We start from the raw sequence: 72,089 nt of genomic DNA, 5'->3' as shown, positions 1-72,089 counted from the left end.
TCATGGTTTAATGGTTTAAACTCATGGTTTAATGGTTTAAACTCATGGTTTAATCAGAGATGTAGGCTAGCTAAGCAGCAAAGTAAAAGGGCATGGAGAAACTGTAAAAATAACAGGAGACTGGAGAGCAGAGAAAGATACCAATATGCCAGGAATGAATATGTCAGGATGAGAAGAGAGGCAGAAGGGCAATACGAAAATAACATCGCAAGAGAGGCAAAGACTCAGCCCAAGTTGCTGCATAGCCACATCAGGAGAGTAAAGTAAAAGAAAAGCAGTAGGTAATGAGTACCAACAGTTAAAGAACAGGTAATGACATTGAGGATGGGGGCAGACAGATTCACTACAAACGACAAGGAAGTGTGCAAGGAACTCAATAAAAAATTCCAGGTCTTCACATTAGAGCAAGGGGAAGTTCCAGAGACAAGAGAGGGAATAGTTAACCAGGAACTACTAGAAGAGTTTGAGATTACCACTTTGAAGGAAACCAACGTCGCCTATGCCTTTAAATGCCCACTTGGGGACTGTAAGCCCCAAAGAACTCAGTACATAGGCTAGACAACAACGTCTCTTTCCAGGCGACTAACACTGCATAAACAACAGGTCTCCATCAAGGAACACATAATCTCTTCTCACAACCAGACAACTTTCTCACAACTTCTCACATCGAAAGGTACAGCGATAGCAGGCGGCTCGACATCTGCGAGGCACGACACATCAAAAAGTCAACACCAGTAATCAACAGCCAATTAATGCACAACTATATTCTACCCACTTCAAGACTCTGTACCAATATAGAAGCATCAAGAGGAATTTTAGGCCAATAGGCCCTTTGCAGTTACTTCCATTCTTCCCTCTCATTTATCCAATTAATACCCATTGTTCCGTGTTCTGTCTTGCGTTGGTCAAAAGTTTGTTCACCTCATCCAAAACTGTTGCAACATATCACCTCACCCAAGTGCGAGTATATAAGACAACCTGTTTAGTTTAGGCATAAGTAAAACTCTGTTTAGTGTTTGCAGGTTATAGTTGTGTGTGTGTAAACTAAAGTCTTTGAAAATGTAATAAGTTATTACGAAACGCGTTCAAGCGTCGAGTCAGACTAGAAATAAAAATGAATTTTGGAGAACTGATTTTTCAATTACCATCGACAGTAAAAAGAAACATAAGAAATATTGAAAAAATTCGTGTTAGAATTATTAATCTTACTTTTTCGGTCATATTTAACAACATATGTTTACAAGAAAGACTGCTACCAAAATATACTAATATATATATATATATATATATATATATCCCAAGATCCTCCACACACACACACAATATGTAACAAGATTTTATTTTACTTTGAATTTTATACTGGAGACATCACCCGGCGTCTCTCTTTCCGAAATTAAACTGGAAGAAAATCCCCCATGTTTAAAATGGCCGAGTTGTGAGCCCCACAGCTTATCGTTCAAGCTGCCTGTGTGTGTTGGTATGTTTATGTGCGCTGTGTGTTTGTTGTTGTGCTTGTGTGTGGGTATGTGTGTGTTTATGTGTGGGTTCTTTTTTTGTACGCGTGTGTGTGTGTGTTTGTTTGTGTATTTACTATTTGTGTCTGCAGAATTGAGCTGTTAGCTCTTGGACCCCGCCTTTCTAACTGTCGGATGTCTAAAATAATGACTCCCGACCTATTATCCCCAAGGAAGCAGCTCGTAGCAGCTGTCTAACTCCCAGGTAACTAGTTACTTCTGGGTGAACAGGGCCATCAGGGGGAAAAACTTTCCCCATTTGTTTCTGCCTCAACAATGAATCAAACCCGGGCCCTTTGAACTACGACACCTGAGTACTGTCCCCTCAGCTGCGAGGACCTGTTAGTCTTTGTCCACCCCTGTCAATTCATCTGATAATTTTGTAGGTGGTGATCATGTCTCCCCTTACTCGTCTGTCTTCCAGGGACGTGAGGTTTATCTCCCGGAACCTTTCCTCGTACCTCATACCTCTCAGTTCTGGGACTAGTCTGGTGACATACCTCTGATCTTCTCTAACTTTGTCTTGTGTTTAACTAGGTATGGGTTCCAGGCTGGCGCTGCATACTCCAGGATTGGTCTGACATAGGTGGTATACAAGGTTCTGAATGATTCCTTATACAAGTTTCTAAAGGCAGTTGTTATATTGACCAATCTAGCATATGCCGCTGATGATGATAAGATGATGTGAATATGTGAATGTGTGTATTTATTACTTGTGCTTGCAGAATCGAGCTCTTAGCTCTTGGACCCCGCCTTTCTAACTAATAAATTTGTTCCTCTCTTATGTCTACTACATATATTTCTCTCTAACATACACCCACCCACATCCCTAGGTAAGTACACGCCCGTAACAGCTGTCTAACTCCCAGCTACATATTTACTACTAGGTAACAGGGGCAGAAACTCTGCCCATTTTGTTTCTGCCATCAGCCTGGATCGAACCCGGACCCTAGGATTACGAGCCAAGAGGGCTGTCCACTCAGCTATCAAGCCCCTTAGACATCGGCTCCGTGTGTGTGTGTGTGTGACCTAACTGTGCTCACCTAATTGTGGTTGCAGGGGTTGAGCTCTGGCTCTTTAGTCCTGCATCTCAACCGTCAATCAACAACATTGTGTCCGTGTGTGTGTGTGTGTGTGTGTGTGTGTGTGTGTGTGTGTGTGTGTGTGTGTGTGTGTGTGTGTGTGTGTGTGTGTGTGTGTGTGTGTGTGTGTGCGTGTTTCTCTCTTTCTTTCTCAACCCAATTGTACTGTTCGCTCGGGAAACGATAACTAGTGGGAAGGGGCGAAACCGCCAGAAATAATGGCTCCGGCGTGAGCAGGCCGCCTTGATGGATGAATTGCAACCCGCGTCTTCTTGAATGAAACTATCTGAAAACTGCTCCTGGTAGATCCCCGTTCGAGGCTGGTAAAAATATTGTGTTCTGGGCGGCATGGATGTGATTGGCCTCTGAGATCTGTGTACTCACATAGTTAAACTCACCTAGTTGTGCTTGCGGGGGTTGAGCTTTGGCTCTTTGGTCCGGCCTCTCAACTGTCAATCAACTGGTGTACAGATTCCTGAGCCTACTGGGCTCTATCATATCTGCACTTGAAACTGTGTATGGAGTCAGCCTCCACCACATCACTGCCTAATGCATTCCATCCGTTAACTACTCTGACACTGAAAAAGTTCCTTCTAACGTCTCTGTGGCTCATGTGGGTACTCAGTTTCCACCTGTGTCCCCTTGTTCGCGTCCCACCCGTGAGAAGTTACAGCGGTAGTTACAGAGGTTACATGTGAGGACGAGGGCTGTTACAGAAGAGAGAGAGAGATAGAGGGGAGAAAACTCTTCGGAGGAATACGTGATTTGAAGAGGCCACAAAGATGACTTAAACAGACTTCGTCACAGTAACCGCCAGTAGTTTCAAAGCGTTATATGACAAAGAGTGCTGGGAAGACGGGACACCACGAGCGTAGCTCTCATCCTGTAACTACACTTAGGTAATAACACACACACATATACCAGCCCGTCCTCTCAGCTACATACATACATATACATGCATACATACACATACATACATACATACAGTATATGGTACAGTACGTATATCTGTAATGGATCAGTAGTCTCGTGTAACCACATAATTCCTAAGCGTGACGTGTCAACTAACGACACACTTATTGTCAGAGATAAAGCGAGAGACCGTTGAGGAATGTGCAGTGAATGATGGCTTCTTCATTTTAAGTTTAAATTTAAATTTAACAGTCGTTAGCGGTTGTTTTTAGGAATGTTCCGGGCGCTGAGCGGGGATTGGTCGAGGCTCCCGGGTGCTGAGCGGGGATTGGTCGGGGCACCCGGGTGCTGAGCAGGGATTGGTCGGGGCTCCCGGGCGCTGAGCGGGGATTGGTCGGGGCTCCCGGGTGCTGAGCGGGGATTGGTCAGGGCACCCGGGCGCTGAGCGGGGATTGGTCGGGGCTCCCGGGTGTGGACTTAGTGTTCGGAAGGCATAATGCACGCTGATTGGTCCTTCACTATGAGAATGTGCGTTGACTGGTTCTAGTAATCAATACATTTTTACTGGTTTTAAACATCAGGGCGCGTGCTGATTGGTTCTGAACCATCTGGACGTTCAATGATTGGTTCTGAACCATTAGAACGTGCAATGATTGGTTCTGAACCATCTGGACGTGCAATGATTGGTTCTGAACCATTAGAACGTGCAATGATTGGTTCTGAACCATCTGGACGTGCAATGATTGGTTCTGAACCATTAGAACGTGCAATGATTGGTTCTGAACCATCTGGACGTGCAATGATTGGTTCTGAACCATTAGAACGTGCAATGATTGGTTCTGAACCATCTGGACGTGCAATGATTGGTTCTGAACCATTAGAACGTGCAATGATTGGTTCTGAACCATCTGGACGTGCAATGATTGGTTCTGAACCATTAGAACGTGCAATGATTGGTTCTGAACCATCTGGACGTGCAATGATTGGTTCTGAACCATTAGAACGTGCAATGATTGGTTCTAAACCATCTGGACGTGCAATGATTAGTTCTGAACCATTAGAACGTGCAATGATTGGTTCTGAACCATCTGGACGTGCAATGATTGGATCTGAACCATCTGGACGTGCAATGATTGGTTCTGAACCATCTGGACGTGCAATGATTGGTTCTGAACCATCTGAACGTGCAATGATTGGTTCTGAACCATCTGGACGTGCAATGATTGGTTCTGAACCATCTGGACGTGCAATGATTGGTTCTGAACCATCTGGACGTGCAATGATTGGTTCTGAACCATCTGAACGTGCAATGATTGGTTCTGAACCATCTGGACGTGCAATGATTGGTTTTGAACCATCTGGACGTGCAATGATTGGTTCTGAATCATCTGAACGTGCAATGATTGGATCTGAACCATCTGAACGTGCAATGATTGGTTCTGAACCATCAGAACGTTCAATAACAATTGGTCCCAAGTCATCAACACAAATAATGAGCTGTCTCGATGCTGACTGAATGACGGACATAACATCGTGTATATCTGCAGTAATATTATCATTCCTATTACTGTGAACTGTGTAATAATGTGGATATTAACACAGCGCGCTGCGGACCGAGCAGTAACGATATTTTCACCGAGAGAGACACTGCCGTATGGGTTCCGGCCGTGTCACTGTATTTTCTGTGAGAATACATGTTGTATGATAAGGTTACATAACGATTATTTAGGTTAGGTTTCGTTTGGTTAGAAGAGGTTAGGTTAGGTTAGGTTAGGTTAGAGGTTAGTAAGAGTTCCCAACACTGCACAACTTATTGTCGGTGCTCCAAGCATCAAGTAATATTTAAATATTCTGTTTTACTAACAAATTTATGTATATGTAATTTATACAGCTGCCCTAGACTATATGAAGGGTTACATAGTGTGTGTCAAGAGCCAGCTGTGTGATACTAAGGTACCTGGACATTTATACAGCTGTCCTAGACTATATGAAGGGTTACACAGTGTGTGTCAAGAGCCAGCTGTGTGATACTAAGGTATCTGGACATTTATACAGCTGCCCTAGACTATATGAAGGGTTACACAGTGTGTGTCAAGAGCCAGCTGTGTGATACTAAGGTACCTGGACATTTATACAGCTGCCCTAGACTATGTGAAGGGTTACACAGTGTGTGTCAAGAGCCAGCTGTGTGATACTAAGGTACCTGGACATTTATACAGCTGCCCTAGACTATGTGAAGGGTTACACAGTGTGTGTCAAGAGCCAGCTGTGTGATACTAAGGTACCTGGACATTTATACAGCTGCCCTAGACTATGTGAAGGGTTACACAGTGTGTGTCAAGAGCCAGCTGTGTGATACTAAGGTATCTGGACATTTATACAGCTGCCCTAGACTATGTGAAGGGTTGCACAGTGTGTCAAGAGCCAGCTGTGTGATACTAAGGTACCTGGACATTTATACAGCTGCCCTAGACTATGTGAAGGGTTACACAGTGTGTGTCAAGAGCCAGCTGTGTGATACTAAGGTACCTGGACATTTGTACAGCTGCCCTAGACTATATGAAGGGTTACACAGTGTGTGTCAAGAGCCAGCTGTGTGATACTAAGGTACCTGGACATTTGTACAGCTGCCCTAGACTATATGAAGGGTTACACAGTGTGTGTCAAGAGCCAGCTGTGTGATACTAAGGTACCTGGACATTTGTACAGCTGCCCTAGACTATGTGAAGGGTTACACAGTGTGTGTCAAGAGCTAGGGAATCTGTTGATGCGTGGACCGGATATTTGATGTCGTTATGAACACAAATTGTCTTTTACAGCCAAAGTATGTAAGGTAAAATCATTTTTTTAATTTTGGAGTGATCAGCGCATCAAGAATTGCATTATATAATAATAATAATAATAATAATAATAATAATAATAATAATAATAATAATAATAATAATAATTTCGTGTGTGGGAATGACACAGTGTCACGTGGCGCAGTTTTATTTGATGGGAGTTCCGACCTGCCCATGTTGTGCACGAACCTAACAGCAATTACTGGGAAAAAAATTAAGTGAAGCTAAGGCAGTTACGATTACAACTCATATTAATTACTTGTATTAACAGGTAGTTTATGCAAGTAATTACGGCCGGTAATTACTACAGGTAGTTATGACAGATAATTAAAACAAGTATAACAGCTAGTTACTACAGACACTTACAAGTAGTTACAACAGCGAGTTACAGCTGTCACATCACACTTCCAGTCAGCTCCCTTCGGTCCTATATGAAAAAAAAACTGTTAGAATTAGAAAACACAATTTAGACAATAATACACAAATTGCTTTAACCCAAAAAAATCCCACATACAACGGTGATTCGGCCGAGGGACGTGACAGGTCAATTTACAAAACAAGTATTTTTCATCACCGACACAATACCGTAAATGAAACGACACAACCATTTCGGAATTGATTTTGATGAGTTAAAGAAAACTGTCCTTAAGGGGGGGTGACTCCCTTCATCTGGATACCCCCACACAACCACGACGAAGGTATACAATAAGGACTCTAATTGTGTTTACGGTGTCTTGGAGGTAACATAAGAGACGTTAGGGGATCACTGGGTTGTTTCAAGCGAAGGTTAGACATATATATATATATAATCACACTTACCCTCCTTCCCCTAAAAAGTGTGAACATAAAGAACACATTACTCATGCACCACAACACTCACTATCTACACCCTCCAACTTGCCCAACATTTCCCGGCGTGTATAGATACACTAGCAACACTCACTAGCCACAATACACCCTGTGTAAAGGCGCCGCTTTTTCATACACTTCCACACGGCTTTAAGTACCTATTCAGCTCTGAAAAGTCTTATTAGTTTTATCCCTCCTCTCACCTTCCCTTTCCAGACATGTTGCGTATGTGGAAGAGGAACAGAGATTGGAGAGAGGAAGGAGGGGATAGAGAGAGAGACAGGAAGTAGAATAGGAAGCGAGAGAAAAAAGAGAAAGGAGGTACAGGAAAAGGAAGCAAGGAGAAACTTTTATGAATTGTTAAGAAGCCTTCCTTGACTTTTATCTGATATTTTCTTCTCTCTCTCTCCCTCCCTCCCTAACTCCCCCTCCCTCTCCTTCTTCCTTCCCTCTCCCTCTCTCTGTGGAAGACTACGGTACCAACTTTATGTGCATACTTTTTTTTATATTTCTGAGCTTGCTTGAGCTCTTAAACTTTGGCAGGATCTCAGGAAGCATTTTACACCAGTTCCCCCTCGGGCTCTCCTTCCCCAGACGCGCCTTTGTCTACCTCTGGTGCTCCGGCGCGCCAGCACACACAAATAACAACACAGCAACCTTATACCCAAACTCCACAAAATACCCCCATGTGGACAAAATTATTTCAAAATACCGGGACAATTTTTGTGAGTTTGTTTTGGAATAGAAAGCGCTGGTACTGAATGTTTACATATATATATATGTGTGTGGCGGGAAGTGTTCATACAAAGTGTTTAAATATGTCCAGACATTCTTATGGGAAGTTGTTTATATTAAATATATAAAGGATATATATTGACCAGACCACACACTAGAAACTGAAGGGACGACGACGTTTCGGTCCGTCCTGGACCATTCTCAAGTCGATTGTGATGAGGACAGGTATATCTTGAGATGATTTCGGGGCTTTAGCGTCCCCGCGGCCCGGTCCTCGACCAGGCCTCCACCCCCAGGAAGCAGCCCGTGACAGCTGACTAACACCCAGGTACCTATTTTACTGCTAGGTAACAGGGGCATAGGGTGAAAGAAACTCTGCCCATTGTTTCTCGCCGGCGCCTGGGATCGAACCCAGGACCACAGGATTACAAGAGAAGCGTGCTGTCCGCTCGGCCGACCGGCTCCGCAGGTAGGGACAGGCATTAAATAGGTAAGAGAGAGCTGAGGAGGAAAGTCAGGTGTAGGGGATAGTAGTAATGAGAACTGCAGCAGGACTATTGGCCCATACGAGGCAGCTCCTATTATAACCACCGAAGGAGATAGTAATAGGAATAAGAAGAGGATAGCAAGGGAGCGTAGAAGACAATGAACAGAAAAAGGGAGAAGAGAGAAAGAAAGAAATGGAAGGGGGAAAGCTTATGTTAAGTCACGTTTGTTAGAAAGATTAGAGCATTTGAGTATATACTGTGAAAGGGAAGAGTCCACAGCAACAAAGCCAGGACTCAAGTTCATGTTGGGTACATTGTTAATAAGAGCCGATTCTACAAGACGGCGTCTGTGTAGAATAGAGGCAGGAAAGATTATTTTGGAGGAAGACCAATCAATGGGATGATTAGAATCCCTCACATGGCAGAAGAGAGCATTGTTAGTGTCAGCAGACTTAACACTTCTCTTGTGTTCTTTAAGTCTGTCATTCAGTGTACGGCCAGTTTCGCCAAAGTATTGGAGAGGACAAGATGAACAGGAAATAGAGTAGACACCAGTCTACCTGTCCTCATCACAATCGACTTGAGAATGGTCCAGGACGGACCGAAACGTCGTCGTCCCTTCAATTTCTAGTGTGTGGTCTGGTCAACATACTTCAGCCACGTTATTGTGACTCATCGCCTGCAAAGGATATATATATATTTGAACACTTGTTCGGTCTTTATACAGGCCTCCAGGGGTTGATAGCCCTTAGGCCCAACACCCAAATGTGTTTTTACATATACATGGCCTATTCAGGTGTTTACATATACATGGCCTATTCAGGTGCTTACATATACATGGCCTATAGAGGTTGCCGCGAGATTCGTTTCTAATCCTGAAAGGGCAAAGTTGAATTTGAAATTTACATTAAAAAGTGCCTTGAACATTTTATATAAATACCCACCAAATTTCCTTTATTTTATTTTATTTTTTTATTTAATGTGAAGTTCACCAAAATGTTTTGAGTTGCTTGTATCAAAGTGGTTTGACGTACCATAAATGGCATTGACATTTTATATCAAAATGCCTAAAAAAATACGCAATGCATTTTCTTTGCATGAATATAGTTCATTCATACTGGAAAAAAGCATGAAATCAATGAAAACTAATATATATATACACGAAAAATACTCGTTCATTCAAGGAAAACATGAAGTTTTCAAAACATGAAGTTTTCAAAACGTGAAGTTTTGAAAGTGTGAAGTTTTCTCCGTGTTTGAGTTAAGACTTGCTGGCTGGCCACCCAGCTATATATATATATTTATACATAAATATTTCGATAATATCCCGTAATTGAGTTTATAATTTATATACGACATAATTCTTCCTGTAATATATGAACGGGTTCACCCTTCCCTCGGGGCTATAGGCTGCTATATTCATAGAGGGGCGGGAGGGAGAGAGAGGTCCATGGGGGAATGAGGTTATGGTCGTAGATCCGCCAAGCACATAACTGGGAGATGAGTCTTATGGATGGACGCACCACTCTCCAGCCCTGGTGGTGGAGGAGATTGAGGGAGAGAGAAGCGGATAAAGGAATGGAAATGAAGAGAGAGGCGTAGAGAGAAGGAAGAGAAGGGGGAGATAGAAAGGAGAGAGACGGAGATAACGGAAGGGGAAGGGAGAGAGGGGGAAGATAAAAGAAGGGAGAGAAGCCAACGGCAAGGGCTCACCATAGCCCGTGCTACTTGGAACTTTTTGTTCTAAGTAGCGAATCTTAAACAACAACAACAGCCAACGGCATTCTAAGCCAACAGAATTCCTGAACAAGTGAAGAACACTAAAGATGCCAACAACAGGGGCCCTAACAGACATGGACAGGTCAACAACAGGGCCAGACAGACAGACATGGACAGGTCAACAACAGGGCCAGACAGACAGACACGGACAGGTCAACAACAGGACCAGACAGACAGACACGGACAGGTCAACAACAGGACCAGACAGACACGGACAGGTCAACGACAGGACCAGACAGACACGGACAGGTCAACAACAGGGCCACAGACAGACACGGACAGGTCAACAACAGGGCCACAGACAGACACGGACAGGTCAACAACAGGACCAGACAGACACGGACAGGTCAACAACAGGGCCAGACAGACACGGACAGGTCAACAACAGGGCCACAGACAGACACGGACAGGTCAACAACAGGGCCACAGACAGACACGGACAGGTCAACAACAGGACCAGACAGACACGGACAGGTCAACAACAGGGCCACAGACAGACACGGACAGGTCAACAACAGGGCCACAGACAGACACGGACAGGTCAACAACAGGACCAGACAGACACGGACAGGTCAACAACAGGGCCACAGACAGACACGAACAGGTCAACAACAGGGCCACAGACAGACACGGACAGGTCAACAACAGGGCCAGACCAATAAAATCGCCTTTGTTTGTTCGTTTGTCTGTCAGGTCAATAGTGTAGCCCAGTGTTGACCCTCAGCCGTTCCTCACTATTTAAAGACGTCAAATTTGAAGTAGTTTAGCCTAACCAGAAGCGTACGAGCCTAGGCAACCCTCCCAACCTATCAAGGCCGAAGGTAGCGTCAATACTGCGCTGCTTTTCATGTGTTTAAAACATCAGAATCTCGACGCTACGTTAAACACTCATTTGACACCAAGTGGTTGCATTACCACACACACACACACACACACACACACACACACACATATGGACTCTATATATTACTATGTTGCACTGTTTCGTACACTTACCCTCTGAGGGAGCCACCTTGAACTTGGTGAAATGGGTCAGACGCATTATAATTGTAACATGCATTTCGTAGAATTCATTTTTATATTTCTTTCAGGTGAAGAAGAACCTAAAAAGTATAGAAAAGACTGGTCAAAAACATTGCTAACAAAAAATAAAGGTCTGTCACATGAATCAAAATTATTAAAAAATTATTGGTAGTTAAGTAGAGAGTATAACATCAGGGAAGACGTACATAACACGTACGATTAAGAGCACATTAACTACAGAGTTCTCACAGTGAAGGACAATATTCTCCTACTGAAAGTTATTCTAGATATAATCTCCATTTTTTGTGGGAATCGTATGACTAATAACAGCCTCGCAAGCAGCGTGTAACCGTTCTTATGATGGAAACTTCTCTGATTTCCTCGACAAACAACTGACGAATCAGAGCTCATCAATTTGGAAACTATCCAATATCATATCTTTATTAGTCGTAGCTACCAGAGGACCTAAATTATATCATAACCAAGAATAGAAAAAGTTATAAATTATTATTATAATATAAAAATATATGAGCATATTGTGCATATATAGGCATAGATTAGGTTAGGTGTTTAGGTTCTGTTGGCGATTATTTGTATTTGTAGTACGTGGGTGAAGCATTTACAGCGTTGTGGTTCGAACAAAATTCGACAGTGAAGCACTTGTTCGGAGTCTGATTTCGTTCGAACACTTCTTGTGTTCGAACGAAATCAGTTGTGAGTCGTGTGTAAACCGTTTTTCACTCATAAACAGGGGGTTTGGCGGGTGCATGGAATCACTTTTGGGTCTTTGTTTGGAGGGCGGGCTGGTAGTTGGTTCTGTTCCCCGTGGCGGCCGAGCGAGGCTTCATTTATCCGCTGTGAGCATGGCCTCAACTTGACACAACACAATCTTACCAGCAAAATACAGGTAAAACACCAACCCGTCTCTTAATCAAAGGTTCCAAAAACCACTCTATGTCATAGGTATTTATTCTCTCTCTCTCTAAATGAAATCTATATAAATAAAAATGTAAATGTTCATTTGTTCAAAATCGCTAATCTCCGAAAGTTCTTCACCGATTGCTTTGAAATTTTCACACAACGTTCCATTCGCATCCGAGCGGGTTTTTATATACTTACTATATAGATGTCACATCTGTGACGGAGAAAAACATGTTTTTTTTTTTTAACTGTGTATTTTCATGTTTTTCATGTGAGGGGAAATTTTCGAAACCTCTTTACCGATAGGTTCGAAATTTTGACACAGCGTTGCATTCGAATAGGCGCGTGTTTCTATATACTTACTATATATATGCCTCACCTGTAACAGGAAAAAACATGCTTTTTTAAAAACAGCGCCACCTGTTGCACATAAGAGCAACATACACTATACTAAATATGTCACGGTTACATTTCAATGTTTCTGATTGCATTGATAAATTGAATTTTCATAGATTTCGATTTATTTTCACTTTGATTTAATTATTTTTGTGACATTGCGTTGGAATTGAGCTGTGTTGTTTACCATACCTTTCATGTCGTGAGAATAGTTTATTTTTTCATTGTTTTTCATTTTTTTTTTAACTGTTCTTCTTATTTTTCAGTGATGGGAACATCAGATCATTTGGGAATGAATCGGATGAGGGAGTGGGGAATGGTGGGGAGGACGAGGGGACGGGAGTGGTGGATGGTGGTGGGGACCGGGGAGGGGGTACTGGAGGGGAAAGGACAAGGGCGACGGGACAGTTGGGGATGGTGGGGAGGACATGGGGACGGGGGAGGGGGGAATGGTGGGGAGGACTGGGGGACAGGGGAAGGTTGATGTGGCTCATGCGTTGCTGAGCCACATCAACGCGTGGCCGGGTACAGCTAGTATACATAATATATGACTTAATCAATTATGTCCGAGCCTTTCTCAAGAAGTGTTTCAGTAGACTTGAAATGCTTCAAGCAGAGCACTTAACCATTACTTTCATCTCGTCAAGGTTGCAGGTGTGATGGTGAGTGATGGTGGTAGGCATTTGTATATGCATTATCTGACAGTGACAACGGGGGGGGGGGGGTCTGGTTTGGTGTCGAGCTTAAGCACTTCAACACAATACTACACAAACACTGCCCAACCATCCATCAATGCTTAAACCCCGCTCTTGACACATGAACAAAGTAGACACAAAGTTTGGAGGCGTCATTCATCATTTCTCCCCAGGCTTGCTGATGGAAAACAATCAATTAGCAAATACCCTACGTGCATGCCGACAGGATGGGAAAATGGAACCAGATAGCTTACACGAAATGCTGTTTTTGTTAAATATTTAACGCATATACATAATAATAATAATAATAATAATAATAATAATAATAATTTTTATTTACAAGAAGTACAATGGGCTGGTGAGATTACATAAGATTAGCCTTTTTACAGTCTTGCAAAGCCGCTAACACGTATAGCGTTTCGGACAGGACCTTAATCTAACATATTAGGTAAGATGAAAAGGTACATTGTGCCAAAATTTTATATCAACATATTACTGCAATATAAAATGACAGAGGTGATTACATTGGTGATGATATATGTTTTAGGTACTAATATTGGGGAAGTGGGTAGCACAAGATACAGTGTGAGTTTAAAGCACAAGGTAGGAAACTATGAGGATGAAATTAGGTACTTTTTGGTTTTACTTTTGAATAAGGCATAGGTTGTACAATTTGTTTAATTCATTAGGGAGTGTGTGCCATAGACTGGGCCCTGTCATTTGCACGGAGTGTTTGCAGAGATTTAGTTTGACTGGGGATATCAGAGATATTTATTTATGACTCATGGGTTCTATTACACGTATCAAGGAAAAGTTTCAGATAAAGATTAGCATTTAGGAACAAGGTTTTGTACATATAAAGAGCACATGAGAATGTGTGGAGTGAGTGTATGTTTAGCATGTTAAGGGACTTGAACAGAGGGGCTGTGTGTTGTCTGAAGACAGAGTTTGTTATAATTCTGATAACAGATTTTTGCTGAGTGATGATGGGCTTGAGGTCATTTGCAGTGGTTGAACCCCATGCACAGATACCATATGCAAGACAGGTATAGATTAGCATATTACTATAATGAGAGGAGAGCAGATTGGGGAACTTAATATCTGATTAGAGAATATACCAACCGCTGTTTGAGACATTTTTGGCTATGTGTTGTATGTAGGTAAATGAGAAATAGTTCTTTATATTGTATGTGTGTGTATATATATATATATATATATATATATATATATATATATATATATATATATATATATATATATATATATATATATATATATATATATATATATATATATGTGTGTGTGTGTGCGCGTGTTTGTGTGGAAAAAACAGAGAAATGGGAAAGGGGATGTTGAAACTAAGGAGGGAAGCGTTGTTGTTTGTTGTTATAGATTCAGCTACTCAGAACAAGTTCCAAGTAGCACGGGCTATGGTGAGCCCGTGGTGGACTTACCTGGCACAAGAGCGGTGGGAGGGAAGCGTTGGTGAGTAAAATTTCCCACCAACTTTATTTTTTAAATTTTAAATTTCCTAAATAGGCTACTATATTTTGAATATTTGTAATATTAATATAATATAATTTGTAATATAAGTAGATTCCCAATTATAATCTTAAGAAAATGTATTCTTATATGAACAAATCCACAAGGGCCATGACGAGGATTCGAACCTGCGTCCGGGAGCATCCCAGACACTGCCTTAATCGACTGTATTCTTATATCTTAGTATATATGCTTATATAGTGAGGTCTTGCATAATCTATCTATATATACAACAGTGATCACACAAACATTGTTTTAATTTATCCTTAGTGTACTCTATTTAATCTTTACTTATTTTCTTCATAAAATTTCATCCCCCATTTCCTGGTGGTCAGGTGACCTGTTTTTCCCTTGGTGCTGGCTATAAGGTCTCCCCACCAACGCTTCCCTCGGTGGGTGTTGGAAACTGAGAAATTATGCTGGAAACACAACTGAGTGAAAGAAATGTAAGATAATGTTTACTCGTACCTTGTACGAGTGATCAACAAGTGGAATGCATTGAGAGAAGTTGTGGAAGCCACCTCCATCCACAAACTTTAAGGCAATCCTCGATAGAGAATTCGAATGTTAGAATAGTTAAGCTATAACCCAACAGGTACAAGGCTAGTAGGCTGGGCATAAAAAGCTAGACATTATTTCCCCGTAGTCACTGATACGTAAGCACAGCATATTGTTGTGTGTACCTAAAATTCGTAATAAAAAAAGTCCTATGTGAGCACGAGGATTATAAAAAATTGCGCAAAAATTTGCTAGAAGCTTTTATAAGTACGTATTCAGTCACAGAGTTGCATTATAGCCAATTTTACATGTATTCAAACTTGTAAAAAGGAGAAAGTGAACTATACAAGACTGTATAAAATGTTTAGTATGCAACAACGGGGATCTGTGGACCGCAAGTCGCAGTTTTCTTTGATAAGGCAAAAGCGGAAATGAAGAGCGGAGCGCGCCCACGCTAGCGTAAACTACTGATAACTCCCAGCTTCCTCGGGGGTGAAAATGGTCCTGGGTGTTGCTGAGCCCCGCTGACGCTAAGTTTTGTTTGAGACTGATAGAGTTGGACGCTATCTGGAGCATGGCCGGATTCCTAGCAGTTCACACCAGGCCAAGACGCAGTGAAAAAGAAACTGGTTTTCTCACAACAAAAAATTTGTGTTATGGAATGCTTTATTTAACTTTTATTTTTAAGTTTAAAATTTGTATACAATGCACATGTCTAAATTTAAATTTTATCCGTTTATTTAATACTTATATATTTCCCTATTACTGTATTCAAACAATTCTTACACAAGCCATTTTTCATTGTAATCTACATCAATGGTAGAGTAGCAAAAACATGAGAGTACTGTAGCACCTACATCAGCGCCGTTGGCGGATGTTGGTGCTACATCAGCACACTAACCCTAACCAATCACAAATAGCAGCGTTAGTTTAATATCGAAAATGCAAGACCTTCCATGCGGGGCAGAACAATACAAAGTAAAACTACTAAATCAACAGCATTACAGATTCAACAGAGCAGAAGTTGTTAAATACATTGGGCAAAATCTTACTGAAGCGACCATACGAGTCATAAATACTCATACTCCGCCCAAGTAAAACAGAAACAAGCAACATTTAGTAGGCCAGCGAGAGGCTTAGGGCCCGCGCAGGAATTCCCCCCCCCCCCCCAAAAAAAAAAAGCATTACCTTGCAGCAGATTGACGAAGAAAAGGCCCTTGGAGTCAGAATCCACCAATCACTGAAAGTTGTAAAAGTGGGAGCTGCAGTAAAAAAAAAAGTCCTATGAATAGTCAAACGTAATTTTGTCTTCAAGGAAAAGAAGGAATCTATGGAACTGTATAAATCTCTGGTACTTGGATTATTGTATCCACAAAAGGAGACCTCATCTTCAGAAAGATATATGTCTGCTTTGGAGAAAGTTCAACGCCGGCCGACTATAATAATTCCTGAACTAAGCCGACTCTCACACCAGGAACGGTTGAGGGCCACAGGACTAACAATACTGCAAACCAGACATGACAGGGCTGATCTCATCGAAACTTTTAAAATACTGAACAAATTGGAGGATATTGATCAGGAAAATTTCTTCAATAGGTCAGATGTAACGCAAACAAGGAGCAACGGTGTCAAGCTCAACAAGCCACAATGTAGGACTGTGAACAGGAGATACTTTTTCACCCACAGAGTTATTAACCTATGGAACCGCCTACCCGCCGAAGCTGTTAATGCTAAAACTCTGTTGGTTTTAAAGTACAGCTGGAAAATATCAAGGCAAATGGAAGGACCTTCGACAAGCCGCCGGCTTCCTGTCCTCGTCGAGGCCACTAGTGTTAGTAGCTCTCAGGTAAACTCAGTTGATTTCAAAATCCAGCTCAACAAAATCATCAGGACACATAAGGGAACCTTCGACAAGCCGCTGGCTTGTTGTCCTCATAGAGGCGGAGGTGCAACAGGTACTCTGAGAGAGAACTATCAACATCAGAGGCCCGAGACTGTTCAACACGCTTCCGCTACACATAAGGGGCATAACTGGCAGACCCCTCACAGTGTTCAAGAGAGAACTGGATAAACACCTCCAAAGGATACCTGATCAACCAGGCTGTGACTCATACGTCAGGCTGCGAGCAGCCGCGTCCAACAGCCTGGTTGATCAGTCCAGCAACCAGGAGGCCTGGTCGACGACCGGGCCGCGGGGACGCTAAGCCCCGGAAGCACCTCAAGGTAACCTCAAGGTAAGGTATAGAGGCCACTAGAGAGATAGTGGCCCTCGGGTAAATTCAGAAACCTTTATAGGCAGGCATTAAGCCCAGCATCAAAAGTATGGAAACACATGGCATATATATACACCGAGGTGTACTCTGCTTCTCGGTGTATGTATACTGAGAGTTTACTATCGTCCTGGAGTATCTTCAGGATGAAAGTATTCTTGTCCCGTCCCTTAGTTAATAAGCAATTATACTCACCTAGTTGTGTTTTCGGGGGATGAGCTTTGGCTATTTGGTCCCGCTTCTCGACTGTCAATCAACTGGTGTACAGATTCTGGAGCCTACTGGGCTCTATCATATTTACATTTGAAACTGTGTATGGAGTCAGCCTCCACCACATCACTGCCTAATGCATTCCATTTATTAACTACTCTGACACTGACAAAATTCTTTCTAATGTCCCTGTGGTTCATTTGGGTGCTACGTTTCCACTTGTGTCCCCTTGTTCGTGCTCCATCCATGCTAAATAGTTTGTCTTTGTCCACCCTGTCAATTCCCCTGAGAATTTTGCAGGTAGTTATTATATCTCCCTTTACTCTTCTGTTTTCCAGGAACGTGAGGTTCATCTCCCGTAGCCTTTCCTCGTAGCTCGTACCTTTCAGTTCTGTACTTGTGTAAAGGAGGAAATGTATATGTTTATCTCTCAGAATGTTCGGTAATACGTTTATTGCTTGTGATGTGTGTCTATGTATGTATTAACACGATGTACTGAACGGGGTGAGAATAGCTTGAGCTATTACCTTTTGTGTGTATTTTACCTCAATAAACTTATTTCAATTTCAATTTCAGTTCTGGGACTACTTCTGGGACTGTGGTGACCTTAATAACCCTCCAGAGGTTGATAGACCCTAAACCAACACCAAACTAGCTGGTTGGTCAGTAAGTTATTGTGGCCGGGCCTTCTCCCCGAGCCCTCCCCAGCCTTGGCACCAAAGGAAGAACCCGGGGCAGAGCCATATTCTGCATCAGACTCCGGAAAAAACAAAAAGGCCTCCACCCCCACCCCCCCACCCCCCATTCCCTGCAAGGAAGGATCCACGCCGATATCACACCCCACTGAAAAGTGCCTCACAGTATCCTGTGACCTCACAGAGGTTACGGGCCTCGAAGTGCAACAGTATCACTCACTCATGCAAGAGGCGGCATGACGTTGGCAGTAAGAATTACTGTCGGCATGTAGCACAACCGAAAAGTATTTTCAAACTCTCAGCCAGCGAGTGCAGGTTCATCCCAAACCACACCAAAGATCACGAGGGGATAGGGGGGTTACCAGGCCCTGAGGGTAAAGACCAAATAGGGACACCAGTCACCGGAGCCGTTTGCTGTGAAGAATAGTCTTAGAAAACACGCAGTTGCAAAAGGCGTAAATGGCGTGCCGCAACATGAGCACGCAAATCATGTGCACCCCAAAGAGACCGCCCTCAACCCTAAGCATCACAGAGTCACATGACTGTGCAGGCACTACCTCAGAGACGGACACCTGAACCCGCCAGGGAAGGTAACCCTGTAAGGTCAGGGGCAACACCTGCGAGCACCTAGGAAAGCAACCCTAAACACACGTAGCTTGAGATTAACAGATATTCTTAAGTCACACAAGAGTGCTTATAAACACTCGCTTATGAAGCAAATATTAAAAGAAAAATGAAACTCAAGCAAATGGCCGCCGCCAAAAAGACGGTTAATACTTAACAGTTAAAAGAATTTGAGACTCACAAGGGCTTTTTGCTTAAGGAGACTCCAGGAGCAGTAACGACACTTATGCCCACGCCATCTCTTAGCGGCTTCATCTTCATAAATCAGTAACGACAGTTGCTGCACCAAGTGAATGACTGGGCAGTGACACAGGCTGCTCCATGAACTCCTAGTGGTGAGCAGCTACTGCCAAGGGTGAACGACCTAACTGCAAGTGACTTGTTTTCTAAGTTGTTGGAATTTGTCTTGAAGTTGTCTGTTTTGTTGCACACTATTTTTAGTGGCTTTCTGCGCCTCAGTATGGGGGTCAGGCTTTTGCTGGTCCCCGGAAGGCTTTTCAGTGACTCAAAAGAGTCAGGTGTAACTCAGTAGTTGTGGAGGTAACCAGAGAGGTTGGGAGCCACAGAGAAAAACACAAATAACAACAGAAGAATATGTTGGCCGTGAGTGGTGTGGCAGCAGAGTGGAATTTGGTCAGCAAGCCCAGTGGGCAACTGGCATTGTACTCCGAAATAACTTGAATGTGGAAATAAGAGTAAAAACAAAGTAACCTACAAGGTAAGTACGTACCTTGTAGGTTACAAGGTGCATTTAGGTCTGGGGCATTTAGGTCTGACAATAGTTACCTTCAACATCAATATACCCCCTCGGAATTATTATAAAAAAAAATTAGCTCTGGATAACGTAAGGATGCTAATCAATCTTTTCAGTGCAGCACTTCTGTTTTGGACATACTGTTTTTGGATCTGCAGAATAAATGGGATAAAAAACTAAAAAACTTGTGTGCAACTTTTTATTTTTCTCCAGTTTTATTACATTTCTATGAAGACAAGAGTGTATTTTTCCATATGTTCTATAAAACAGAATTAGAGGGGGTGTTGTGGTCTCGGTGTAGTTGATAGTGATGTCAATAGTTTCAAACAGGCAAATATAAGTAGAGTGCAGATGGAACCCTCAGTGTCCCACACTTCCAATGGGGGATGCCAAGAAACAGGGTCGGTACCATGTACAGAGTAAATTTATCATCGGAAAGTCAACATTTCCATCAAAAAACATAATGAGCACATGAAAAATGCAAAAGTACATCAGTAACCTAAACTCTCAGTAAACAATCTCCCAAGATGAATTGACCAGCAAAAAACTGTTATCGTGGCATCCTCGGCTTTACCTGAGGAAAGTTAAAGGTGACATATGTGTTTACATCGTACATGACATGCTAAAAGATCAGCTGACATACAAAATCAACAAATCTAACATTGCTGCATATAGAGTAGGTAAAAAAAATGAACTGGTCCAAATCAGAGGAAAATTCGCTTCAAACTAGCTAGCTGCTGTATAAAATCTGATCTTGTCCAGTCTGCAGAAGCCAGCAAAGTTGTTTACATCAATAGTTGCTTGATCAAGAATGGGGCAGGAACTCTTCTACCGTCTGTGTCAAGTCCTAAAGCAAAACCAAGGAAAGATCCATCAGTGCTACCAACCTGTTGTTGATTTCGAGGATCAACGTCCCTGCAGCCCAGTCTGACCAGGCCTCCTGGTTGCTGGTCTGATCAACCAGGCTGTTTGATGCACCTGACATCCAGATGTATGAATTACAGCCTGGTTGATCAGGCTTGAAGATGCTTGTTGAGTTCTCTTTTGAACATTGTGAGAGATCAGCCAGTAATGGATTGCCATTACTGGCAATCCATTACTGGCTGATCTCACAAATTTAAATTTAACAATTTAACTTTAAATTTAACAATGTGTAGGAGAATTTAACAATTCTCCTTCTACACATATGTTCTATATGTGTAGAAGTGTTGAAAAGTCTTAGGCCTTTGATGTTGACGGGATAATAAATGTGAGGTAATCTAGAACAGAAATTTTTTTGTAATATCAAATGAGGAAAACCTCAAATTCCTCTCCCAATGTGGTCTATCAGAACTTGACCATATCAGTGCCACAGTTTAGTTAACCCTAATGTTGCCTAGCCCCTTCAATTCTTCTCCAACCTCCAGTGTCCTTAAGCTATATATGCCTCTACCCACTTCTCAATTTTTGCTATCAGCTACTGAGTTTATCACATAAGGTAAACTATCTTTCTTGTCCAAAATCAGATACTACATACCTCGCCCTGTCCCCGCCAACTCTGTTATTCCCTCATCTATCCATATCTCGCCTATGGTACCTGTGCATGGGAATCTACAATCCCAAATTACCTTTGACTCCTAACTTCTCAACATAACTAACTCCAGTCCCAAACATTTAGTTAACTTACTAAAATCTTTGAATATGTTGAGTATCAAGTACTGTACTGTACATCTTCTCATGTTTGCTCTGTATGTATGAAACTCTGTACTGCAGTGCTAATCCTTACCTTAAGTGCTTCCTAGAAGATTGTAACGGAACCCATAGGTACCACACGAGAAACGTATCTTTTTTATATTCCTAGAATGAGACTCGACCAAAGCAGAAATGCTATGCAAATCAAAGGTCCCAAATTGTGGTATGACCACCCAAATGTGATTTAAAGCAGTATGTCTCCCAGCCAGTGTAAAAGAGAAACTAAGAAGTATCTACTTAACATTGTTAACAAATTTCACCCACAATTCCTCATCCAAAAAACTTTTGCGTTTTGCTGTAATTGTAAATTTGATATGCTAAAAATATAGTCCTATGCCTTTCATCACTGTCACCAAATTATTGTATAACATTTGCTAAATTTCCTTCCTAATCATACATGTTAATTTATTTTTCTACAAGGGGTGCCCACCTGGCCAATGGACTTCCACAAGCAAGATTTGTGGACTTGATTGCCCACCAAAGGAACTTCAGAGGATGAAAAAGTGAGTCACACAATGACATAAAGAAGAAAACTTTCATATCCCCCACCTCCCATGAGAGCCAACTGATGGCACACAAAGAACCAATAGTTGTGCCAACTTCTCAATGCCTGCTCGACTAGGCAGTTAATTCAGGTGGACCTCACTCAATCTGAAGCATGCTTCCTCTTGAGAGCCACAACTTCCTTGGCAATCTCAACTTCCAGCTAAAGAAAAACATGGAAATGTATCTCTATGCACAGCAAATACATTAATTGTAAATGGCCACAGACAACATTTAGTCAGGCTCTAAAACAGTAATCAATTTGGCAAGAAAGACCCTACCAGATACCATATGGAACTCACGAACAGAGCCAGCTTTGGTTGTGCGAAACACACAAGATGCACCAACATGGCAAGATAGCTGCCATGGTGGAAAATCACAGTAAATTCTCTGCAAAAGTGTATATCAACTACAGACTGTATTTCAAGGGACCAGACAGGTGTTTCTCTTATGATCCATCTACAAACGTGTGTCCTGACTTTAACAACAGAGGCACGGGTTTATTTTTAAGTGTTCACTGTACTACAAGTTGTGTGAGCATAGAAAAATAAGTGTTGCCTGAATAATTTAACAAAATCATGAGCTATAAGCAGTCTGTCTGCAGCATGAAATGTTAAACACCTTGGGTGGAAGGTGGTAACAGTAACTGTGATGTAGACAGTGCTATTTCAGGGGTTTTGCTAGTGGTGGCCGAGGTGGATGCAGGAAAGTTGCAATATGATGGTGGGTCTAAATACACTGAAATGATATCTAAATCTATATGTAGGTAACAAATGAAGGCAACAAACCAGTTAACCTGATTGAACTTCCCTAATACAAGCTTGAAGGGCATATTTATGTGATTCTTCAACAACAACATTCCTTTTCTCTCCTGCTGTGTAGCTGCCCTTGGACCCAATGCATGAGCCTACATCTGGCATTGAGTACTTTCTCCACCAGCTACCCGGGGAATTGCAACTATATTATTCTTATCTACACAATAAAACTATAGTGAACTAGAAATTTATTGAAATAACATTAAAGTTTACCGAGGATATCTTGTAGAAAGATTTTAGTTATTAATAAAATAATGCAGTACGTTTGATAAAAACAAGCCTGCTGCAAGTAATTTATTCCATAAATATACAGTACATCTCAATTCCCAAACAAACATTTAGCAACATTTTTCTAAATCTGAACTTAACCCGTTTGTATCCACTGTTTTGTGTTATATTTAGTCTCCTATTAATTTGTATTATTTCAATTATGCCACCCCTTACCATTTGCCTTCTTAGAGAATGTAAATTAAATATTTTTAATCCCTTCCTTTATTTAGGACAGAAGAATAATAATGGATACGTAATAAATTTACCCGTTTTATATATACTGTATATTAAATAATATATGATGTACATAATACTACAGCATGTTGTATTTAGTTAATATATTATTCCATAAACTAAAAAAATATTGTAGTTTAGCCATTACTATATTGAATAATTCATCATATGCCATTTCATTCACAATGTGCATTTAATTTATGACTAGCTATGTCCTTCATATTTAAATCTCTTTATAATAATGACAAAAGAAGACCTCTATCTGAAATTGACATAACATCCACATTTTAAAACATTGCAACACATTAATGAAAATAGTAAGAAAAATACACTATTATTCTTCTTTTAAATGACACAGCTTTTCAGGCATAGCTTTTAAAACTATTAAAGGAATTGTACACAAGATTATTAGTAATGCAAATGTCCATGACATCCCAACATAATCAATAATAAAACCGGCAAGTGTTGCGAAAAGCAGTTTCCCAGCAACCTCAACAGAAGCCAGTGCGCTATAATGACTTGCTTGTGTGGACACACTGCACTCTCTGCTGACTGTCATCATAAGTGTAAATGATGCTGTGGATATCACTCCACTACTGTAGCTAATTGAACATAAAGATACAATGCCTATGGAATGTAAAACAGATGTATTGAAATTTCTAAAAAGCTCAAAAAATATTATCACAAGATACTGTATCATAACAGAAACTAGTCTATAAGTGGAATGTTTAATTAACATAGTCTTATTGTTAACATTTGGTTTTAACAAAACAATACCCCCATAAAATGACCCTATTATTGAAAGCCCCTGACAAACAGTTCCATTCCAAAAGGCTAAACTTTGTTTGGATAAACCTTTATCTAGTAGATATAATGGCATGTTGTTTATGGCCCCTCTCTCACCCATTTTATACAGCAAAACATAAACACTTAACCAAAGTGTACCTGGAGTATTAATGACTTCCTTTAAAATAGAAAATACTTGTTTTGTTTGTGGATCACCTTGGCTATGCAAAGACAATGCAGAGGCAGGATCCTGCTCAGTATTTTCCTTCGTGGTACGATCCTGTCCAGTATTTTTCTTCATAGCGTAATCTTGCCCAGTACATTCCTTTGTGGGATAAGCAAGCCTCTCTCTTTTAGAATACGTATTATTGGAACAGATATTGTCTTTTGTATCTTGTTTACAGCAGGCCCCTGGTATGATACTTTTATTGGGCAGGTATGTAGCCCAAACCGCTGTACAGAAATATAAAAAAGCTAAGATAGTGAAGGTTATCGTCCAATCTGTAATAACCAGCAGGTGGGTAAGTCCTGCACCGCCCACAAAGCAACCCACTTTGTAAAGGACCACCTGTTAAGAAGGAAAAGCATTATTAGAACAATATTCTCAACTGCCTTACACTGATATTTTCATGGACTTTTGTCAAAATAAAAATAACAACTCTTCAGTCACATCCTAATGCAAATAAAGTCCTATTTCATTGGAAGTCCACATGCAAATGGTGTAATACACTCTGGCAATGGGTGCTTAATGACTCGCTCCTACAGATTAAGTACCAATAGCAAAAAATTATTAACGGTAACATGGATTAGTGTTGGCGATAAATGGAAACAGAATTCATAAATGAAAAAGTAAATTATGTAAATTATCACAACTGGCTGCTTCTAGATAAAAAGCTATCACCTGAGGACCACATAAAAAACGTTGTGCGAGGAGCCTACGCCACGCTTTCTAACTTCAGAATTGCTTTTAAATACATGGATGGCGAAATACCAAAGAAATTGTTCACGACTTTTGTTAGGCCAAAGCTAGAATATGCAGCAGTTGTGTGGTGCCCATATCTTAAGAAGCACATCAACAAACTGGGAAAGGTGCAAAGACATGCTACTAAGTGGCTCCCAGAACTGAAGGGCAAGAGCTACGAGGCATTAAATATGGCAAAACTAGAAGACAGAAGAAAAAGAGGTGATATGATTACTACATACAAAATCGATAATCGATAAAATTGACGATAACAGGAATCGATAAAATTGACAGGGAAGATTTCCTGAGACTTGGAACTTAAAGAACAAGAAGTCATAGATTTAAGCTAACTAAACAAAGATGCCGAAGAAATACAAGAAAATTCACTTTCGCAAACAGAGTGGTAGACAGTTGGAACAAGTTAAATGAGAAGGTGGTGAAGGCCAAAACCAACCAGTAGTTTCAAAGCGTTATATGACTGAGTGCTGGGTAGACGGGACACCACGAACGTAGCTCTCATCCTGTAACTACACTTAGGTAATTACACCTAGGTAATTACAGCATATACCAGAAAAACTACTGGACAATACCTAGCATGCAACACAACTACTTGACAAAACATAGCATGTAACACAACTACTGGACAATACGGTAGGTATGGGTGGGTCCCAGTACGGGGTCCCGGTAGTACAGTCAGGTTCGTTCTCAAAGCACAATCAAGAATTCCGGGTTCAAACCCAGGTAGGACAGAAATGGTTGGGCACATTTCCTTTCACTTAATGTCTCTGTTTACCTAGCAGTAAGTGGGTACTGTACTCAGGAGTTAGTCAGCTTGTTCTGGGGTTGCATCGTGGGTGGTGTCAGTAATTCAACCTGAGAGGGGGGACCTCAATATAAGCCTAACGAGTATGAATAATCTGGCGTCCTGTCCCCTGACACAATGAATTAGTATTATTTATTATAATACATAGCATACAACGCAACAATACTGGACAATACATAGCAAGCAACACAACAACAATAAATGATCAATATACTGTAGCCATAATTACTAATGATTTTCTCCCTAAAATAGAGAGAAGAACCATTTCTCCCTAAGAATGTAAAAGCTTGAATGCAACATGTGCATTAGCAATATGCTAATTAGAAATCAAATTAAAATTAAGGAGTAATACAGTTCAGAACTAAGAGTAATTTATCTCTGATACATACTTGAATGGTGTTTCCCAGCCCAAGTTGATCTTGAGTAAGTACTTGAAGAGCTAATCCGTCAACTGCAACATCTTGCACAGCAGAGAATACATTAAGAGCCAGCAACATACATCCTATGCTCAACACATCATCTGGGGCAATATACGAACCTGGCAGATAAAATAAAAAGTTAATGGATTGAAAGGATTCAACAACAAGTTGAGGATACAGTACAGAATTTGCATTTGAGATCAGAGTTAAAACTGTGAAATGCTTCATCATCATGTGGTACACCATTATTAACACAACTGTAAAAATTATACACAACACAAAGTGTACTTAATTTTCTGTGTCCACAAGTCTCAAGCAAAATTAAACACTTCCTGTTAGTTGCTTTCATAAAAAAAGTGAAGCCCTTTATGTTGTTCTGATTGCTGTCGAACAATATTACCAGACAGGTATTACAGTTGGGTTTGTTCTGAACTCTCAATCGAGAATTTGGGGTTGAAACCTAAATGGGACAGAAAGGTTGGGCGCGTTTCCTTTCACCGAATGCACCTTTTCACCCAGCAGTAAATTGGTACTCAAGAATTAGTCAGCTTGTTGTGGGGTTGCATCCTGGGGAGGGTTGGTAGTTCAATCTTGGGGGGGAACATCGATATAAGCCTAACATATATCTGTACACTGGTTGCCTGTCCCCAACACAATGAATTATTATTATTTTATTATTAATAAGATATTTAACATTGGCTGAAAATCTCTCCATGCTCTTGACCTATAAAGGTCACAATACTGTAATATGAAATTAAAGTTAATTCATCAGAGCAGAAATCTAATAAATAGTGCATAAATCATCCAACAGTTGAAGATGGTAATCCTTAATTGCTTTAATGATACTGAAAATGTGGTCTTATTGGAAAGATGATAAAAGTGACATTAAAACTTGAGTGTAAATTTGATGTGTTGAAAGTCATCCCCATTTTTCTCTGAATTCACAATGGAGCACTGTGCTTGAGTATAGTGTTGAATACACACTTATTATGCTAAATGATGTGCACCTGTGCATACCTATATCCATACTATCACAAAATTGAAATGTAATTATAGACTGTATATAAAAATGGAATACTGAGTTGTCAAATACTTTTCTCACATAATAATTTGTAGATTTTCCTAAAGGTTTTCTGTCAAAGGGATCTTCAGCAAACTAGGATCTGCATCATGTACACAAGTGCATTAAATAATTATTATAAGGCCTACCCTGATCCTGAAACTGTCAAGAATAAATCAAGATTTTATAAAAAGTGTAAAATGCAACGAACATGTACCTGCATAAGAAGACCCAGCTAGGGCGAGAAGGGAGCACACCAGCCAGCGATGTCTCCCACCCCATACCTCCACTATGGGTGCCCATAAGCCTTTAGCAATCCAAGGCACTAATAGTATTTTTAATAAGGAAACACTGAAAAAGAGTACATTTGAGGAAAGGATTAAAAGTTGTTTCTAAGACAGAAAAGGGTTTAGAGATTAAATATTTCCACTGCTATAGCTTACTTATGCTATAGATATAGCTATAGCTTACAGAGAAGGCATGTAAAGAAAGATTATAAGGTATATGTGGCCACTTTTAATCTTGGAGGTAAGCATATAATAAGAGTTAATAAAGAAGAATTCTGAAAAGTGATGAGTATGAATGAAGCTAATGCAGTTCTGCCTATTGCTATGAATTTGTTTTATATACAACAGTAAGAATAGTAATACATGTATGAGAAGTATTGGGTTAATGGGTGACTAAAGTGATATTAATGATGGTGCATATAATGGCTGAGTGAAGGTTTCTCCATTGCCAGGGAAAGGAATTGTATTGGGAAGGGGGGGGAGGGAGTCTTAACCAATTCCCGATCTTTCCCAGGATGACAACAGTCACCTAACTCAGAAGTAACTATTTACTGCTAGGCAAACAGAGACATCAGGTGTAAGAGAATACATAGGAGGAGGGAAGAAGACCAGGAGGAAGAAATGAAAACAGGTCACAGTGATTTTGGCACTTAGAAGATGATGAACTTGTACAACATGCATATGCATCCATGGAAATAAACATTCATAAACATAAATAAACAAGCTCAATAGAGCTTTAGCCTCACATGTATGAGGTCTGCGTCTTGAGTTTCCTAGAGCCCAGGTGAATGGAATGTATGCGCAGCTTTTTGCTCACACTAACACAGGACATGAAACAACTTTCAATTGAAGATGGTTTTGCAAGGTCTATGAAAACCAGCTCACAACCAAGTTCAAACCATGGCAGGACAGAAGCATTTGCATAATGTTTCCTTAAACCTGAAACTTCTGTTCACCTACCAGTCAATAGGTACCTGAGTATTAGACAAATGTTGTGGGTTACATACTGGGAAGGTCTGTAACTAGCCAAGGGGAATGTTGTTAAACCTAAGAACAAGCTTCCTGTCCCTGACAACCAAAATCCATCACATGAAGACACAAGAACTTCAACACCTAAGGGTACTCCCTCACCTTCAATCTTCCCTTCAGACACCCTCATACCATAAACATCCACCTCCCATATCATCTAATAACTGTGCACCATCATCAATAGTCTTCAACATTGCAAGCAAATTAGAACTTCTCATAGTGGTGAGAAAACAAAAATTTCCTTAGATTTTCAGGATGACAAACTACCTTTGTGAAAACATCAGGTTTTCTGGCCAGTCTCAGTCTGGAGGGGTCCAGAAAGCAGATGGTCATCTGTATAATTCTTTATAGGTTGAAGTTATGTCGTCTGGCAAGAGTAGAATGATTAAATCAGGCAAGGGTAAGATGATCATTACAGTGAATAAGAAGGCCAGTTCTTAGAGAAATGTGATCAGGCCTGGGGGGGAGTATGAGTGGCTGGAAGAGAAGCATAGCACTGGTACTACATTAAAATTACTGTATTTCTGACATTTATTTATTTATTTATTTATATATATACAAGAAGGTACATTGGGATTGTGAGGATACATAGCATAGTAATTACATTCTTGTAAAGCCACTAGTACATGTAAGCAGATCATGGAGTGTGTGTGACTAAAAAAAGAGCAGTGATAATAAGAGAAGTGGTGGAAAAACACTGAAACCTTCTATATACCCCATATGAGGCTATGAATGATGGAGGTTACAGTGGTTACATAGTATTGAGCTGGCTGCTGGTGCTGCACAATTAGTCTGTAGTTGAAAGACTGGCATAAACCATGAACATTGGGGACTGTTTTTCCTAATCAAAAATTAAACAAGTGGTTTCCATCATGGCTTATTGTAGTTAGAGCATGGTTATTTTTTACTGGTTTAAAAAATAAAGGCACGAGGATAAAAGGAGCAAATGTTAAAATTAAGCACAGGTAAAATAGCTTGCTAACCTTGAATACTGCAGTCCAAGTGATCGGAGTTGAACAGGAATGAATTTGTCTTGAAGGCCATATGGGATTCCTTGGACAAGATAGAGCCATCCCAAGGAAGCAAGTGGAACTGCTTTCTTCATGTGTGCCAATTTCCACATTTTGGTCAACTAACTCCTGTAAATTATTTCCAAAGAAAATTAATCTTCAGCCCATACAAAAATGTTCATTATATAAAACATAACACAAATGTATTTTTCTAGCATGCCCCTAACACACACCCTAAAAATTATAAATTAAATTTAAAGTTATCACTTTAATTAATTTTGTAAACATAGATCTTAAATTGTACAATCTGCATCATTTAGAATATATAAATAAGAGCTAAAAACTAAAGTAACTAACAATCTTACAAAGGTGAGGAATGCACTTATTGTTTAGGTGTAAATACCCAAAAATCAACTCAAGATGGCTGGAATGTAGATGGAGTCCATGGGAACATATCCTTAAAACATTTCAAGTGACAGATGCTCTTCTAGGATGTTGTCTTCCATTTTATACCCTGAAATGTAAGATGAGTTTGCAATCAATGTTACAAGATGATTTGATATGATTTTGCAAGTATTTATACCATAGGTAACATACTTTTCATCATACAGTACTCTCTACTACAGGTGTATTATAATAATATTAATAATAATTTATTTACAAAAAGGTACTCCCAGAACGCCATCAAGCAGGTACAATGGGTTTGTGAGAGTCCGTAATATTGGTATATTTTTACATTCTTGCAAAGCCACTAACATGCACAGTGTTTCAGGCTTGTCCTTAATCTAACACATCAGGTAAGATGAGAAGATACATTGAAACAAAAGTTTATATCAACATATAACTACAATATAAATTGACAGAGGTGAGGATGTATGTCTTAGGGGGTCCATAGAATTACCCCAATCATCCCAAATCAGGCCAAAACTACCCAAAACGTATTAGCATTACGTAAGTAATGAAGAAATATGGTATATTTACTTACTATAATGTTGGTGCTACACGTAGAACATGATCAAACCTATTTTTTCTCTGAAATAATCTAATTTCATAACGAAATGAGACGTAAATATGTGAGAGGTGACGCCATAGGAAGTCGACGGTCCAAGCGACAATTGTGTGGAGCGACTTATCCAAGATATATGGTCGCCTGGAGAGTGTTTGCTGCCATAACAGCCTCCTGTACACAGTGATCCAGTCGTCGTATTTCATGGCTCAAATTGTCGCAAATTTAATTGGTAATATTAACAAGTAGAATGTGTATTTATAATAATATTTTTCATAAACAGCCACAAAATATTTAATATTTATTAAAAAAAAGTGTCTGGAAGTTAAATCAATTCCACATGACAATAAATTTGTTATATAGATACTAGCGTTATTCGTTGGTATGCGTTCGCTATTTAAACTACTCCAGTCCTTTTCGTTCATAGAACACCGAACCCTACACGCTCTCTGATATATTGCTTAATTAACAAATATTCACAAATAAAGATTATATTTATATATGTTATCAGAAAGGCAGATATAAAATAGTTTGTGTTAATGCATCACAGAGATTATACCTTATTAGAGAGGAAAAATATTCATATTTTAAACAAGGCTTCTTGGCCGACGCTCTCCCTTTCGATGGGAACTATGACCTTTTGAAAATCAATGTTAATTGAATCTATATATTATAAAAAACGAAGTTTTTTATGTCATCAGAAAGACATATAAGCTGCATGTTAATACTTTGGTATAAATATAACTGAAGTGAAAGTGAAGATATATGCCTTTTTATAGTTACTTGATGGCTCGCTCAGGGAGTGTGAAGGCCTGCACACAAGCCAATCAATTTTATAATTAATGTACATATATGCAAAGTAACGTCAAAGGTTTTTATTTCAGAATGAAGACAGATGTAAGAGGAATAATAAGAGGAAATGAAGATGAAGAAATGATAAAAAGAATGGCAATAGTGGATAGTAGTAACACACTTAAGAATTATTCAGTAATAAATACAAACTCGTCCTTCACCTATGATAAAGGAAAGTCAACTTGGAAGGATTCAATTTACATGAGATTAAGATTAGGATACAAATATATCTGGCAATACGGAGTTGATGTCAGTGAAAAAGATAAGGAGTGTAAATTATGTAGTATGCCGCACGCCCACACCTTAGAACATTATGTATTAGAGTGTCAACTTATTGATAACTATAGAAATAAGGAAATAAGTAATGTACCACATCAAATTGTTTGTATGTGTGATAATGGTATGATAGACAGTATACTTAGGAGCTACAAAAATTTTGCCCCAAGAGTGAAACAATTATATGCTGTACTTACTATATTAACCTGCAATGTTAAATGGGATTCTTGTAATGTTAATTGTCTATTTGTACTTACTGAATTTGTGCGCCCCTTGAGGGACTTGAAGTAGAGGGGGTAGAAATAGCCTAAGTTACTCTATCCCTTTGAGATGTATTTTTTTCTTGTCTCAATAAACATACTTGAACTTGAACTATAAATATTTTTGGCTTCCTGACCATAAAGTTACCGCCGCAGTCGAGGGTAAGAGACCGGATGTACCCCATATACAAGCCGCACTAGCTATTAGTTCATAAAAGCTGACAACTTACCCAGATAAACATTACTTCCTAATTATATATATATATGCAAATAATACAATTAAAATGTTTAAAACATGATTATATATATGTATCATGTGGACAGTTTTTAATGTAATTTTTTCTCCTGATATTCGGGTTCTTTATTATGCTTCATCTTGAGGCAAAGCCCAATACCTTACGCCATATTGATGCTCTGTCCACAGATCATTCTCTCTCTCTCTCTCTCTCAAATCATATACATTGATGGTTTCCTACACCGCCACACGGGTGCAGCTGCAAGTGCAGTTGCCTCTACCCATCAGACAGAACTATTTGCCTTGCTTGTTACACTAAAATGTGTACAAGTGTGTGTGTCTATGTATGTATTAACACGATATACTGAACGGGGTGAGAATAGCTTGAGCTACCTCATCCATTTGTGTGTATTTTACCTCAATAAACTTATTTCAATTTCAATTTCAATTCAAGTCTCCAAACTTGATGCATTAATTGTAAGTGATTTTCTACCATCCTGCATTAATTGTAAGTGATTTCTATCATGCTTAATTGCGCGCAACTCTTTAAGACACAATTGTAACATAACCGTGTCTGAAGCTAGACAGAAAACACAACATTATTAGTGATGGTAACATAAGCCATTTCATGTGAATTCCATCTTCGTTGACCTCCGAAACTTGAGGAATGGTCCAGAAAATAGCTACTAAAGTTTAAGTCAAGTGTGAAGATACTTTAGTTGATACTTAGATACTTCCAATAAGTGTAAACATAAGTGCTGACGATGCTACCTTCCTCTATTCAGACCCCAACCCAAACGCACTATATAATAATGAAAATAATAGATTTAAAAAGTCCACTCATGGGTGTAAACTAACAAACTCACATCAAACATAAAAAAGACCAACTACTATTTTTGTTCGAAAGTAAATCCTGAAACCAAATTCAACTTCAGATACACAATGTTAACATTAGCAATAATGATTATGGAAAGTTCCTTGACCTATACATAGACAAGAGACTGAACTTCAGCATCCACATACAACACATATGTGGGTGTATACACACACACACACACACACACACACACACACACCAGGAAGACATTTACAGAGAGTAGGGAATTAATTAGGTATCTGGTAGCTAGTTAAGTGGTTTGGGATTTATATCTTGAGGTACTGTATACAATGTTCACAACATAGCAATGTATAATCATTTCATTGTATACAACACATTTTGGTGAAATCCCACGGTATTCCTAGACCAGAATCATAAACATCTCTGACTTCCCACAGCAAGGCGCCGGGCACCGCGGGCTCCAGGCATGATGATTTATGTTTATTTCTCAGAGCAGTAAACAGCCTGCGGCAAAGCTACCCATATGTGTAGAGCTCAGTACTACAGATGAAGAACAACAACGTAAACATTTTTGACGTTGATTAGCTTGCTCAAACACCACTAATTTCCATAAAATAAATATAGACAAAACATTTCTGCTACAAAAATAAATGAGAGTAAGAATGCTTGTGGTCTCTTGAAGTGCAGGATAATTAAAATAAGTTTTATATTTTATAGATATAGTACTTGTTTACAGACTATATAAATCACCACGTTAATTTCAGTACAACCTAATTGTTCTTTCGGTTATTGAGATTCTGCATTTCTTGGTCCCGCTTCTCAACTCTCCAATAACTGGTATATTACAGTACTGAAATCAATGTATGTATCATTTATATTTTCGGTTTACATTACGACCGTTAATTTATAACCTTGGCGGAAACTGGGTCAAAGGCTCTTGTTGTTCATGGCTCGTCGCTGAGTCGGAACTTAAGATAAATTGGAATTGGATAAATTGGATAAAAAACCATATCAGCGTAAGCGCCCCCGAAGTGAAAGAGCAGTTTAATGCTATATAATAAATGTGTTTTGGAAATAGTAGCTGACGATTTTGTGTTGATATTGCATATCTCTTACCTAATTTGTATTATGAAATATGACATGATAGTGCGTTACAGACTTCAGTTAGGAAATAATTGGACTTGTAATGTGATTACTGATCCATCTGTATCCCAGTCATTTTACTATGTTAATTTTATGTAATTTATTCTTAAGCTTAATAACATTATTTAAATGTGCTAAATTTCCATTTATATATATATATATATATATATATATATATATATATATATATATATATATATATATATATATATATATATATATATATATATATATATATATATATATATATATATATATATATATATATTATGTTTCCAAATTTCTGATAATATACAACATATTGTGGTTTATAATTAAGTTCTTATTAATAGTGATCCTGCATCAAAATTAACAATGTTCAAATTCGGTTTTGTATGTTAAAATTAACTACATTTTTATGTTAATTTCTTTCTGTAAATAATGATGATAAAGTGCAATAAAGGTATGATTGAGACAATGTTAAATCGTTAAATCCTAAATATATCTTGAGTCTTATACTTGAAATATTAAATGAACATATAGTGTAGTGTTTCAATTATTATTAAGAGGGAAGGGTTGGGGGTAATGGTTCATATGTCCACATTCGAATGCCCCTCTTCCCAGGACTGGGGGTGCGGGAGTGTACAATAAACTATACCCACCTCCGGCAGCAGCTTGTCGAAGGCGGAAGTGGAGTCTAGGCCGTTTGTCATGAAAATTATAGTGTGATGGCTCTTATTTTTATTATGGGTACATAATAAGATTATGCCTTTATTCTTAATTTATATTACAATGCTGGTAAAATACACTTCTTGATGAGTATGGAGTACAAATGAACTCATTGTGTACCCTATACTCACAGGATGAGCATAGGGTACACAATAAACTACCACTCACATCATGGGTATGGGTTGCACAAGAAACTATCGGAGAGCAGAGTATGGAAAGCAAAGTAAACAAAGATTCACACGATGAGAAAGGGTTCCACAATGTCCTATGACTCACAGGATGAGTATGAGGTGCATAATAAATTACCATTCATAGGATGAGTATGGGTTTCACAATAAACTAAAGGTAACAGGATGAGCATGGGTTGCACAAACTATTGGTAACAGGATGGGTATGGGTTGCACAATAAATTACTGTGCTAGGATGAGTGTGAGTAGGATATATATATAAACATATTGTGGTTTATAATTAAGTTCTTAATAGTGATCCTATCCTGCATCATAATTTACATAATATATATATATATATATATATATATATATATATATATATATATATATATATATATATATATATATATATATATATATATATATATATATATATATATATATATATATATGTATATATATATAATTAGGAAGTAATGTTTATTTGGGTAAGTTGTCAGCTTATATGAACTAATAGCTAGTGTGGCTTGTATATGGGGTACATCCGGTGTCTTACCCTCGACGGTACCCTCCTTACCCTTATCCGCGGCGGTACCTTTATGGTCAGGAAGCCACGGATATTTACAATGGGGCTCGGTCAGTCAATATGATTCCTTTGACATCACTCAACTAACTCTTATGTATTCTGTTCTCGTATTGACAATTTGAATGACATCAAGAATATTTTGAATATCTTCTGATATAGATGGTGCTGTAGTTGATTGTTGTTCATGACAAGTCCAATGGGTCATTAGCATCGCTCAGATTAGTGGGAATAAATTCTTGCTGCAACAATGTGTGTTCTCAGAGCTAACTAGGGTAACTAAAATACTTATTTCCTAAATAAATACTTTAATTGTAAATATTTGAAAATATATGGTATGTATCAGAATTTCTGACGATATAAAACATATTGTGGTTTATAATTAAGTTCTTAATAGTGATCCTATCCTGCATCATAATTTACATAATATCTACTTCTGTTTTGTGTATTAAAATGACTACTTTTTATGTTAATTTCTTTCTGTAAATGATGATGATGATGATAAAGATCAGTAAATGTAAGTAAGAACATAAGAATGAAGGTAACTGCAAAAGACTTATTGGCCCATACGAGGCAGCTCCTCGTATGGAGCTGCCTTTGATAAGTAATTACCAAAGAAGGCACCAAGCCGGGAAGGCTGTGTAGCACAATCAAATAAGTCAACTGCTCCTGAAGAGGACGGTATTACTTACAGTTTACTGAGATTAGTCTCACAAGTACCAGGTAATCCACTTTTAGTGTTGTACAGAATGAGTTTAAGTGAAGGAGTATTACCTGATGATTGGACAGTGTCATTGTTCCCATCCCCAAAGCACACTCAGATAATTATAGACCCATATCTCTACCATAATTTTGTCTATTAGCACAGTTTTCGGCGTGAATGCATTTTGGTTCTACAAGGTAGCCAACTCCATCAAAATATTAAATATGTACCCAACTCAATTAACGATTAATCAACCAATTACTCCATGGGATAACTTGGATCTAGCAGTTGATTTTGTAAATGCACCCAAGAAAGATAATGTACACTCTACATTATTAAAACAGTTAACACTGTGAAGCATCACTGAAAGTACTCAGAGTATGGGTAACGATGTGTATCAGTGCTATACCGACGGTTCTGTAGAAGAAGGTGGACGATGTACCGGATGTGCATGTAATATATTTGAACAATCTTCTCTCTTACATACATGAATGAAGCGCTATGCTAAACTGTGTAATTACTATTTGAGTACTGGAACACTTGATGATATATTGAACTTGTACCCTAGATTGACGATGTAACGTATCAATTATACAATGAATGTATGTGATGTAACTCTATAACCTGAGCTTGTGAAAGCACCTTAAACACCTTCAGTGATTAAGTGCTTAATTGCACACTAGTTTCTCTATCAGTTATCTCACCTTGTCAGAGTAAAAGAGACAAATATATGTGTATGTATGTGTTCAGAATTCAATTTCACCTTTGTAAATGCACGTTAATGACACTATGTAAAAGACACATCGAACACTTTATGTAGGGCATACGTAAATCTGTGTATTTATGTATTTACGTATGTAGCTTAGCCTAGCATTTTAAAAACACTACAATCACCTTATGTGGTTGATTGTTCAATAAATCCCTGAACTATATGTTTAACAAATCTCTAACCCTATCAATGGAGTTAGTTTAGTTCTTATATTATGCACCATATACCCATCTTGTGGGCGGTAGTGGAAAGGGTTAGAGTCCATGGCGGACTGAAGAAAATGTATATATGATGGTTAGCATTGTTAATGTGTGGCCACGTCTGTGGTAGAAAATAATACAAAAAAATCAAATAAAGGTATTATTGAAACTTTATACGAAAACATTAAATCCTAAATATATCTTTAATATTATACTTGAAATATGGTATACTTTGCTCTCTCCATCGTACTTCTGCACCTGCTGGCAAGTGGTTCGGTGCAGTGTGCAGGTGATGTTCATTACTGGGTGAGCTGGCAAGTGGTGCTCACCTGCCAGCTCACCCAACGAAAATTTGGTTTTTAATACACTTACACATTTATTGGGTCTTTCCTTCACCTTCATTCAAGCACTAGGGTATTACAGTAAGTGTTTTAATTATAATATTTATTAACGTTATTATTTTTAATTTTTATTATTATTAGTATTATTATTAACAGGAGAGGATCGAGTGTGTGTGTGTGGGGGGGGGGGGGGAATAATGGTACACATGTCCACATCCCAATGCCCGCCCTTCCAGGACTGGGGGTGCGGGGGTGTACAATAAACTATACCCACATCCGGCGGCAGCTTGTCGAAGGCGGAAGTGTAGCCTAGAGAATTTGTCATGATAATTAGTGATGACTCTTATTTTGATTATGGGTCTGTAATCCAGTTAAGCTTTTATTCTTAATTTATATTACAATGCTGGTAAAATACACTTCTTGATGATGAGTATGGAGTACAAATGAACTCATTGTGTACCCAAGTTCAAGTTCAAGTATGTTTATTGAGATAAGCAATAAATAAATCTCAAAGGGATAGAGTAGCTTAGGCTATGTCAACCCCCCTCTAATTCAAGTCCCTCAAGGGGCGCACAAATACTGTGACTACAAATAGACAAATAACATTACAAGAATCCAAACAAGAATTGTGAACCCTATACTCACAGGATGAATATAGGGTACACAATAAACTACCACTCACATCATGGGTATGGGTTGCACAAGAAACTATCGCGCAGAGGATGAATATGGAGAGCAAAGTAAACAAAGATTCACACGATGAGAAAGGGTTGCGCAATGTCCTATGACTCACAGAATGAGTATTAGCTGCACAATAAACTACAGGTCACAGGATAAGTATGGGTTGCACAATAAATTACAGGTCACAGGATGGGTATGGGCTGCACAAACTACCGGTAACAGGATGAGTATGGGATGCACAATAAATTACGGGTCACAGGATGAGTATGGGTTGCACAAACTACTGGTAACAAGATGAGTATGGGATGCACAATAAATTACCGCACAGAGGATGAGTATAGGGTGCACAAACTGGTTGGGTAAATGGAAATGGTTGGGTACATTTCCTTTCACCTAATGCGACTATTCATGTGTCCAGACTTTCAATTCAGTTATATTTATGCCAAAGTATTAACATGCAGCTTATATTTATGTCTTTATGATGACATAGAAAACTTCGTTTATTACAATATCTAGATTAAATTAACATTGATCTTCGGAAGGTCATAGTTCCCATATCGGTAAGGAGAGCGTCGGCCATGAAGCCTTGTTTAAAGTATGAATATTTTTCCTCTCTAATAAGGTATAATCTCTGTGATGGATTCACAAAAACTATTTTATATCTGCCTTTCTGATAACATATACAAATATAATCTTTATTTGTGAATATTTGTTAATTAAGCAATATATCAGAGGGCGTGTAGGGTTCGGTGTTCAATGAACGAAAAGGACTGGATCACTGTGTACAGGAGGCTGATATGGCAGCAAACACTCTCCTGGCGACCATATTTCTTGGATAAGTCGCTCCACACAATTGTCGCTTGGACCGTCGACTTCCTATGGCGTCACCTCTCACATATTTACGTCTCATTTCGTTATGAAATTAGATTATTTCAGAGAAAAAATAGGTTTGATCATGTTCTACGTGTAGCACCAACATTATAGTAAGTAAATATACCATATTTCTTCATTACTTACGTAATGCTAATACGTTTTGGGTAGTTTTGGCCTGATTTGGGTGATTGGGGTAATTCTATGGACCGTGTCTTAGGTACTGTACATACTGTCTTAAATGTCTTAAGCATGTGTTACAGTACATACTGTATTAATGAGTGTTATTATAAGAAGCACCTGCAATAGCAGCACAAAAAATCATTCTTCAGCTATATCTACTAGCACTGGTGAGGCCCCACTAGGACTGTACTGTGCAGGGCCTTTACTACAGAACAGACATGGACACCCGACTCTACTACTGGGAAAAAGATAGATTGTTTCAACAGTATATGTGATCATGTGTGATTTGATCAGAGGACGATCTTGTCTTCTTGTTCATAGTAGGTCCAGTTTGCATGAAGGGTTAACAGAGGACAATACCTTCCAACACCCAAAATATCGCCCGTGACCCGGGCCTGTTTGTTAATGTTCATTTCGTACACTGCCCTACTAGAGGCCACATTTCGACAGGGTTGCCAGATACAAATTGCTGAAAGTAGCGGGCTGACGGTCTAAAAGTAGCGAATTTGTAATAAGAGTAGCCCAATTTTTTGTTTATATTTGCTCGACCAGTTGTGTAACCAGACCCCGACCAATTGTGCAACCGTAAGCCTAGCAAGTATACATCTCATCCAACCCCCCACAAAGCTAAACAGTCCCAGAACACAACCAAACTCCATTCCTAACTCGACCAAACAAAAATCTCATTAGCCCTACCTAAAATCCTCCACTTGCCCTAGACACCAACTATTGACCCATAGCAAACAATTGAACTATATACAAAAAAAAAGAAACCCGGATATCTAGCGAACATATAAACAGAGCCTTAACAAACAAACCTAGATCAGTCCTACATTGTGGCTTGTTCCCTGGAAACACAAACCCTAACTGTCTTTATTTCCCGCTTGTTACAGCTTGTAATAAAGTTGTTACATCTTGGCTTAACGTGTTTATGACGTATTAGAACGTAGTTACAACTTGCTATATCGGTTGTTATAACTGGTTAGGAGGTGTTAAAACTTGATCGAACGTTGTACCAACGTCGTAGTTTCGGTGTGTGTTTGGTGGGTTGAGCTTAACACCGCTCCTTCTTGTTTCTGTTACATCTGAACTTTTGAAGAAATTGTCCTGAGCAACATCCTCCAAATTGTTCAGTATTTTAAACTTCTCATTACCTGCCCTTTCATGTCTGCTTTGCCCTGTAGCCCTCAACCATTTCTGGTACGAGAGTTGACTTATCTCTGGAAAGATTTTTGTTGCCCGGTGTTGCACTTTCTCCAGAGCAACTACCTCCTTAAGACGAGGTCTTCATGCTTGGATACAGTAATCCAAATGTGGCCGCACCAGAGATTTATACATTTTAAATGGGAATGAATCTGAATGGAGAAATGTGGTAAGTGGTATACCACAGGGGTCCATTTTGGGGTCAACCCTTTTTGTCATATACAACTATGACACAGATGAGAATATTACAAACCACATCATCAAATTTGCAAATGACACAAAGTTTTATGGTACTGTAACGTGTGAAATTATAATGATATTGAAGCCTTGTAAAGAGATTTACAGGAACTCCACAAATGATCAGATGGCTGGCAAATGCTTTTTAATATTGACAAATGCAAGACCTTGCATGAGGGGTATAACAACCCACAACCCACGCTACAACTACCAAATTAATAACATTACATTACAGCAGATTGCCGAAGAAAAGGACCTTGGAGTCAATTCAAATGTTTATTTTTGTAAAGCACATACATACAAGGGATATTGATGAATTTATAGATAGAGCTATTACATACAATGCCTAAAGTCACTATTACGCAAAGCGTTTCGGGCAGGAAACTTGCGCTCATTGAAACTTGCACAACAGGTAGGAGCAGCAGCCACAGCCACAGAAGCTAACCAAACCCTTGGAATAATCAAGCGTTTGGAGCTGTTAAATGCGTACAACTATTGTCATTAACATTAAGGGAATATCGACAAAATTATTATGACTACTTATGGAAGCTCATTGATTTTTTTCATTTGTATTGGAAACAAGATTTTAAATACATTTTAATTATAAAATACATAATTAAGTGGGGTGGGTTAAATAAAAGAGACACTTATACCGAATCAAATTAATAAGAGCCAGGCGGTGGGCCTTCGAGAAGTCGTTCCAAGGCAGTCTTATTATTTTCTCATTAAGACGAATTAAGTGTGTCATTGTAAAGTCTTACCGTGTCTGAATCACAGATGTATTTGCAAGAGATACGGTCTAAGGTGTACCCCAAAATGCCAACATATTGTATAAATATATAAAATAATAATAATATAATACATTTCTATATCCTGTATGAATCCATGTTTGGATAATGTGCGAAAAATCGTTCAAACTAGAATGAATGAACTTCAGTTATGACAAGTTCCATTAACATATATACTAAATCCCATTTAATAGTTTGTACCTTTGTAGAGGATGTTGATCCGGAAAATGTCTTCAAAAGGTCAGATGTAACACAAACAAGGAGTAACGGTGTCAAGATCAACAAGCCACAGTGTAAGACTGAGAATAGGAAAGCACCTATGGAACCGCCTACCCGCCGAAGCCGTAATTACCAAAACTTACATCTTAACGAACTGGAAAAGATCAAAGCAAATGGGGAAGGACCATCGACAAGCCGCCGGCTTCCTGTCCTCGAGGTCACTAGAGTTAGTGGCCCTCAGGTAAATTCAGCTGGAAAAAATCATCAGGGCAAATAGGGTGACATTTGACAAGCCGTCGGCTTCCTGTCCTCATCAAGATTACTAATGTTAGTGGTCCTCAGGCAAATTCAGGTAAACTGGGTACCACTGTACATTACTGTTACCTATTAGCTTAAGATAAATTAGGTTAATTAATTGCTAGTATTATGCATCTCACAGAAAATTTATTATGTAAAATCACAATTAAAAATAAGCATTAAAATTCTCTGTTCATATATCCTGTTAGTATAGCCATAATTAACCACAATATATGAGTGTATAGTTTTATACATAATACAAGAAGATATACAAAAAGGGTGATGGACAGGAGGCACTGAATTACAAGCCAGTGTCCCTAACTTGCATACCATGCAAGTTGATGGAGAATATTGTGCGAAAAAAACTAGTAGAACAACTGGAACGAAAGAACTTTGTAACATAACATCAGCATGGGTTCAGGGATGGCAAGTCCTGCCTCACAGGATTAATTGAATTCTACGACCAGGCAACAAAAACCAGGCAAGGAAGAGAGGGCTGGGCAGACTGCATATTTTTGGATTGCCAGAAAGCCTTTGACACAGTACCACACAAGAGACTAGTGCAAAAGCTGGAGATGCAGACTGGAGTGATTGGGAAGGTACTCCATTGGTTAATGGAGTGCCTAAGCAACAGAAGACAGCGAGTCACTGTGAGGGGTGAGGTCTCAGATTGGCGAGGCGTCACAAATGGAGCCCCACAGGGATCAGTCCTTGGACCTATACTGTTTATGATATATGTAAATGATCTCCCAGAGGGTATAGACTCGTTCGTCTCATTGTTTGCTGATGATGCCAAAATTATGAGGATTAAGACATAGGAAGACAGTATGAGGCTACAAGATGATCTACACAAACTGAATGAATGGTCCAACAAATGGCTGCTCAAGTTCAACCCAACCACTTAGGCTGGACGGTAGAGTCTCGCTTCATGCGAGATGTAGTTCGACAATCTCCAACCATCCAAGTGGATGGGCACCATTCCTTTCACCCGTCCCATCCCAAATCCTTATCCTGACCCCTTCCAAGTGCTATATAGTCGTAATGGCTTGGCGCTTTCCCCATGATAATTCCCTTCGTTACCGCCTATTACATAATCTCTGAGGTGTTCCAACATTTATATATTTAAGTCATCGTCTAGAAGTATATCGTTAACATTGGCAGGAAATAATGCCATTCGTTGTACATGCAGACGAGAAGTCACAATAACATGGCTGAAAAATGTTGACCAGACCACACACCAGAAAGTGAAGGGACGACGACGTTTCGGTCCGTCCTGGACCATTCTCAAGTCCATTCTCACAATCGATTTGAGAATGGCCCAGGACGGACCGAAACGTCGTCGTCCCTTCACTTTCTAGTGTGTGGTCTGGCCATTCGTCTCAAGTAACAATAAGACTCGCAATACGCCTTGCGAGTCAAGTTCCATATGGCCATGCTGGCTGCCAACCTGCAGATACTGTATATAAGACCTAATGCCTTAACTATATGGAGGAATACAAGACAATATGCTGTATCTTTCTCTGCCTGTCTATTGATAATGGAAAGGGAAGGAAAAGGAACTATCAGAGGAAAAGGCGCCAAGCCATTACGACTATATAACACTGGGAAGGAGTCATTATAAGGATTTCGGATGGGACGAGGAAAAGGAATGGTGCCCAACCACTTGGCCGTCGGGGATTGAACGCCGACTTGCATGAAACGAGACCGTCGCTCTACCGTCCAGCCACAATGCGAGAAAAACACTTATGTATCACTGATCACATTACGCTACATTCTTCCTTGTTACTTGACGTTTTGTTCTTATTGGACTCATCCCTTCGACTTTTGTTTTCATTTGAGAAATGACTGGCCATAGCAGCCGCAACGGCCACTCCCGCCACGCCGACGGTGACGGCCACCTTCCCCATAGTGCTGAGCTCCTCTCCGCCCGTTGGTTGTCGAGCTGCGCTCAACTCATATAATCTCTTGTTAATGCTCTTGCGCAAGACTGTTTTAGTGCTGCTGAGATCCGTACCAACATAGTCCTCTAGACTATCCAAGACAAGTGTGCATGCTTCCAGTAGCTCATAAAGCCTCTCTTTTACTTCACCGCTTGAAATCCCAGACTGATCAGGGTAATGAACAGCGTTATTCCTTATTTTTACAAGATTTGCTAAATTTTTATAAAGTGGCATGGAGGGATTCAGTCCACACAGTTTTTGCTGCACCGCCCAGTGTAAACTGATGTCAAAGACTTCGGCTGCAGTGTCGATGTCATAACATCCAGGCCAGTCACAGGAGTCCAATAATAGTCGCTGATCTGGATTGAAATGCTTCTTGTAGGTCAGGTCATTGCCAAAACGTTTCTGCCAGTAGCGATCAGGGCTGAGACGCCCGCCCTGGTACAGAAGGGTGGTCACTCTGTACATGACCCGCTGACCATCCTCCAGCACTGCACCCAGCCACAGTTGAAACTTGCTGAAACCAAGACGAAAACTTTAATGTAAGTCAATATTTTAGCAACTTTATATACAACGTTGTTGATATATGTTATTATAAATAACAAGAAGCTTATTGAACTACTCGGTTACATACTTATGGCTCTCATTAAGGACCAACTGACAGTCAGAGTTTCAATAAGCCAAAACAAATCGCCAAAGTAAACAATTTAATAAATAATTTAAAATTATGAATGCATTCCTCTCACATACTGGATGTATTCCCTCTGTTCTCTATTTTTAATAATAATGACTCTACTACCAACAAGCTGTCGAATGGCTTACAAAACACCTTGAACTGGCAGAAGAGTTGACCAGACCACACACTAGAAGGTGAAGGGACGACGACGTTTCGGTCCGTCCTGGACCATTCTCAAGGCAGAAGAGATTTCAAAATTCCACATTGTGCATAACTATAACTGTTAAACAAATTAACAAGCCAAGCGAGCCATCTTGTACCAGTTTTGATGGTAACAATTAACCAAGGTTTCGGCTTCCCTCGCCCACACCCCCGTGTATCGTGCATCAATCAGCCCGTCCTCCAAACAAAGACCCAAAAGTGATTCCATGCACCCGCCAAACCCCCTGTTTATGAATGAAAAACGGTTTACACACGACTCACAACTGATGACGTTCGAACACTTCCGGAACAAGTGCTTCACTGACGACTTGTGTTCGAACCACAACGCTGTAAATGCTTCACCCACGTACTACAAATACAAATAATCGCCAACAGAAGCTAAACACCTAACCTAACCTATGACTATATATGCACAGTATGCTAATATCTTATAATATTTATTTATATTTGAGACAGTTCCTGTTTTGAATGAACAGCATGTAAAAATTTATGAATGCGTCTGTGGGGTCGACCGCTGGATGTAATGGACCTGAGTCGAGGACGGGTTGCAGATCTATTAGCCCGGATCTAAATTTATGCCTCAATTAAAGGCATACATTTATACATTGTCTTCAAGACACCAGCTACCCGGTGTCTTGACGACATTTCAACTATCAGCAGCAAAGTAGTTTTAAAGTGTGAGTAACTTGGTGTGTTTAACTTAGTAGTTTAATGCAATCAGCACCATTTTGCACCCGCAAGATAACGTAAATTGTAGTGGTTGACAAATGTTAATGTTCTTGTTCGATAAGCTGTTCACTTTAAGACATTTAAGGAAGCCCCAGCTGTGTCTGGGTACAAGTGACAGGATGAACAACCCAGCGGGTTTTCTTCCTATTGGGGAGTGTTGTACATGCTGCTATGTGAAAGGATGATAGGCGCTGCCCAATACTGTCACGCTATAGCGGTATGTCCACTCACAGGATAAGTGACGCTGCCCAATACTGTCACACTATAGCGGTATGTCCACTCACAGGATGAGTGACGCTGCCCAATACTGTCACGCTATAGCGGTATGTCCACTCACAGGATGAGTGACGCTCCCCAATACTGTCACGCTATAGCGGTATGTCCACTCACAGGATGAGTGACGCTGCCCAATACTGTCACGCTATAGCGGTATGTCCACTCACAGGATGAGTGACGCTGCCCAATACTGTCACCCTATAGCGGTATGTCCACTCACAGGATGAGTGACGCTGCCCAATACTGTCACGCTATAGCGGTATGTCCACTCACAGGATGAGTGACGCTGCCCAATAAACTGGCTCCTCGGGGCAATATTTAAAACTATGGATTACACCGTATCAGACTGACAGAGGGAAGGTTTCTGAGTACAACCTTGAAGACATGACGTGTTGCTGTGTCCGGCTTGGGAGGCGGGGTCGCTGCGTTGTTTTAAGGCAATGAGTGAGATCATTGACGAGTCCCCTCTACGATGATAACTACCTCCTCTCTCGCTCACGTGACCAATTCAGGATAAAAGCAACGCACCCCGCTGACTGCTGGCCCCGGCACCAGCTCACATCTGTAAGGTACAAAATAGGTGCTGTAGTAATCATTACCGACGGCACCGCTCCTGTGCCAGGTAAGTTACGGGCTCACCATAGCCCGTGCTACTTGGAACTTGTTCCGAGTACCTGAATCTCTAAGAACAACAACTAATCATTACCACTACACTCGTATATGGTAAAGCAATTAAATACACCTTCATTTTGGCTATTAAAAGTTATAAATTGTATCAAAATAACTGAAAAAGCTGGATATATATATCAGGGCAAAGCGAACGAGAGAGCAGTAACAGTGGTGTATTGACCCACAGGAGCAGATAAGTGTTGCTGATAGGATGTGACTGTTGACTGTTGAGTGTGCCTGCAGGTGACTGATGACTGTTGAGTGTGCCTGCAGGTGACTGATGACTCCTGAGTGTGCCTGCAGGTGACTGTTGAGTGTGCCTGCAGGTGACTGTTGAGTGTGCCTGCAGGTGACTGATGACTCCTGAGTGTGCCTGCAGGTGACTGTTGAGTGTGCCTGCAGGTGACTGATGACTCCTGAGTGTGCCTGCAGGTGACTGATGACTGTTGAGTGTGCCTGCAGGTGACTGATGACTGTTGAGTGTGCCTGCAGGTGACTGATGACTCCTGAGTGTGCCTGCAGGTGACTGTTGAGTGTGCCTGCAGGTGACTGATGACTCCTGAGTGTGCCTGCAGGTGACTGATGACTGTTGAGTGTGCCTGCAGGTGACTGATGACTGTTGAGTGTGCCTGCAGGTGACTGATGACTCCTGAGTGTGCCTGCAGGTGACTGATGACTCCTGAGTGTGCCTGCAGGTGACTGATGACTCCTGAGTGTGCCTGCAGGTGACTGATGACTCCTGAGTGTGCCTGCAGGTGACTGATGACTCCTGAGTGTGCCTGCAGGTGACTGATGACTGTTGAGTGTGCTTGCAGGTGACAGTAAATACACATAAGTTTACTAACTTTCCTCCAGTTGTTCACTCTCACACCTCCATGAATATGTAAACTTCAAATATGGCTCCGCAGGAAACGTGTTGAGGAGGCGTGCAGCACGTGTACGCCTGTTGTTATAGATTCAGCTTCTCGGAACAAGTTCCAAGTAGCACGGGCTATGGTGAGCCCGTAACTTACCTGGCACAGGAGCGGGGCACGGTGTACACCTGTTGTTTTAGCTGTTAAAGAAAACAGATTTGAAATTAAATTCCTATGGATACCATCACATGTTGGCATCTCAAGGCATAACACTGTTGATATGCTTGCAAAGACAGCCTAACCAGTGGTAGAAATTGATATGGGTGTTTCATTAGCAGTGACAAACAGAATACTTAAACAAATATCTAATGAGGATCTCACAGACCTAACAAATTTACAAAGACCGGAAAGTTGTAGCATTAAATATTATGATAGATATCGTGAGGAGACATTCACATATGGGACTAATAGAACAAGAACCCGGCAATGTGATGTTATAGTGGCCAGAATACGCCTGGGATATAGACGTATCTGGCAGCTTTCTCAAAACCCAAATGTCGAGTACACAATGTGTCAACTTTGTGAAAGTGTCGAGTACACAATGTGTCAAGTTTGTGAAAGAATTACTATATGAGTACTGGAACACTTGATGATATATTGGACTTGTACCCAAGATTAACCATGTAATGTATCAATTATACAATGTATGTATGTGATGTAACTATATAACCTGAGCTTGTAAAAGCACCTTCATCACCTTCAGTGATTAAGTGCTTAATTGCACACTAGTTTCTCTATCACCTATCTCATCCTGTCAGAGTAAAAGAGACAAATGTATGTGAATGCATGTGTGTGTATATATATGTATATGTACGTATATGTGTGTGTGTGTGGATGTATATGTATGTGTATAAAGTATATATGGAAGCTGATCAGAATTACATTTCACCTTTGTAAATGCACATTAATGACACTATGTAAAAGACACATCGAACACTTTATGTAGGGCATACGTAAATCTGTGTATCTATGTATTTACGTATGTAGGTTAGCTTAGCATTTTAAAAGCACCGAATCACCTTCTGTGGTTGAATGTTCAATAAACCCTTGAACTATATGTTTAACACATCTCTCACCCTGTCCATGGAGGACAGAAGAAAATGTATATATGCTGGTTAGCATTGTAAATGTGTGGCCACGTCTGTGGTAGAAAATAATAAAAAAAACTGCGAGAGCAGTATTATGAGCACACACACACACACACACACGTGGGCACGTGCACACATCTCCACCTCTGGTACGTGACTGGGAAGTGAGGATCGTTAAGAGCCTGCCGCGTTATCATTGAAACCTGATAATATGGATTAGTTCAGTGTAAGTATTTCACAATAAATTCTGTTGAGATTTGTTAAAGTAGTTTGAAATAAAACTAGTGAATTAATCTTAGGAGCTGCCTGGGTGGCGCTGTTATTTTCCTAACTCTGATAAATATGTAACGATACAACTATTATAATTTTACTCAAAGAATCGTTATCATCTCGCGTTGTATGTTGCTTACTTAAAGGTACTGGCAAGATAAGCTCTCACGTTATTTATTTATTGAATTTATTTACACAAACTCTTCAAAACACCAATTACAGTATATATATTGAAAACGATAACCAATACATAGATCACATCTTATTGGTCCATTTTGCTGTGAAAATCACAAATATGCGGTTGTATTCTAATGTACTTTTTATATTAATTAGCAACTGTGGCAGTCATCTTGATATTATATAAACAGTGAAGGAGGCGATCAACTGAACCAATCAGCTTATTTTCTCCTATCAGCAAACTGTCCTTTTGTTGACACTTGGTTAATCATACTGCGTCGTGTGGTCATATCCGCTAATGTGCACATCAAGCCTAGGAAATATGATTTTGGTCCGTGCAAATTTTGGCAACGGGCGTCGGATACTAATACTAATAATATACTAATACTAATAATATAATACTACTACTACTACTAATAATAATAATAATAATAATAATATTACGAATACTAATACTAATAATAATACCAGATAATACCTGGTTATTTTTTATTTGATTTTTTGATCTTCAAGGTCAGACGGACCGCACAGCCTAGGATGTAGGTGCTCTAAAAGACGATCCCACGAAAGTTTTTTTGTTAGGACCCATATCCCAGGCAAGACCTACCTTCCTGGGAGAGGGCGTCGTCCCAGACAGTTCTAAGAGGGGGGAAGGGACGTCCCAGGCTGACCGCCCTGCAAAGATCTCTTGTACACCCTGAGGGGGAGTATCTCCTGTACACCCTAAGGGGGAGTATCTCCTGTACACCCCGAGGGGGAGTATCTCCTGTACACCCTGAGGGGGAGTATCTCCTGTACACCCTGAGGGGGAGTATCTCCTGTACACCCCGAGGGGGAGTATCTCCTGTACACTCTGAGGGGGGAGTATCTCCTGTACACTCTGAGGGGGGAGTATCTCCTGTACACTCTGAGGGGGGAGTATCTCCTGTACACCCTGAGAGTGAGGATCACCTGTACACCCTGGGAGGCAGAAGAGATAATCCCTAAGGTACTTCTCACCTGCTGTTAGTACGAGGCGGTGATACTGGCGTGGGAATCCTTCCCTAATAGGTTAAGAACATGCATGTATTAGCGTCAATAAAGTCCTCGTCCTTTGTCCTCCACGCCTCTGTGCACCTTTTCCTCCTCCCGACGACTGCCTGAGTTACTGTTGTCACAACAAACACACTTGTGGGTTGAGTGGTGGTGTTTTACATCACGTATTCTATGAAACGCGAATCACATTTAGCAACTAAATGATATCCGAACTTATACAATGGGGGATTGAATCAGGAGTCATGGGCTAAACACGCTCTTACACTGGCACTGTTTACATCAGCATATCGTACTTTATAAGTGCTGTGATGGAATTAATTAAATATTTAATTTCAAAAGGTACAGATCAGATTACAGTGGTTACTTAATAGGTACAGTATTTGTATATTTTATAAAGCAAATAAATTATCCACAGTGTTTCGGGTATAAATTAAGATGAGTATTCAGTTTTACATAAACTGTGTAGTACTTAACACAGAGAGATGTTAAGCTAAATTCCCTAAAACGGTTGATAAAGGTCAAATTAACATTATATCACTAGCCATGGCTACTCTAAGACAGTTAACACAAGTACCAACTTGCCGTGTTCAGACCTGGGTCCACCCAACAGGTGGCGACATCTTCAACAGGTGGCAGAACTATCATACCTTCTCTCGACTGACCATTTTCTATGTCGGTTTATTATGCCTTTTGATTACTACGCTATAAATGGTAGCAGACAGGTTACAAAGGCTTATTTCCATGTGTTTATGGGCTCAAACGTTTAGCTAAGCAAATTAAATCATGTTCGTTATGATAATAATTATAATTATGATTGTGTAACGTACGTTTATGTTACGTTGTTGGGTAAATTAGATACAGTGTATAGTGAGTTTTTATATTTATTTAGTTGTCTTAGTTACAGCAGTCGGTTGCTGGCAGTGTCGTAGACGTTGAAACGAAACTTGGAGCAGAGCAGAGAGCTGAGTGAGTTGCGGAGCTCGATGCGGAACTGTGAGTGTCTGAACTCAATGAAGCCGAGAGCATGACAGTTCGATGCGGTAGTAGTCTGCTGTCTTCTCTATGTCGAAGTTGGGGCGTCTTAGGGTCAATTAGACCTGCATACACCGAGTGCTACATTCTTGAGGTTGAAGAGGTGTGGTAACTCCAAAGGGTCTGTACTGAAGTTAACTGAATCACTGTGGAAATTATACTGATGGTTATTCGATTGATAAAGATTAAGCCACCCAAGAGATGGCACGGACATGAATAGCCCGTAACCCTAAAGTTATTCGCTTCTTGATTGCTTGTATGATTAGAATACACCTCATCTCATTATCCTCCAATAAGTTGGAAGGAATGTTAACTGTAATTAGGGAAAAGATTTGAGTTCATCATTAGTGCTAATGAAAGTTGCCATTAAGCTAATGAGAAATTGGAGCGAGTATATTATTTACTCGCTACAATTATGATAAGATACCACATGAAAAACTGGTAAAGAAATTACAGGCACATTGAATAAATAGAAGAATACTAGAAAAGGATAAAACAAAGAAAACAAAGAGTGGTGCTAAATGGGAATGAATCTGATTGGAGAAATATGGTAAGTGGGGTACCACAGGGGTCCATTTTGGGACCAACCCTTTTTGTCATATACATCAGTGACACAGATGAGAATATTACAAACCACATTATTAAATTTGCAATGTCATAAAGATTTATGATAAAGCGGGAAATGATAATGATGTTGAAGCCTTGCAAAGAGATCTGCAGGAACTCCATAAATGATCAGATGGCTGGCAAATGCTTTTTAATATTGACAAATGCAAGACCTTGCATGTGGGGCATAACAACCCACGCTACAACTACCAAATTAATATTATTACATTACAGGAGATTGATGAAGAAAATGACCTTGGAGTCAATATCCACCACTCAATGAAAGCTGCATAGCAGATAGGAACAACAGTTAAAAAGGCTAAACAAACACTTAGAATAATCAAGAGTACCTTTGACTTCAAGTAAAAGAAGGCAGTGATTCAATTGTATAAATCTCTGGTACGCCCCCATTTGGACGGTCTCCAAGCATGGAGACCATATCTTCAGAAGCATACAGCTGCTCTGGAGAAAGTGCAACACCGGGACACAAAAATCCTTCCAGTGCTAAGTCAACTCACGTATCAGGAACGGTTGAGAGCCACGGGGCTAACAACACAATAAACCAGGTCGGATCTTTTTGAAACTTTTAAAATACTGAACGATTTGGAGGATGTTATATCTTGAGGTTATCTTGAGATGATTTCGGGGCTTTTTAGTGTCCCCGCGGCCCCGTCCTCGACCAAGCCTCCATCCCCAGGAAGCAGCCCGTGACAGCTGACTAACACCCAGGTACCTACTGCTAGGTAACAGGGGCATAGGGTGAAAGAAACTCTGCCCATTGTTTCTCGCCGGCGCCCAGGATCGAACCCGGGACCACAGGATCACAAGTCCAGCGTGCTGTCCGCTCGGCCGACCGGCCCCCCTGTTGATCAGAAAAATTTCTTCTAAAGGTCAGCTGGTCGACGACCGGGCCGCGGGGACGCTAAGCCCCGGAAGCACCTCAAGGTAACCTCAAGGTAAGGTCCTTTTATCCGACAATCTGCTGCAAGGTTGATGATGAATAATGAATTCTGTTAATTTGCTAGTTGTGACGTGGATTGTTATGCCCCACACATGCAAGGTCTTGCATTTATCGATATTAAAACGAATTTGCCGTTCTTATGACCATTTGTGGAGTTCATGTATTTATTTATTTATTTATTTATTTATTTATTTATTTATTTATGCATATACAAGAATGTACATAAGGAATGTGAGGATACAATTATGGTAATTACAGTCTTGTAAAGCCACTAGCACGCGCAGCGTTTCGGGCAGGTCCTTAATCTAAGAAAATTTTAAGGAGGTAAATACTTGCAAAATTTATAGACAAAAAAATTATAACAGATTACATGGAATGAAAAAAAAAAAGATGAGAGAAAATTATAGGTACAGTATATTAAAGCACATAGGTAGCTATGATTGATTGCAATGACAGCTTAAAATGGTAGTTGACAACAAATTGGTAGGCACAATACAGCAGAAACAATATAAGATTGATTGCAATGACAGCTTGAATGGTAGTTGACTAAAATTGGTAGTCACAATACAGCATATGGCTAGCACATAAAAGAAGACAGCAATGAACACAAAGATAAGGTTGTTTGATATTACATAAAAATTAGGAGATTGGGTACCACTAGGTACAGAGCAAATTTAAAGCTCAGTGTAGGAAACTAAATAGATGAAGTTAGGTACTTTTTGGTTTTGCTTTTAAATAAGGCAAAAGTTTTACAGTTTTTCAATGCACTAGGGAGTGAGTTCCATAGACTAGGTCCCTTAATTTGCATAGAGTGTTTACACAGATTAAGTTTGACCCTGGGGATATCAAAGAGATATTTATTTCTGGTGTAATGTAGATCTCTTTGTAAAGTCTCAATCTCATTTTCACTTCCCACTTTACCATAAGTCTTAGTGTCATCTGCAAATTTGATTATGTGGTGAGTAATATTTTCTGTCATTGATGTATAATGACAAAAGTACCCCACTTACCACATTTCTCCAGTCAGATTTATTCTAATTTAGCACGACTCGGGTTTTCATTGTTTTAACCATTGTTTTATCCATTCCAGTTTTCTCCCATTTATTGCAAGTGCCTGTAGTTTCCTTCCTAGTCTTTCATGTGGTACCTTGCCAAAAGTTTCAACAAAGTCCATGTGATTAGTCCATAATCATATACTAATCATTATATGATTACATGTTGTTATTATGATTTTATATTATGCAAAGATAGGGTACCTGGGTGCACCTAGGTTTTTCCTCTCTCTCAACTTTCAAATCCCCCTCTCCTTAACTCTCCACCCTCTTTTCTAATCTCCGTTTCTCCACCTTTCTCCCCCTTCCCTCTATTCAAACATTTTTCGCCTCCCCCTCCCCCACTTTCTTTCTCGGAAAATGTAATATTTCGAACCGCTGACACTGCTAAATATATCTACGGTAAACACAATCTCTATTTCAGATTTGACTTTATGAAAATTGCAGGGGGGGGGGGGTTAAGGGGCGCTATAGATGCCGATTTGTAGCACTGGGGCCGCCCCCGTCTGGCCTGGGGGGCGACCAGACGGAGGCGGCCCATAACCCCCCGAAAATTTTCTGGCCAGACGGAAAATGCAGCACATGTAAGGTGCTGCATTTTCCATATCAAAAATCATTTGCCAGTCTTCCGACTATTTGAGAAGTTCATGTTCATCTGTTTGTAAAGTCTGGATATAATTTTCGCTTCTTACTTTATCAGAGATCTTTATCAGATTTATCAGATTTCTGGAGATCTTAGTGTCTTGTGCAAATTTGATGGTGTGGATTGCAATATTCCCATATATGTCATTGATGTTTATGACAAAAATGGATTGGCCCCAAGATGGAAGCTTGCGGTACTCCACTCATCAAATTTCTCCAGTCAGATTCATTTCCATTTTGAACGACCATTTAACCTTTGCTTTGTCCATTCTAGTATTCTACCATTTCACAGGATGCAACTCACAACAGTTAACTAACTCCCAAGTACCTGTTTACTGTTAGGTATACAGAAGCATTAGATGAAAGGAAACATGCCGAGTCATTTCTACCGTGCACGAGATTCGAACCCAGGACTCCCGACTGAGTCGAGAAAGAACCCAACTGTACTACAGAGATCCTTTGATTACTGTTGCCCTTTTCTGATGTTGGCACAAGATCCTGAGTAATCTCATACAAGATCCCATACATGCAAGCTTCACTAAAATTGCAATTGCTTGTTGTATTAAAAGCTCCTTTGATGTACTTGTTTGTCATTAGCTAAATAATTATCTATACAGTTGTCAGTGCTATATATCCATTAACAAATCTATTAAGGGTATTGACTAATAATAATTGATCGTATATTAAAAAAAACATACAAAACATAGTACAGTTGTGGACTTTTACTTTACTTTAACTTTAATTACGTGCAATGGCAAGTTACCATGTCAAAGTGGTGACGTGCAATGTCACTACTTTGATGTTGATGGCTTAATAATTATCAGTTTGAGTTTAGCAATACAGGAACAATGTGTGCAAGCCCAGAGAGTACTTGGTCGAGTAAGGGTCCTTTTATTTATATTTATATACAAGAAGGTACATTGGGTTTTTGAGGATACATAGCATGGTAATTACATTCTTGTAAAGCCACTAGTACGCGCAGCATTTTGGGCAGGTCCTTAATCTAACAGATAATTTTAAGTAGGTAAATTCTAGAGGAATTAATAAAATGATAACAGATACATTGCAAGAAAAAAATGAGATGAGAGAGATTAGTAGGTATATTAAACCACATCGGTAGCTCTGATTGATTGTATTGATAGCTTGATAGTAATTTAACAAAGATTAATAGGCACAAAACAGCATATTGATAGCACATACAAGAAGACAGCAATGATCATAATGGTAAAGTTGTTTGGATTAGGTACATAAAGATTGGGTAGCACTAGATACAGTGCAATTTTAAGGCACAAGGTAGGAAACTATGAAGATGAAATTAGGTAATTTTTAGTTTTTTTTTTTTTTTTTGAATGAGGCAAAAGTTGGACAGCTTTTCAATTCATTAGGGAGTGAGTTCCATAGACCAGGTCCCTTTATTTTTGGGGATTGACTCTGAGGATATCAAAGAGATATTTATTTCTGGTGTGGTGATAAAGGGTCCTATTACATGTGTCCAGGGAGAGTTTCAGAGCAGGGTTTGCATTTAAGAACAGGGTTTTGTAAATATAAGTGACACAAGAGAATGTGTGGAGTGAGTTTGTTTAGCATGTTGAGGGATTTAAACAAGGGGGCTGGGTGTTGTCTGAAAGCAGAGTTTGTTATCTCACAAACTGTTATCTCTCAGGTTATTATTCTGACAGCAGATTTTTGCTGAGTGATGATGGATTTGAGGTGGTTTGCAGTGGTTGAACCCCATGCACAGATACCATAATTAAGATAGATATAGATTAGTGCATAATATAGTGAGATGAGAGCAGAGTTAGGTATATAATATCTGATTTTGGAGAGTATACCAACTGTTTTAGAGACTTTCTTAGTTATGTGTTGTATGTGGGTGCTGAAGTTGAGTCTCTTGTCTAGGAATAGGCCAAGAAACTGACCCTTCTGTTGGGTAATCCTTATTGACAGGCGTCACCTGATTCCAAATTACTTTGGTCGTGAGAATCACTCCAATGCAAGAAATGGGTCCTCACCAAAATTTGTATGGCTGAAGGTTTGAAGGCGTTTGGGCTTGGGGCTGTATGTGCCGAGGGCACTTTAGTTGGGTGGCATTATATAATAATGTTTTACACAAACACCGTCATAAAACCTAATGTTTATTTACAGAACTTACTTACTAATATATAGGTTGCTTACATTATTCTATGATTGATGTTAGAAAAGCTAATATCACATTAGAGAGACATCGGGATGCCTTAATTGACCGATCACATGGTTCACTTGTGGCCAATCCTGTATTAACACTTTCTTAGACAGTAAATGACAAACGGCTTTCCTAACACTGCTGGTTTCAAGGGAAATACAAGAGTTCCTTCTGAATACTTAGAGAGTCAATATAATGGCATGCACAGTCACCACAGTAATGACCTGTCAAGCTGACAGTCAACATAACATATACATATATCTAAATGTGTTGTGTGCATAACACACATTCACTGACAGGATGAACAATCATGAGTTTAGTTAATTTATTATATGCCCCATACCCATCCTGTGGGCAGTAGTGGAAAGGGTTACAGAGGCACATAATAATAATACAGTAATAATAATAATAATAATAATAATAATAATAATAATAATAATCTAAATGCAAGAAGGTACAATGTGTTGGTGAGATTACATAAGATTGGTATTTTTACATTCATGCAAAGCCACTAACACGCATAGTGTTTCGGGCAGATCCTTAATCAGTCCTTTTCGATCCAGGTCCTTATTAGGCAAGATGAAAAAAGGTACATTGTAGCATGGTTATATATATCAACAAATAAGTACAATATAAGTTGACAGCAATGATTACACTGGTAAGGATATATGTATTAAGTACTAATATTGGGGAAGTGGGTACTGTAGTACAAGATGAAGTTTGAGTTTGAAGCATGAGGTAGGAAACTATGAGGATGAAATTAGATACTCTTTGGTTTTACTTTTGAATAGGGAATAGGTTGGACAATTTTTTAATTCATCAGGGGGTGAGTTCCAAAGACTGGGTCCTTTTATTTCCATGGAGTGTTTGCACAGATTTAGTTTGACTTTTGGGATATCAAAAATATATTTATTTCTGGTGTTGTGCTCATGGGTTCTATTACACCTGCCAAGGAAACGTTTCAGATCAAGATTAGCATTTAGGAACAAGGTTTTGTACATGTAAATAGCACATGAGAATGTGTGGAGTGAGTATGTTCAGCATGTTAAGGGGCCCAGCAATCAAAAAATATTAAAATTGTGAAAACTACTAATAAATGTTTAACAAAATTCCAACTTATTGGCTTCAGCATCATGAAAGTTTCATCCCAATATTGATTATATTGATTTTAGACATGTTTTTAAAAAAGAACAGCTCCTATTAATTGGAACTGATGGATAATGCAGTAATAAAGAGATGCACCTGTCCGACACTCAAAGAAGAAGATAGTAGTAAGAAGTGTTCACAAAGTGGATATGCAGTTGGTGCCTTTATAGCATTGCTGAGTAATACATAATAAAACAAATAATAATAAGTATGTTATTATGCTCTGTTTTGTTATATATATCATATAAATACAATGCCCAATGTTAATATCTGTTATTTTCACCAGTGTCCACAAATGTATTTTTTTTTTATTTTTTTTGTCTTCCTTTGTGTATTATCTGATTTTGTTGCAATTTTTACATCCTGTAGAGTGCATACCCGTCCTTAACTATGTCAAGATACTAGAATTTAATTGGTCAACAAATACATCAGCCACAACTGGCAAAACTTGGTACTTGGACTTTTTTTTTTGGGGGGGGTGGGGAAGAGGTGATATTTCAGATTTCAAACCATTCTCTTTGTCTCTTTAGGGTTTTTTTTTATAATTAGGGACCAGATTAGGGCTTTATCACTTATATAAAGTATACATACATCCCCTAAATCATTATAATTATCCCTATATCTGTTTTTCTTCATTTTTTCTTTACTTCATTTCAACACATTGATCTACAACTCGCATATTCAAGTACGAATAAAAAACCATGTTTATTAAAACATACAAGTAAATTAATGATTTAGAACTACCTTATTCATTGTCATTAACTTCAAATTCAATTATCTTTACAACTAGAGTTTCCACTTTGAGTCGGCATCAAAAATCCAGTTTGACCGATTCTCGCCATTTTTACATAAAATGGGCACAGTCGTCTGTTCTACAATCCTATTTCATTGTTTTTTCATAAACCTTAAATGTCGAGTTATAAATTTTTTGGTATACAATTTGGCGCATATATCAAATGCCATACCTGTATTTGACTTTTTTTTTACAGTAAACTATACTGAATCCTATAATAATAACTAATAAGAATGAAGATTATATGCTCTTCTGAGAGCCTAATAACACCAAATGAACAATTTGTGATATTTAATATTTGATGCTCATTTAAAAATCTTAAATTTTTAATATTTCTACAAATATTTTTCATTTTTTGTTTTTCCACGTTACGTTGGCGATTATTTAGATAAAGTTGGAGCATGTGCCTAGTAGATTATGTACAAATAATTTGAAAGAGTTTGAGCAAGGTGCAAAATTTCATTTCCTGGCCCCCTTATGGGACTTAAACAATAGTGAAGCGTGTTGTCTGAAGAGTTATAGTTCCGATAGATTTTTGTAGAGTGATGATGGGCTCTAGATAATTTGCAGTGGTCGAATCCCATGCACAGATACCGTATGCAAGAGGTATAAATTACCCCAGTGCAATGCGAAGAGCAGAATGAGGGAACAATCTATGTTGGAAAATATACCAACCATTTAAGACTTTTGGCTGCGTTATGTGGGTGCTGAAGTTGAGTCGTGTCTATGTATAGGCTATGTATAACTTTTCCCCCTTATTTTTTTTGACAATGTTAACATTGTCTACCTGAAGTTGAATTTCATTTGGCAATTTACTACCAAATAAAATATAGTACATTAGGCCTTATCTATGTTCAGCGAGTTTGTTGGTAGACATCCACGAGTGGATTAATTCATTATCGACAATATTTGGCAAGTTTGGGTCAGAATAGAGGAAAGGTAGTATTGTCAGCAAATAGTATAGGTTTAAGAATGTTACAAACATTTAGCAAATCATTGATATAAGAAATAAAGGGCCCCAAGATGCTGCCCTGTGGCATTCCTACTGTCAATGGTAGATAGGGGGGGAGGTCAAGTTATTGATGGCTACATAATGGTGCATCACCAAGAAAGGAACTAATAATCCAGAGCTAGGCCTCTGATACCATGGTAAAGTTTAAGAGGTAGTTATGATTTACAATATCAAAGGCTTTTCACAGGTCAATAAAGAGGCCAATTGGGAACTTTATTCTGACAAGGGCTTTATGGATTATATTGAGCAGCCTAATAATGGCATTGGCATCCATTCCCAAAAGAGTACCAAACTGGTAGGGATTTAATAATGTCAAGTTTTTCAAAGTAGAAATAGAGCAGTCAGTAAGCGATTTTTCAAATATTTTTGAAAATAAGTATCAAAAAGAAGGCACCAAACCAGGAAGGTTGTAGCACCATCAAATGAAAATTTTTGAAAGCATCAGCAGATTTGATATTGGTCTGTAATTTAGGTCAGCTGTCTTGCCCCTTTTGAAATGGCCTCACTCTTGCTTTGAGGATATCAGTAAAAATAAGACTGATTTGTTGAATAGCAGCGCTATGGGTAGAGCAGGGGGAGGGGGCCCCCCAACACTCATACCAAAGACTTTCACTAATATGTTCCCAGCTGTGGTTTGAATTAGTGATTGCGATTGATTGTGAATGATTGTGATTGAAATGATTGAATTACGAATGTCTGTCGGGCTGACTGGCAAGATGAGTAGTGATAGGATAGCTGCTGATGCGACTTGGTGACATCTGTCTGGGTCTTTAGTAATTTTCTGGCAAGGTCGACACCAATTTACAGAAAGCAGATATTGAATTCGGTTGCAAGTGTGTAACCATCTTTGGAGATTTTTATCCATTTGTAATAATTATTATCCAGGTATCCAAGGATAGATCACCTTCAGTGTTCACCTGACCCAATACAAGATTTCAGACTTGGGCAAAAATTTTGTCGAATTAATTCAGTCAAAATCTACACGTGTGCTGGGACTTCCAGGCTATGCACTAGGAGTAAGCACAGTCAGAACCTAAAGAAAAGCATTCTCTGCCACATGTGGGATAGTACGAGATGGAGCGAAGAATGGCATTGAGCAGGGCAAGTTTATAGCAGTAAAAGGACAAATTTAACATGAAAGCAAGAGAGACAAAGGTAGTAGCAAGTTTCCAGTAAGGTCTTAAAATGAAACTTGCCCCATTTTTTTCCCCAATAAGGCAATTCTTGAAGTTTTAGAGGTAAAGGTCACCCTTTCCCCACCAACCCAGGTATATTAAAGTGCAGAAAGATCGCCTTTTAGTATGGCAAGTGAATGCAAGTCAGTCTACCAGAATTTAACAACAAAAAATTGTGCACTTTGTGGATGCATTTGGTCCAAGGAGAATATGGAGGAGGAATTTACAAGGACATGCCAGAAGAGTAGTCTTCTGGCCTATATGCAAGGAGAATTGGCCAATTCTGGGTGGATGATTGATGTACACACTTTAAATTCTGTATCCACTCTACAATTGTTAAATATTTGTCAGCAAGGAGAAGGGTGTACAGCAGCTGTGGCTACAAAATTACCAAGATGTAGATGGCAGAATTTAAGAAAGAAAAAATTGCCTAGAGGGTCTTCCTAGTTTGGTAAGGAGGGAGAGATGGTGGCAGGGGACAGGACAATGCATGGGACATGTAATGAGGAAGCGAGAGATTTTTAGCCCAGAGAAAGAATCTCTCCAATCTGTGGCAGTCATCAAAAGGTAGCACCAAGCTGGGAAGACTAGCACCATCTGTCCATTATCTTGAATAATCTAAATATTAAAGACTATACTAAAGAATAGAAGAAGAATAAAGAAGAATACTAAAATACTAAAGAATAAAGACTATATTAAAGAATATTAAAGACTATACAAGAAAAAGAGATGGTGTGCAGTTTGTTCGTTTTAACAAAGCCCACGACCTTGCCAACATTCACAGAACATGACTGGGCAGATTTCCAAACTAACTTTTTTTTAAGGGGGAGAGGGGACGTGTGAAACAGAACAAGTAAAATGGCCTTGGCTGCAAGTTTGACAACTCCAATGTGGTTGAGAATCTACCAAAATTTCATTGGGTGATGTCTGATAGAAATAAAGAAGCATTTTATTTCTACCACACATTTCAGATAATTTAATAAAGGTAGACAAGGCACAAGGGCAGAACCAGAATACAGCACACTATTACTCATGTGATCAGGATATTACACTCAGAATTTTTTTTTTTCTTTATAAACATTTTAATAGAATCGTTTCCCCTCAGCAAGGGCAAGTTTATAGTCAAAAGTAAAGAGTTAATTAATGAACTATGGCAACAAGCCAAGTCTAGGATGCAACTGTCAATATTCTATTGATAAATGCCCAAACAACAAGTTGTATACTAAACCACATTAGGTTGCAGCTGTGCATCTGGGAACCAGCTATAATCTGTGCATAATGTAGAGCAACAGCATCATTTGGATTGATGGCAGATTGGTTGAACTGTAGGTGCATACATGGTGTTGTCGGTTCAGCATATTTCCAAGCATTGTCCCACACCTAGAATGAAGAGTCAACTTTGTATAAAAATGCAGGTATTAAAGTACAGGTATATTTTAAACTTTACTAAAGGGAATGGTTTATGCAAGTCTTTAGGAACTTTTATGAACTCTTTTCTTGATGAGAAAAAATGCACTTGTACAGTGGTAATTTTGAAGCACACCATTTAACCTTACCAGGTACTGGGTGTGTCAGTGTTTAAGGAGAAGGCTGGAAAAAAGTTGCATAGTTAAGCGTAAACAACTTTAGTAATAATTAAGCCAGTCTGGCAAGTCATATGGAAGGGATACCACCTTTACTGGGTATCAATAGACATGTACACAGGAGGCAGAGTCTTATAGCAGGTACTATTAAGAAAATAGCATCAAAATATTTTAACAATTAAAGTTGCCAAACTGAAATTTGGAAACAATCAAGCCACATCAATCTTTGTGATATTTGTAGATGTTCAGTAACCCCTTTCCCATCTTGGTAGGAAAAATATTAAGAGGGCAGTCTACTCTCTAGGCCTATGAATTTAAACCAACATTGAATAGCCAATTTTAGGGCATTTGGAAAATATAAAATTGGCAAGTCACATGGACAATAATACACTGAACTTTGAATCAAGAAAGGTGGGGAGGGAAAAGAGAAAAAAAAAAAAAAAAAAGTTGTGTTCAACATACCTTTTCACAGAAGTTCCGGGCTGTCCTATAGATTTCTTTAAATGTTTGACAGGTAGAATTTACGGGGCAGTAATTTGTCAAGCAGCTTCCTTTTGTTGGGCAATCACCCGTCATATTCAACCACCTGAAATTGTTGGTCCAATTGTCTGTGCAAGTGACATCGTTGGCAAACGCAGTAAACCAAAGCTTACAATCAATGGCACACAGGGGGACTGTCCAGTATCTTTCCCGCCGCCACGAGCGATTTTCCTGCAGGGAAAATTTATTTAACGTTGCAAAAGGAACTAGCGAGCCAAATCTCTTACATGTCTAGACAAATTTATTTTTTGGAAAAAAAAAAAAAAAAAAAAAAAAAAGCCACTATGCCATTTAAATGCTTAGGGGAAGTCACTTTCAGAATACCAAAATAAAAACTTTATAAAATAGCCTTTTAAGTTTTGCACAATGTTAAATTTTTAATGATTAAAAATAATTGTTTAAACGTGTTTAAGTTATTAAAACAATGCAGAAACCCTAGTTAAATAAAAGTCCTTTAAAATATAGAATTTAGATGTTCTGCAATATTTACAGACACGACCCATGGGCCAACATTGGGTGAACATTCGTAAAAGCAGTGATCGAGCACGAAATGCCGTTTACATTCCGAGGACATGGACTCTACTCGAGAACAGTGGTCATAATTGAAGTTGTAAGGACTAGACTTGTGAAGAAGTCTAGTAGTATTCTCTGTACAGCAGGACCTATTCTTCCACTGATGACACTAAAAAAATCAAATATAAAAAAAGAGGTACTTTCTGTTAAGCAATTTATCATTTAGGTAGAAAGGATATCAAGTTTGACTACTGTCAAAAGCTCTTTACAGCTAAAAGCATATTTTTGAAGGCTTCAGATTTTTTTTTTAATCTACTGTAGTGACAATATTGTACATTAAAAAGCAAGACGTTAAAAGAAATTATCCATACCGTAGTAAACAGACTGCCTTCCGGTCCTGGTGCACTTTTGTGATGTTTAGAATCTATACAAGTGTTTATTAGAGTATCCACATCTCTACTTCTGAGCCATGGTCATGGTCACGACCAACGTTAAGCAGAACATTCTAGGACAAAGATAAAAAACTAGGTAAAAGTCATCTATTGAAGTTTCTGGACTAGCTTGTCAAGGACAAACTAGTATGTCTATAGACCTTACACAGTATACAAAATCAACCAAAATAAACTTTAGTATAGCAAATGACTAAGTACAGTACATGTCTCGCACTCTCCGGAGCACATTATTAAGGTTCGAGCACATGCCAAGGACTTTACTTTCAAGTAGACGACATACCAGATTTAAGTAAATTCAAGTTGTCCTAACTAGTGTATATTCAAGACCTTTGTTTACACACCAAGTGCAAAAGTTCAATTAGTTTTAAGCTTTTTTTTTAACCTAGTAATAGTTATGGACTTCTAGGTAGTATAGCAAACTTTTACACTTTCAGGTTATAAAAAGGTAATTTTGCTTTCAAATTAAAGTAAACAAAATGTTATTTTCAACAGCAACAATCTAGGGTTTATACTTTACTGTAGCGAGTAGATTATCCCAATAATATACTCGCTCCATTGTTAATATTCCTGTCAACCTTTGGAGATGAAAGAGGCGAGGCGTTGCCCGGGCAACACGGTGAGGTGTTGCCCAAGCATATAAGCAGCAGAATAGCAAACACTAACCAGAGTCTACTTTCAAGTGTAGTCTAGAGCAGACACTTGCGAGATACTGTACCAACGCTCAGTGCGCTCAACTCACACCAACGTATCACCTGTGTACTTCTGTATATTCGACCAAATATATATATAGTATCTTAGTGTCTGTGTTTATTTGTCACCATACTTTACGTAACAATAGAACCGTTACATTACCATAGGACCATTTGTTAGTCAAAGTTACGAAATTCACATCAATTTTGAGACATTAAAGATTTTTTGGTAGAGAAATAGTTTAATCAATAGTTCACAGCATCAATATTTTGCTAGCATTCTCTGGGGAGGAATAAGACAACTTAATAAATAATGGCCAGTCGAGGTTTAGACCATAGATGCACAGATTCAAGAAGTGGATTAAAAGGTAGTCAACGATTAGGAACATCACGATTTAATTAACAATAGAACGCTTCACTCAATTTCTCATTGTACTTTATTTGAAGTCTGAAAATTATATGGGAAAGCTGTGGCAGTGTGAGGTGCAAAGTTTGATGGCAATACTTTGGCCATGTTTGAGAACAGATTTTCAAAGTCTGGAGAAATAGAGTAACTCCAGACAAGCCGCCGGCTTCTGGGCCATGTCGAGACTACTAGAGATGGTGGCTCCCTTGGGGAAGTCCTTTCTACACCAATACCACAAAGTTTCCCCCAAACGAATATAAAACCCAATTGTATCGCCAAGACACCGCGGACATCATACAACGAATCTCAAAGACATCAAGCAGTTTGAAACCACACCTCCCCGCCGCCTTTCATTACCTGACGAAGGTCAAGGGAGTGTGACGGAAACCTGCCATCATTAACACCGGTAGTGTAGAGGGGACACCGGTGGTGTAGAGGTGGAGGGGAGAATGATGGTGTGATCGTGGTGGGGAGCCCCTCGTCGCCTCGCTGTCTCGCTCACTCGAGCTTCGAACACACTATGGTCGGCCTCGAGGGGGACTGGTCAAGTCGTCTGAATTTTGTAACTAGCTCATCAAGATTGTAACTTGCTTAGCTAAATGAATTGTGGGGTTTAGTCCCTGAGTCCATTATGTGCCTCTGTAACCCTTTTCACTACCGCCCACAAGATGGGTATGGGGTGCATAATAAATGAACTAAACTAAACAAGTCGTCTACTGTAATTTCGGATACCGGGCTAGAAACAACTTCGTTCACTGAGAAATTTGTACTTCCAAACCAATTTGTTCGTATATGCGCTGGTTTGTGTTCGCTGCTGTTCTCGTCTGAATAAATACATAACACTTCATCATATAATTATTAGCGCTTCCATTAACAATGCTTAGCGCACTGTTTGTATTACTTTGTTTGTTAACAAAGCGCTCTCGTATCAGAGAAGGGAAGGGAAGAGAACTCTCAGGGGGGAAAGCGCTGTAACGTACGGTTATGTTACGTTGTTGGGTACATTAGATACAGTGTTTAGTTAGTTTCATATTTATTTAGTAGTCCTAGATACAGCAGTGTCGTAGACGTTGAGACGGGGTTTGGAGCAGAGCAGAGAGCTGAGTGTGGCCGGAGTCGCGGAGCTCTATGTGGGAGAGCGTTGTAGCTCGATGAGGTCGTAGTCTGCTGTCTGCTCTGTCGAGGCTGTAGCATCTTGGGTCGATTAGAACTGTATACGTCGAGTGCTACATTGTTGACTTGAAATTGTACTGCTTTGCTATTCGATTGATTGATTGATGATAAAGATTAAGCCACCCAAGAAGTGGCACGAGTATGAATAGCCTGTAAGTGGTGACCCTTTTGAGCCATTACCAGTATTAAGAGCTGATACTGGAGATCTGTGGAGGTGTAACTGCACCATGCGTGACGGGAGATATCTCCCGAGGTTTGCAATTCTCAAATCGCTTGCTTATATACGGTGACTACACCTCACAATAAGATAGGAGGGCAGAAACCGTTACCTGTAAATAGGGATAGGATTATAGCTTGTGTAGTTAGTGCTAATTAGTTATGCCATTAAGATGATGAGATAATGGAGCAAGTATAAGGCTTACTCGCTACAGTGGTGAAGCCTCACTTTGATTATTGACTCCAAGCATTGAAACCTCATTATCATAAGATACCCCCTCGGTACCCCTACTCAAATCTCTGAATATGTTAGACATTAAGTCACTGCACATTCTCTCATGTGTATTATACATATATAAAACGCTAAACTATAATGCCAATCCTGATCTCAAAAGCTTCATAGAAGGATGTAACAGAACCCATGAGCACCACACCAGAAATAAATACAGTTTTGATATTCCTAGAGTACGACTTAATCAAACTAGAAATGCTCTACAAATCAAGGGGCCCAGAATGTGGAATGACCTTCCCAACCATGTTAAAGACTGTACCTCTCTCAACCAGTTTAAGATAAAAACGAAGCTATACCTAATAAATTCCCTGTAACCTACCTTACCCTTCTATTGTCAACCAATGTCTGTTTTTTTTAAAGAGCGCTGTTTGTCGACATAATTGTATTTGTGCTGCTTTTTCATCTATGTTTTCATTTCTTGTTTTCATTCTACTCATTATGCTCAATTAGTATTAATAAGCTTGTCATTTAAGTTTATCATGCCCGAAACGCTTTGCGTAATAGTGGCTTTAGGCATTGCATGCACTAGCTCTACCTATAAGTCAACCATTCTTTGTAAAAATTTATTGTATGTATGTACCTTACCTAAATAAACATTTTATTTTATTTTATTTTTTTATTTTTTATTTTAAGATATAGTTTCACCGAAGAAAGTTCAACACCGGCCGATATAAATATCCCAGAACTAAGTCAACTCTCATACCAAGAATGGTTAAGGGCCCACAGAGCTAACCTTATTTACTTATTTATTTATATACAAGATGGTATAACCACACTGCAAACCACGCATGACAGAGCGGATTTCACCGAAGCGTTTAAAACACTGAATAATTTGGAGGATGTTGAACCAGACAACTTCTTCAAGATGTCAGATGCAACACAAACAAGGAACAACGGTTTCAAGCTTAACAAACCTCAATGTAGGTCTGAAAACAGGAGCTGCTTTTTAACCCACAGGGTTATAAACCCATGGAACTACCTACCCGCCGAAGCCGTAAATGTCAAAACACTGTTGAATTTTAAGATCTAGCGTGAACAAAATCATCAAAATAAATGGGGGGACCTATGACAGGCCGCCGGCTTCTAACAAGAAGCGGCTTCCTGTCTTCGTCGAGGCCACTAGTGTTAGTGAATCATAAGAACATAAGAACAAGGTAACTGCAGAAGACCTATTGGCCCATACGAGGCAGCTCCTATCTATAACCACCCAATCCCACTCATATACATGTCCAACCCGCGCTTGAAACAATCGAGGGACCCCACCTCCACCACGTTACGCGGTAATTGGTTCCACAAATCAACAACCCTATCTATAACCACCCAATCCCACTCATATACATGTCCAACCCGCGCTTGAAACAATCGAGGGACCCCACCTCCACCACGTTACGCGGTAATTGGTTCCACAAATCAACAACCCTGTTACCGAACCAGTATTTACCCAAGTCTTTCCTAAATCTAAACTTATCCAATTTATACCCATTGTTTCGTGTTCTGTCTTGTGTTGATACTTTTTTAGTTAGTTAGTTTAGTTCATTTATTATGCACCCCATACCCATCTTGTGGGTGGTAGTGGAAAGGGCATGTAATGGCTGTTATCCCCTTTGTTATGTCCATTCATCCACTTGTAAACCTCTATCATGTCACCCCTAACTCTTCGCCTTTCCAGTGAATGCAACTTAAGCTTTGTTAATCTTTCTTCATATGAAAGATTTCTAATTTGGGGAATTAACTTAGTCATCCTACGCTGGACACGTTCAAGTGAATTTATATCCATTCTATAATACGGCGACCAAAACTGAACTGCATAATCTAAATGGGACCTAACCAGAGCAAGATATAACTGAAGAACAACACCAGGTGTCTTGTTACTAACGCTTCGATTAATAAATGCCAGTGTCCAGTGTAAATCCCATAAAAAGGCAAGGAATTTACTGGGTTTGCAAAGATGACAGATTAATGTTAGAGAACATAACTAAACTGATGAAAAACATTCCCGAGTCACAGAGATTATCATTCACAGACAAGTTACCAGTGATATATGCGGACTGGGAAAAGTCAACATTGGATAACGACCAAAACTCAGGAACAGATAGTTTAGAGAACTGCAGCAGTAATGTGGAGGAAGAGGGTATTGTGGTACAAAATAACAGCAATATTACAGAGCCAGATAATATAAACAATGAGAGCAACAGTGAGACAGAGTGCATAGATGAAGGAATTGGGACGAAAAACGGAGATGGCTCCAATAAAGAGGTAGACAAGACAGTCACAGATATAAATACCTTGAAAAACGCAAAACTGGAACACATTTGCAAATTCTACGCTAAAGGAATATGCAAATATGGAAAATTAGGAGCAAAATGCCATTTTCTGCATCCTCGAAAATGCAGGAACATGTTGGAGAGGGGTACCTGCCATTTTGGAACAGGGTGTAGATACTTCCGCCCTAAATTATGTCAATTTTCAATTAGGGACAAAAAATGCTACAATCTTCAGTGTCCGGAATTCCACGTGAGAGGTACACAGTGTTATAGACGGGAAGATCAATATGACACTACTGGAAATTTTTTAGAGGAAGGCAGAAACAGAGTAATAAATATAAGAGAGAGGAACAGTCAGATAGAACCACTACAGGATTACAGAGGGGAACGGAGATATCCACAAGACTGGAATTCAAATTACCAACAAGCACACAGGTACTACACCAGACAACACCCGTCCTACTACCAAAACTGGACGAATCACTTCCAAAACGACACACCCTGGACGCAAACACAGTGGCCTCCTTATCAGAGCCTCAGATATTAACACCAAGTAAGGCTTCCAGCACTTCCACTAACACGATAACATCATTTATATTTGCCAACATCCAGGGTATAAAAACACGCAAAACCAACAAAGTTCAATTTATAGATGGTCTCCATCATGAGGCAAATGCAGTGTTTGCAGCCCTAACAGAAACCCACACAAAGGACTACCATGATGGTGAAATATGGATCTCAGAGTACAATCTTTTCAGATGTGATAGGAAACACCGGCTTCAGGGTGGGGTCAGCCTCTACATCAAAGACACACTCATCTGTACTGAGCTGCTAAACACCTCAAATGATATGGTGGAAGTGCTGATAATCAAAATAGAGATTCTAAATGTAGTTATTGTCCTTGTATATAAGTCACCGGAGGCAAACCCTCAGCAATTTAAAGACCAACTAATGAAAATAGAACACTGCTTGGAAAACCTCACAAATCCAGCTCCGAACATCATCCTGCTTGGGGACTTCAACCTACGGCACCTGAAATGGAAGCACCTGGCTAATACAGTAATATCAGAAAGAATACCAGGAAGTAGCCTAAATGAACAGGCACATGCAAATGACCTGCTACGGATGTGCGACAGGTTTGCCTTAAACCAGCAAATAGTAGAACCAACTAGGAAGGAGAACACGCTGGACCTCATTTTCACTAATAATGATGAATTGATCAGGAACATAATGATTACAAATACCTGTTACTCAGATCACAACTTAATTGAAGTTATGACAACCATGGGGAGTAGACCTTCAAAACCAATCCAGATTCCCGGTGGAGGAGATTTCAGCAAATTCAACTTCAATAATAAACAGATAAACTGGGAGCGAATAAACCAGGACTTCACAGAAATAAACTGGGAAGAACAGCTAGGAAATGCAAACCTGAACCAGTGCCTGGAAAAAATAAGCTCAGTAGCACTAGAAATATGTTCAAACCGCATACCTCTAAGAAAAAAGAGGAAGAGATGCAGATTAGAACGGGAACGTCGTTCCCTATATAGGCGAAGAAAACGAATCGCGGAACAACTTGAGAGTCGCACCCTATCTCAAGAACGGCGAAGAAGGTTAGGTAGAGAAATAGAAACAATTGAACGGAAGCTACAAGAATCATACAGAACCCAGGAGAGGCAAAGAGAGCAAAAGGCCATCAGTGAAATAGAAAGAAATCCGAAATATTTTTTCTCCTATGCAAAATCAAGATCAAAAACCACATCTAGTATCGGGCCCCTGCGAAAGGGAGATGGAACTTTCACCGATGACAACAAAGAAATGAGCGAGCTACTGAGGACGCAGTACGACTCTGTTTTCAGCGAGCCATTAAACACACTAAAGATTGAAAACCCAAATGAATTTTTCATGGATACGATACCAACATCAAATCATATATCAGACGTCACCCTATCCCCACTGGATTTTGAAGAAGCCGTAAACAGTATGCCTATGCACTCTGCACCAGGCCCGGATTCTTGGAACTCCATATTCATAAAGAACTGTAAAAAACCACTATCGCAGGCCCTCCACATTCTGTGGAGACAAAGCCTAGATACTGGCGTTATTCCTGATATACTAAAAACAGCAGAGATAGCACCACTTCATAAAGGAGGAAATAAGGCAGAGGCAAAAAATTACAGACCGATAGCGCTAACATCGCACATCATAAAAATTTTTGAGAGTGCTAAGAAGTAAAATCACAAAATACATGGAATCACAGCAACTCCATAACCCCGGACAACATGGTTTCAGAACAGGGCGCTCTTGCCTGTCGCAGTTGCTGGACCACTATGATATGGCATTAGATGCTATGGAAGACAAACATAACGCGGATGTAATTTACACAGATTTCGCAAAAGCTTTTGATAAATGTGACCATGGTGTTATTGCACATAAAATGCGTTCAAAAGGAATTACCGGAAAAATAGGCAGATGGATCTACAATTTCCTGACCAACAGAACCCAATGTGTAATAGTCAACAAAATAAAATCCAGCCCATCAACCGTGAAGAGCTCAGTCCCCCAGGGTACTGTGCTTGCTCCAGTACTTTTTCTCATCCTCATTTCGGACATAGACAAAAACACAACCTATAGCACTGTATCATCCTTTGCAGATGACACTAGGATCTTCATGAGAGTAGGCAACATAGAGGACACGGCGAACCTCCAGTCAGATGTAGATCAGGTCTTTCTATGGGCTACAGAAAATAATATGGTGTTTAACGAAGATAAGTTCCAGCTCATGCGCTATGGAAAAAATGAAAATATTTTCATTTTCCACTACACATAAGGGGCATAACTGGCCGACCCCTCACAGTGTTCAAGAGAGAACTGGATAAGCACCTCCAAAGGATACCTGATCAACCAGGCTGTGACTCGTACGTCAGACTGCGAGCAGCCGCGTCCAACAGCCTGGTTGATCAGTCCGGCAACCAGGAGGCCTGGTCGACGACCGGGCCGCGGGGAC

The 72,089-nt window shown here is 39.5% G+C and overlaps 5 protein-coding genes across 17 annotated transcripts in view; all 5 read right to left on the bottom strand.

The window, feature by feature from the left end:
- LOC138373696 (autotransporter adhesin BpaC-like) overlaps positions 1 to 3,734 on the bottom strand; it is a 25,896-nt gene extending 22,162 nt beyond the window's left edge. The window contains exons 1-2 of the mRNA XM_069340050.1: positions 3,666 to 3,734; positions 1 to 20 (exon numbers count right to left, since the gene is read on the bottom strand). The exon at positions 1 to 20 is cut by the window's left edge and continues 235 nt beyond it. Coding sequence (XP_069196151.1) covers positions 1 to 20; positions 3,666 to 3,734 — 89 coding nt within the window. The remainder of the gene's footprint in view (positions 21 to 3,665) is intronic.
- A 19,463-nt stretch (positions 3,735 to 23,197) lies between these two features.
- On the bottom strand, positions 23,198 to 40,081 carry LOC123755826 (major facilitator superfamily domain-containing protein 3). 10 transcript variants are annotated; one of them, XM_045738676.2, is made up of 6 exons: positions 39,974 to 40,081; positions 30,153 to 30,309; positions 29,769 to 29,924; positions 27,687 to 27,820; positions 26,380 to 26,528; positions 23,198 to 24,774 (listed from the first exon to the last, which is right to left on the bottom strand). In XM_045738676.2, the coding sequence occupies exons 3-6, from the start codon at positions 29,906 to 29,908 to the stop codon at positions 23,755 to 23,757; spliced, it is 1,443 nt and encodes a 480-aa protein (XP_045594632.2). In that variant the 5' UTR covers positions 29,909 to 29,924; positions 30,153 to 30,309; positions 39,974 to 40,081; the 3' UTR covers positions 23,198 to 23,754. The 10 variants fall into 10 exon arrangements, with proteins under 10 accessions (XP_045594632.2, XP_045594634.2, XP_045594630.2 ...); XM_045738678.2 differs by having other exon boundaries at positions 30,161 to 30,309; XM_045738674.2 differs by having other exon boundaries at positions 30,199 to 30,309.
- A 2,403-nt stretch (positions 40,082 to 42,484) lies between these two features.
- LOC123755827 (uncharacterized) lies at positions 42,485 to 50,614 on the bottom strand. 4 transcript variants are annotated; one of them, XM_045738682.2, is made up of 3 exons: positions 50,318 to 50,614; positions 46,576 to 46,762; positions 42,485 to 44,814 (listed from the first exon to the last, which is right to left on the bottom strand). In XM_045738682.2, exons 2-3 carry the CDS (start codon positions 46,584 to 46,586, stop codon positions 44,115 to 44,117), a joined length of 711 nt encoding a protein of 236 aa, XP_045594638.1. In that variant the 5' UTR covers positions 46,587 to 46,762; positions 50,318 to 50,614; the 3' UTR covers positions 42,485 to 44,114. The 4 variants fall into 4 exon arrangements, with proteins under 4 accessions (XP_045594638.1, XP_045594639.1, XP_069156209.1 ...); XM_045738683.2 differs by lacking the exon at positions 50,318 to 50,614 and adding an exon at positions 48,860 to 49,014; XM_069300108.1 differs by lacking the exon at positions 50,318 to 50,614 and adding an exon at positions 48,803 to 49,011.
- On the bottom strand, positions 47,007 to 47,702 carry LOC138373695 (uncharacterized). Its single transcript, XM_069340049.1, has one exon. It carries the CDS (start codon positions 47,700 to 47,702, stop codon positions 47,007 to 47,009), a length of 696 nt encoding a protein of 231 aa, XP_069196150.1.
- A 6,154-nt stretch (positions 50,615 to 56,768) lies between the features above and the next one.
- Positions 56,769 to 65,532, bottom strand: LOC138373694 (folate receptor beta-like). The gene is made up of 5 exons (XM_069340048.1): positions 65,495 to 65,532; positions 63,962 to 64,052; positions 63,568 to 63,759; positions 63,000 to 63,248; positions 56,769 to 62,334 (listed from the first exon to the last, which is right to left on the bottom strand). Exons 1-5 carry the CDS (start codon positions 65,530 to 65,532, stop codon positions 62,122 to 62,124), a joined length of 783 nt encoding a protein of 260 aa, XP_069196149.1. The 3' UTR covers positions 56,769 to 62,121.
- Positions 65,533 to 72,089: the final 6,557 nt, after the last annotated feature.

This window comes from Procambarus clarkii, chromosome 43 (genome assembly GCF_040958095.1).
Source record: "Procambarus clarkii isolate CNS0578487 chromosome 43, FALCON_Pclarkii_2.0, whole genome shotgun sequence".
In the NCBI taxonomy this organism is placed as follows: Eukaryota; Metazoa; Arthropoda; class Malacostraca; order Decapoda; family Cambaridae; genus Procambarus; species Procambarus clarkii.
Note: the sequence above shows the minus strand (reverse complement) of the source record. Positions and strands in the feature narration are given on the sequence as shown.

Excerpts from the sequence above, each read along its gene's own strand:
- LOC123755826 (XM_045738676.2), bottom strand. The coding sequence starts at position 29,908 with ATGTGGAAATTGGCACACATGAAGAAAGCAGTTCCACTTGCTTCCTTG. Across the intron at positions 26,529-27,686 it reads AGCTGGGTCTTCTTATGCAG|GTTCGTATATTGCCCCAGAT; the intron begins GTACATGTTCGT and ends TTTATCTGCCAG. Across the intron at positions 24,775-26,379 it reads GGCTGGGAAACACCATTCAA|GTGGTCCTTTACAAAGTGGG; the intron begins GTATGTATCAGA and ends CCTTCTTAACAG.
- LOC138373695 (XM_069340049.1), bottom strand. The coding sequence starts at position 47,702 with ATGTGTATTTACTGTCACCTGCAAGCACACTCAACAGTCATCAGTCAC.
- LOC138373694 (XM_069340048.1), bottom strand. The coding sequence starts at position 65,532 with ATGGCAGGTTTCCGTCACACTCCCTTGACCTTCGTCAG. Across the intron at positions 63,760-63,961 it reads AAGGCAGTCTGTTTACTACG|TGTCATCAGTGGAAGAATAG; the intron begins GTATGGATAATT and ends TGATTTTTTTAG. Across the intron at positions 62,335-62,999 it reads CCCGGAACTTCTGTGAAAAG|GTGTGGGACAATGCTTGGAA; the intron begins GTATGTTGAACA and ends TCTTCATTCTAG.